Consider the following 65,356-nt stretch of genomic DNA (forward strand, 5'->3'; position numbering starts at 1 on the left):
GCCAGCATGTATCTTCATAAATTGTTTAGACAGCTGTTCATATAAGGATTACACATAAACCGCGATCCTGTTTCCTAATTCAAACAGTCGGTGATCCGATTAAGGAATGGAGAATCGTATGCACTAATTAATTCCATAGTTTAAGACGATAATCAAGGTCCAAGAAAGCTAAACAGGTGCGATATGGGTCGGGTTAACGGGTTTGGTTGGAAGGATAAATGAGTCACATGTTAGATTATTTTAATATAATTAGATGTTTAAAATTTGGTCCCTGTACCATGGGTGTGAATGCAAAAAGGGTTAAAACTAAAGGTTTGGGTGAAAATTGAATATAATCGAAAGTTCTTTTAGGTATTTAATTAAATATAATAGATAATAATAAAATATTATTAACTCGTAAATGACACGCATTGTTGATTAAAAATTACCCGAAACAATAATGGGTCGGGTATCGGTGTTTTAATTTAAATGAAGAAAACCAGAGTTGTTACAGTCTCCCCTACTTTAGGGAATTTCGTCCCAAAATTAAATAATACTATAATAACCCCATTAAATTTTAAGAAGGTAAAAAGTTTAAATACGATTTTAAAATTTATCATAACACAAAACTTTGAATAGTTAAAACAACGCTCCAAATGAAAATTTGATACGGACACTTATATATAGGATGTACCAGCGGCGTATCCACCATGTCCTTACCATCTCTACATTTGTACCGTTATCCAAGCTGCTTTCGACTCTATATCTTGACACACAATTGCACGCATTATAATTTCCATGCAAGGACTTCGATAATTATGTAGGCTCCATAATTACTTAGGTCGTCAGATGGTCCACATAACTCGTCCCATCGTGTGGTTTACAAAAGATTTGAAAGACATGATTTTGTGAGAAAAAGTTATTAATTTATTATAAATATGAGGAAAATGTTAACATATTGTAAGACCATTGGGAGTTGATTTATATAAGTGTAAAATCAGAAGATTTTATAAAAATTTTCTAATAACGCAATTTAGGTGAACTTTCAAGTTTGATTAATGAAATTAGTGAAAATTTTAAAGTAACTTAAAAGTTAAGAGAAACGGAAACATTGAAGTTGGGATATATGATGCGTCGACAAGATCGATTGTGAAGAAAGAGAGTGGGGATACGAGCCAACTAACAAATTTACGTGAACTTACCAAAAATTCTATGATTGCAAGGATAACATCAACAAAAGTTTATGAAGGAATTAATTGATAATTGTAGACGAATAATAACCTATGAATTCTTTTATTTTATTATTATTATTTTTTTAATATTGCAACATTCTAGGTAGAATTCATAATACCGAGAGTACAAATTTGAACAAGATTAAACGAAGACTTTGAGGGATTTAGAATAGTTAAATGAGAAACTCATGAAATTTAAAGAGAACTTTATACACATTGAAATATCGCAATTGTGTATTTAAGATAAGGTAACTTATAATATTAAAGTACTGGTTGTAGTAATTGAGAATGCAAAAATATTAATGCAAATATTTATGTATACAAACAAACTGTAAATAGATGAAATTGGGAAGCGGATATTCACGAATCACCGAGATATTCCTATTCCAATTAAATCTTTAAAATTAGATATAATATAAAGCGGGTCATTGAAATATCCCCAAATTACAAGGGATTTTCTTATCTCCATAACATCGTTAAAATTAAAATAAAGAAGTTGCAGTATTCATAGTTTATCATGAAAGATTAAATAAATAATGAATATTAAAGTAATAATGAAAAATAGAGACAAGTTGAGAAATAATATATTTAAATAGAAAAAAATGCGGAGCTGGAAATGCATGAACCACCATGACTATTCCAACAACAACTGAAGAAATCATTGAAACATTTCAAATTCCCAAGATGTATTAAAAATTGAAGTAAGGAGCTGAAATATCTATGAACCAACGTACGATTCCAACTAAATAACGAAATCTAACAAGAGTGAAAATGGATTGTTGAGGTACCCACGAACCACCGCGGGTTTTCGACAACAATCACGCAAATGTCATTAGATAATAATGAAAATTAATAATAAAATTCCAATTAAATCACCATGGTAATTCAATGAAATTCATTTTTATATAGTGAAATTAACTTAAAGAATGGAAAATAAAATTCTATAGCGGAAATAATTTTGTTTAAATAACGACAAGTTCAATTAATAATAGAACTATAACAATTCAATTTGAACAATAAAAAAAAATTTATAAGATGAAATGTAAATTGTAATGCATGAGATCAATAAATGCACGACGTACAAAAATGTTAAATATCAAAGTTGAGAGTAGAAATTGACACGTTGTTAATAATTTAATAAGCAAACAAGGTAAATGAGAAAAGACAAATTGAATAATATGGTCAGCTAATAACTGACTGTCGAAATTGTGCCTTTTATAATTGAAGAAAAGAAAAAATTGTTTCGCTTCATGAGGATCTAAATATTTTGATCAGTTGACGAAATGTTAATGAACCAAATCCTATAATTTTTTATTAAGTAAAACCAAACGTATAGATAAATACGGCAACCAACGATATTGATCTTTGGAAAGATAAGAATAATTTTATTCTATGCGAAAAAAGATACTTAAAATGATGGATTTTCCAAGTTGGGTTTGTTCCAAAGTAACTAATTTAGACAAATAATCGTTTAAGGTATAATTGAATACAAAATACGTTTAGACGAAAATGATGAAGACGATAAAAATCTTCTTTGTGAAAACATAACTACGATTGGTTTAATTCAAAACACCTTTGTCAATTGAGCTTATGAATACTTAAATAGTTAAGATCGAATGATTTGGGGCACCTCGAATAGGTTTGCGAAAACGAGGTTTGACTAAGGTAAGCTTGATGAAATTAAGTCTTGTGGGTCTAGAATAGAGTAAGCGAGAACGACCTTGTTACATGAAGAAAGCCTGAAAGGCATAGAGTTGATAGGGTTAAGCTAAATGAGCATGGGTAGTACGGTACGGTGCCAGTATAATTTGAACTCGGCGTGAATTAGTAAAGAACAATGCGTTGTTATGAGGGTGAGTAAGGCTAAATGAATAGAAATTTCTCTGAAAGAAATTAGTGAACAAGATTAAATTGATTGCATTAGCGTCTTGAGTTAGAATTTATACCCTAGAGATTGTAGGAGCTATCTCTTTGACAGTACTTGTGGTCGTAAGCGGGTGTAGAGAATATATATGATCTATATTGTTGGATGTAGAAATCCTTCTATAATTATGTAAATTGAGATTAAATGAGTATAAATAATAAGTTGTGTAAATTTCTTATTAGTTATTAAGGAAATAGTGATATTCGACATAAGTTGTGCCAGCGTTAATCATGACTTAAGGATAAGTCGGAATTTAAATGAGATAATCTATATGACAATTTGTTAAGTAGATGATATAATCAATGAGGTGATTTGATATGAGATTTTTGTCGAAGCATAACAAATTAAAATGTTAGTACTTAAAATTTGAGGGTGATAACTGAGATGTAACTGATAGTTATTGGGGATATTGAGTTACTTGTGATAAGTTCGTTAATTGATAGCGTGATAATCGTGAACATGAGGGATATTATTCAAATATTAAGGTATTTAATAATACTTTCATTATATTTGATAGTTGATGACGTTGTAACATCCGTATGAGAAAATAGCTATTAATTGCTCTTGATAATTTGTGAATGTGATAATATGAATGCGAGATAACTGATTAGATAATTAAATAGTAAGTTGTTTAGATGGACTTGTGATAACAGAGTCCCAGTGAGTGAATGATTTGTGCTCCATTATGGAAATAAAATCATTGGTGAGTATGTGAATGAATTGAATCAGTAAGTCTTGGTTCGATGTATTTGAATAATTAAGTAATTGAGTCAAATCGTAACTTGGTTCAAATAAAATAAAATACATAAACAAATAAAAATAAATAAATAATAAAATAAAATAAAGTAAGTTTCTTGATATATTGGGTTTCCCATGGTATTTTGTTGGCCCATGAGTGTTACGTGTCGTTTTAACCGACCAAACTAAATAACAAATGACAAATGTAAGTATGAATAGTTGAAGTATCTCGTATATCACCACGCGTGATAATGCTTCAACCAAATATCGTAAATATAATAATGGTGAAAATGAATAGTTGGCGTTTCCATGGCGTCCCATGGATTTTTCACCCGACTAGACATTTAAAAAGTAATAAAATAATAAAACACAATGGAAAAATGTAACTGTTAACTCATTACGTTAAACACGTAAAATGTAAATGCAAAACTTAGGAAATCCTAAAAAAATTCCCGTCAACGAAAACAATCAACAAAAATTTAAATTTAAATATATATCATGGGAATGAGGCATTGCCTCAGAGCTATAAAATATTTTGAGGGTGAGACATAGTCTCGGAGTTGTGTGTGCATGACAGTAAAATAAGCATTAAACTAAGCAGTTAAATAAGTACTTAGTCTAGCAGGTAATTACGTAAGCTGTAAACAGTTAAATATAACACATAAGGTAAACAAATAGACATGTATGGCGTCCTAAGCATATTTCTAGGACTTTTCTAACGACCTATCTTAAACCTTCGGCTTTTATACCAATCTGTCACACCCCAACCTACGGCGGAAATGTCGGGGCGTGAGCTGATTGCCACAGCTCACAAGGTACTATCATGAAATTGTAAAGCGACAATATCTAATTAATTTATTAATTGTCAACGAACATTTAAGTACAACAAAAATATAGAAATTACAATACAAAACCAACTATTCTTGTTTATGTTTAACATCCTAAGTTCATCTCTACGTGAGCTTCAGTTCGATAAGCAATCCAATCTATAACCTGCAAATCATCATCATCATCATCATCATCATCGTACTAAGTATATCCCACCAATAGCAATGCTATGGTAGGGTCTGAGGAGGGTAAGATGTAGACAGTCTTACCTCTATCCCATAGGGATAGAGAGGCTGCTTCCGGTGAGACCCCCGGCTCGATAGTAGTTTTGCATCAAGCCTTGGACATAAGGCACATAGCACTCAATCATCAGGGACACCGGCTGATTGGTGCATGTGCCCTTGTCTTTCGGCTATCAACGCCACCACATGATGCCTGATTAACCTTCCGCCACTTTTAACGTTATTTTCACAAGATTAGTAAAATAACGTCAAAATTAGTGCACTTTTACTTTTGCCCACCCGAGGGTTCACACATATATACATTATATGCGCGCACCGCAAGCAGGGCGTAATCTATAACCTGCAAATGCGTACAATATATATATATATTTATCAACAACACATGTTGAGTGAGTAGAATCACCAGTTTTGACACGAACAAAATGATAATATAGAATGATATAAATAATAGAGTAAAAATAAGCAAAACTATTATCTGTGAGTATAAACAATGAAAGTGTTAAGCAAGTAATGAGTGTCGGTGAAATCATTGCCAATGCGATCGGGCTCCAGCCACTACGACGGTCGTATGATCATACTATAATGAGATTATGTTGGACCTCTCCGAATGCGATTCAAGTAAGAAAGTAAGCAAATAGCAAGTAACAAACATTTATTCAATTGATACACGACACAAAGATCACAGTTTGCGTTTGAGAAATAATAAGATAAATAATTTGATAAATGGTACGCAAGTGTCCCCAAAACATTTGAAAACAAGTAAAATATGGGGAGTGATTACTCATCTGATTAGAGGAACGAAATACAAATGAGGATGATGTGAGAAAGATGAACCCTTCGGGATATACCGCTAAGGATTCCTAGTTAGATAAGGGTAATATGAATTAATTATAAAACTATATAACATGATTTAATGAATTAAGATCTTTAATGTGAATTGAGTTAGGTTTGAGATTAGAACGTTTATTAATTGCTCAATGGATTTCTACAATAATTATCATTGCAATGAGTAATATTATTGTTTCACGTATTTTTTTTATTAAAGTCATTATTTTTAATATTTATAGAATTTCCTTTGCTTACTTTAAATGGAAAAAAGAATATATAATCAAATTTATAAACTAATCACTAAATAACTAAACTTGATAAAAAATATACTTATGATTATACAAATATATAAATATTTAAATAAATAATTATAATATGTAACAATACATATAAAAATATTTAATAACTATTTATCTTGAGTCTCTCACAAATTTAATGGTAAAGATATAGTTAACAAGTTTAAAATACGTTTGTTACAATTTAAACAATGACACATATATAGAATATATATATGTGTGTGTGTGTGTGTGTTTTATGTATATGAACAATTTTATAAAGACGTTCAAAGTCGAGGAAAATCCAATAATGATGTTCGGGTTTTTATAAAACAACGATGACTTATATAATTAAAATACTTATATATATATATATATATATATATATATACGTAACGAAAGCTTTAACGAGACTTGACAAAATACATAAACTCTAAGATGTCGGTTTTTATCAAAAATAATGTTTGTTTAACAATTAATAGTAATTATATTTAATATAATAACATTGAAAAACCCTTAAAAAAATAAAAACACAACCGCGTCCAGGGGGGCTCGAACCCTCGCCCCTGGCCGGTTCACGTGATTTAAGCACCCAAATACCAGCCATTGGCCTGATGTGTTCTGATGGTTATAACCCAAAAACACCAAGTTTTAACCAAGAGCCGATCGTAATCCCCAAATAAATATAAACCCTAAACCCTAATTCGATTAATCCATTTGATAATTTCCCAAATCATTACGGGGCTTTTGAAATACAGTTAGCAGTGAATCAAAATCATATAAAGATTACCCAAAACGATAACAGATGGATGGTGAACTCGAGTTGCGGCTGACGGCCAGACGGGGTTCAACAACTGCTACAATAGAGACGACGTTAGATCAATTGCATCCACAGATTGGTTCGTGATACTGGTAGGAAGGATTACACGAGTTTAATTGCGTTATATTGATCGCCAGCATGTATCTTCATAAATTGTTTAGACAGCTGTTCATATAAGGATTACACATAAACCGCGATCCTGTTTCCTAATTCAAACAGTCGGTGATCCGATTAAGGAATGGAGAATCGTATGCACTAATTAATTACATAGTTTAAGACGATAATTAAGGTCCAAGAAAGCTAAACGGGTGCGATATGGGTCGGGTTAACGGGTTTGGTTGGAAGGATAAACGAGTCACATGTTAGATTATTTTAATATAATTAGATGTTTAAAATTTGGTCCCTGTACCATGGGTGTGAATGCAAAAAGGGTTAAAACTAAAGGTTTGGGTGAAAATTGAATATAATCGAAAGTTCTTTTAAGTAGTTAATTAAATATAATAGATAATAATAATAATAAAATATTATTAACTCGTAACGACACGTATTGTTGATTAAAAATTAACCGAAACAATAACGGGTCGGGTATCGGTGTTTTAATTTAAATGAAGAAAACCAGAGTTGTTACAGTTAACACCCTTGGCAAACACAACATCGTCCCACTCTTAGGCTATCCCACATCGGCTGTGGACAAGAGAGATCCTTGGTTCATAAATAAATGTCATGCCTCTTCAATCACCAACGCCTTTCGGGCTTAGTTGGCTGTGGAGCACATGAAAATTCCACGGTTAAGCGTGCTTAGGTGGAAGTAGTACTAGGATGGGTGACCTCCTGGGAAGTCTCCATCTGGGCAACCAAAAACAAATCTGTGAGCTCTTCGTGGGCAGAGCGGACAATATTGGTGGTGCTAGGGGCCGGATGTTACATTAAAACCGTTTATTTGCTAATAGGTCAGAGGGGCAAAATAGTCATTTTGCACAGTTATTCGGATGTTGAGTATTGTTATTAGTTTGTTGTTGAATAAAGTTTGTAGATAGTTTAGGTTCGATGAATTGTTGCTTTAATAAAATTGGTGTTTCTTGTTAGTTGATCATAAAAATGGTAGAGAAACAACAATGGTCGAATGAGCATATAAAATGTTTATTAGAAACTTGCATTGAAAAGATAAACACCGTGGGTAATAAAGGGTTGAGTTTGCACAAAGACTCATGGGCTAAGATAAGAAGTGTTTTTAAGGAAAAGTTTGGGTTGGATTTGTCTCAAAAACAAGTGAAAAACGCTTATGATAATCTTAAAGCTAAATATATAGGGTGAGTGTATTTGAAAAACAAAATCGGCAACATATACAACCCTCAAACAAATACATTTACCTTAACGAACGAGGAATGAGAAGTATTTAAGAAGGTATGTTCATATATTTTTATTTTTTAACATCTACCTCTACATTAAGGTCCACCTCGAGTTTATTTTTTAACATCTACAATTATTTTTTTAGGGGCATTCGAAAGCTGCATCCTTAGAAACAACTCCATTAGCATTTCCGGAACTTTATGCACAATTATTTGATGGTAATACTGCCACTGTGAATCGCAAGTGGACCTCAACCCAAACATCAGTGGTTGGATCATCCTCTTGTCATCGGCTCCAACCGATCCAACCACTGGTGATTATGGACACAGAAGATGATGTCGGCACCATTCTTACTACCGGGTCTACTACCGAGCCTACTACCGAGACTACTACCGAGCATACTCCCGAGTCTACTCCCGATCCTACCCCCAAAAGGGCTAAAACCTCAAAATCATCATCATCTGTCACTCTTGAGGATTTAACACTTGATATGCAAAATGCTTTGCGGCATTTGACTAGAGAAAAACCTCCAAAAAAATGCCCAACAGTTACAACAGTTATTGAATGCTCTGAAAAGTTAAATTTGTTTGGGTTAGAGCCGAGAAACCCTTTGTATTTGGTTGCTTTTCATATTTTTGGAATGTCCTCAGACATGAGAGAGGCGTGGATGGCATTGCCAGATATTCCCGACGTGTTAAAAGGGTGGATCGAGATGACGGCAAAAAATTTAGGACTTATGAAGTAGTGAAGAACATGGATTTTGTTGAAAACATTATTTGCTTTTTGTGTATGTTTTTTTTGTTTTGTTGAAAACATTATTTGTTTTTAGTTATGTTGAAAACATTGTATGCTTTTTGGTTATGTTGAACACACTGTATGCTTTTTTTATGACTATGTGACATGGTTGTTTATGTTTTATGATAATGGTTGCTTTTTTATGGCTATGTGACATGGTTGTTTATTTTTTATCAACAGGTTCATAATGAATAAGGATGAGAAAATACGTCTAGTAGTTGTTATGTACTTGTATATCGCTTTTTTTTGGAAGAGGGGTTTGAAACGAAAGCGAGACAATGATTCGGCAATGACGGGACATAAATACACATTACAGTTATTGCAAGGAAATCCCAAACAATGCATTGAATTGCTACGCATGTCCCGTGAATCATTTGTCTGACTATGTGCACATTTTAGAACAAATTATTCGTTAAAGGATAGTAAACATGTTTCGGTTGAGGAAAAGATGGCTATGTTTTTTATGATAATTGACTATAATCAACGTTACGTGGTTATCAAGCGTAGATTTCAACACTCAAAGCAAACAATTCATAAATTCTTTTATGAAGTGTTGGATAAAATGATGCTTTTCGCCAAAGATATGATAGTACCAACTTCTTTCAATCCGAATCCAAATATTCCGGGACATAACAAGAGGCTACTAAACATTTTTAAAGGAGCGGTTGGTGCACTAGATGAGACCTTGATACATGCTGTTGTTCCTACGAGGCAACAAGATTTATATAGAGGAAAGGAAAAGGGTGATTGTTACCAAAACGTATTAGCAATTTGTGATTTTAACATGATTTTCACTTTTATTGTGGTCGGATGGGAAGGGACAACACATGATTCTAGAATATTATCAAAGACATTAACAGATTCACATGCGCCATTCCCGTTTCCACCATCAGGTATGTTTATTGTTTGATAATTATTTCTATGTTAGTTTAATATTGTAATTAATTGTAAATATTAACAGACAAATACTATCTTTGTGACGCCGCGTATGCTCCTCGTATGGCTCCATATCGTAATGTGAGGTATTGGCTTGGAGATTTTCGTCGGAGACGTGCGTTAACCAATAAAGAAAAATTTAATCATGCACATGCAAAACTACGCAACGTCATTGAGCATGCTTTTGGTGTCTTGAAAGAAAGATTCCCCATATTGAAGAGGATGGCACCATTTCCATTGGAAACACAAAGGAATGTTACCGTTGCATGTTTCGCGCTACATAATTTTATTAGGAAACAATGTTTGGATAATGAGTTGTTTACACAATACGATCAACCCGATGTGTCGATTGGAAATAGTCGTGGCCAAATTGATGCTGATGAAGACAGGGTTGAAGCACTTGGCACTGCATCAGATCGGGAATATATGACTCAGTTACGAGATGAAATTGCTGAGCAATTAATGCAAAGTACGGAATAAATGATTTAAAAGATGTTTGTGGTATTATGAAAATTATTTCAGTGTTGTTGACTATTATTTAAATTTGGATGTTAAAGACTTTTTTTTTATTTAAATTTGAGTTTATTTTAGCAGTCTGCATATGTTAAAAAACAAAACAATCTTTCTTGTTGCAGTCTGCAGATGTTTGGTCTACCTCTTCTGCTACAGATGTGATTCGCAAAATGTAGACATTTTATCACTGAAAAAACAAACCGCACAAGGACATCAATTTTGAGGATAAAAAATATAAAGTTGTAGTACGTTTACACCTTTTCATTCATCTGTCTCCGTCTCGATTGAACAACCATGTCATTGATAATAATACATTAATACCCTAACAACCCTTGCCTCTCTCTGATTTGATTGACGCCCAAATTCATTCATCAACCAATTTCTTCTATACGCTTCAGATTGCAATTAGCCTAACCGATGTTCTCGATGTGAAATCAATCACCGCATATGGCTCTAGGATAGGATACATCAATTCACAACCACACAACTGATCAACGGGCTTCATAACTGCAATTCAGAGGTACTTTAACTGATTTATTATATATATATATATAGCTGGAGTTTAGGTCTTTTTATGGTATTACAAACCCTAGACATTTATTATTATTATTATTATTACACTATCTGCTTCAAACTCTTGCCTGCCTGCCTGGCTGTTAAATCTATCTTAATATGGACTGTCTTGTTCAAAGATTTGTTCCGTATACATGCTTAACTAATTTATTTGCTGTTTTTGTTTGTGCTGCAGTGATACGACTAAATATGGCCACAGCCACACAGCAGAATGTTGAGATGGAAGCGGCAAAGTTCTTGCATAAGCTTATTCAGGAGTCCACTGATGAGCCGACAAAGTTGGCTACAAAGCTACACGTGGTATGTGATGTTGATATTCTAATAGCTTACTACTTGTTTGAAACTAATAAAATGAAAATGAAAATGAAAATAATAACATTATCAAAATTTATGGACTATGCAGTTAATTCCGTTATCGCGGTGAGATATCGGTAATTTTAATATCATGCAAAATTTATATATACATATATATATATATATATATATGTATATACTATACTCTTCTACCATTAACAAATTAACCTTTTACAACTTACAAAACACTAACAATTGTAGCAAGTAGGAACTGATTTAAGACTAAAAATTAAACACTAAAAATTGACAATTAAGACTTAAAAAACTGATATCAGGAAATCGGTGATATATCGGTCAATATCGCTAATAATAACGGGACCGATATTATGATCGTTTTTTTACCAAGGGACCGATAACCTATATATTGGGATATATCGGCGACATTGACTGCATGGCTTATAGATATCCCTAAAAGTTGAACATTTTGAATATCCCATTCCAATTTTGTAATATAAGATACTTGACATGTTGGTAAAGGTTCTAAAGGCATAACTTATGTACTACAAAATCAACATACCAGAATTGCATCACATACTATATAGTGTTATATTAGGTACACTTAGCTTTACACTCTTGAATCATGACTAATATTTGTTTATTTGCTTCCCAAGTCTAAATTTCTAATAGGCTGGGAGATGTAGGAGATACGCCCTGCTTGCGGTGCGCGCATATAATGTATATATGTGTGAACCCTCGGGTGGGCAAAAGTAAAATTGCACTAATTTTGACGTTATTTTACTAATCTCGTGAAAATAACGTTAAAAGTGGCGGAAGGTTAATCAGGCATCATGTGGTGGCGTTGATAGCCGAAAGACAAGGGCACATGCACCGATGAGCCGGTGTCCCGATGATTGAGTGCTATGTGCCTTATGTCCAAGGCTTGATGCAAAACTACTATCGAGCCGGGGGTCTCACCGGAAGCAGCCTCTCTATCCCTATGGGATAGAGGTAAGGCTGTCTACATCTTACCCTCCTCAGACCCTACCATAGCATTGCTATTGTGGGATATACTGAGTACGATGATGATGATGATGATATGTAGGAGATGCTTATCAATAAAATATAAAGTTATTTTACCTTTTGTAGCTCAGAAGTGCATTTTAAGTTTTTGTGATTGATTTATTTGCGTAAGGTCGCTAAAGATACATTACTGAAGGGCAGTGTCTATGGTTTTATTAACAATTGTCTTAGGGCAACAGTAAGATAGTGAGCTGGTTCATTTGTGCCTTATGTGCAATGCAAGAAATTCTTTGGTTTATTGGTTATCATAGTCGACAAGTCACATTTCATGTTTAATACAGTTTTACACCAAGTATGGTAGAGTTACTATCATTAAGTAAAATTAGGATGCCCTAAATAGAAAAAAAGAGCATTTTCTTTTGACTCAAAATTAGTTGTAAATTTGGTTTATTGGCTTTCTCTTGTTTTGTAACATATTTATTTTCATTGGTTCACAGATTTTGCAGCATATGAGATCCAGTGGAAAAGAAAATTCAATGCCATACCAAGTTATATCACGGTAAGATCATCAACAGCATGACCGTAGCCCTGCTTGCGGTGCGCACATATGATGTATATGTGTGAATCCTCGGGTGGGCAAAAGTGAAATTGCACTAATTTTGACGTTATCTTACTAATCTCGTGAAAATAACGTTAAAAGTGACGGACGGTTAATCAGGCATCATGTAGTGGCGTTGATAGCTGAAAGATAAGGGTACATGCACCGATCAGCCGGTGTCTCGATGATTGAGTGCTATGTGCCTTATGTCCAAGGCTTGATGCAAAACTACTATCGAGCCGGGGGTCTTACCGGAAGCAGCCTCTCTATCCCTATGGGGTAGAGGTAAGGCTGCCTACATCTTACCCTCCTCAGACCCTACCATAGCTTTGCTATTGGTGGGATATACTGAGTACGATGATGATGATGATGATATTCAATTATTATGTCACACCATATAATTAAATTAACCTTCATTCTCTGAGCTTCACACACTATTCTTTGCCTAAATTTATTGTCTCTTTGCAATTACCATTGAGACGACAATAAAGTATTAGGTCTTGACTAATATGGTTTGTTTTATGTTTTTCCTTACATATCTAATAAAGTATTAAGGCTAAAAATTTGCAATGCATTATACAATTTTTTTCAAATTCCATTTCTTTTTATTTCATTACATCTTATTATTCTATTGTCTAAAGGGCTATGGAGACGGTTATAAATCAACATGGTCTTGATATGGAGGCTTTAATGTCATCACGGCAACCGTTGAACAGTGGGGCTCAAGCTGGTGAATCATCCCTATCCCAACTTGCAGGTACACAAGTATTATGTTCTACTAGTTATAGTTTGTGTTATTACTTATTACTATGTTATCTCATTTTACATACATTATTTTTATTTAAACTAACAGGGTGTAATTGATGTTCAGGTTCTTCACAGCAAAATGCAGTGGAAAATGATTTGAAGAAAAAATTAAGTGCTGAAGATACAAAAAATTCAGCATTGTCAGGAAAACCACTGCACGTTCCAAGCAGTTTAGGACATGGCATTTATCAAGGATCTGCAAATCAGCTTACATGTGAGTACTATAATTCAATGTCTTCACATATTCCCAAATTTTGGCAAATATTTAGGAATTTTGTATGCTTAGTGTTCTATTTTATACCAGTTTGTATTTTCATGCGTGGACTGAAGCTATGAAATAAGCATATAATGCATATTTGTGGTTAATTGATCATAATCGTTAATATCACGTTTGGTACATTTGCTCTACTTTATGCCAGTGTGCCACATTCTTTTATTCCAAGTTAAAAGCTGTTGACATGATATGCTTTCGATTGTTTTTTAAATGGCATTTGGCACTCGCACATATTAGAGTTTGTAACTCTAAAATGCTAATATGGCCGAAAGACAAAGGTACATGCACCAATCGGCGGGTGTCCCAATGGTTGAGTGTTATGTGCCTTATGTCCAAGGCTTGATGCAAAACTACTATCGAGCCGAGGGTCTCACTGGAAGCAACCTCTTTATTCGTATGGGGTAGAAGTAAGGCTGTCTACATCTTACCCTCCTCAGACCCTACCATAGCTTTGCTATTGGTGGGATTTACTGAGTACGACGATGATGAGGATGATGACATATTAGAGTTTGTAAGCCAAATCTTTAAAGATATTAATGCTCTCTCTTTATTCAGACTCACTTTCTTTTCTAAATTGCCAACCTATTTTGCTGTAACTTTAGGTATTAATCTCTACCATCTTCTTCATATGCATGACATTGACCCTCTAAATATCAGTTGCAAGTTACAACCATCAGTGGCAACACACTATCATAAATCAGGTTTTAAATTTTGTTAGATGATATTGTTGTTGGGTTTAATTGGTTTTTGTTCATAAGTCGTTATTTGAACCTGCATGGAATAAGCTTACTTCAAAGTCTCACGTGATGTTGCATGGCTGGCATTGAAGTATGAAGACTAAAGCATTTTATTTTATGTTTATTTAATAGTTTATTTGTTGGACTTGGTAATGGTTTGACCGAACTCTTTGGAAATATCCGTTGAGACTTGCACGTTGGATAAAAGAGAGTCAATAGCTTTTACCGGATCTTTTGTTGAATTAGTATTTCTTGTTTGCTTTTCTGTTGCATTGTAAGGCTATAAATAGCCCTTCTTATTAATAAATAAAGTGCACCTTTTTAGTTTTTACTTAAGGAGTGTTTGGGATTCCTTATTTTTCCTCCTTATAACTTTTCATTAAGTTAATAAGTTACAAAAGTGTAACTTATGGAACTTTTCTTCTCACAATATAAGTAATCCCAAACACCTTATTACTTTTCAAAAGGTTTATAAGTTATAAGTTGGTGAAAATAAGCAATCCCAAACACCCCCTTACTCTCTGCATTCTCTTTTGTTAACTTTATTGTTGTTTCATATTCACATACAAAACTCTTTCAAGTACTCACTCTACTTGCTTCTTCAAGCCTGATGACCAACAATTATTGCATGTTATGTTTACCTGAGGATTTTTATATGAATTGTTGCATGTGCTATGTTTGTTCTTGGAGAGCAGATGCATCCATACATATGCATGCATTATACTTGGTTAATCATGATGATTTATGGTGTTATTGGTTAAATCACACTTTTCTTTAAGAAGGTAGTTTATTAATAGTTTTTATTTCTTTCAATTACAGCTATGAAGAGTCATGGATCAAATGCTGGTACTTCTGGTTCATATGAATCAGCAGAACCTGGGAACCCAAGATCCATGCAGTTCAACACTTCATATGATAACCAGAATGCTTCAATGATGATGCATAAAGGCCCAACTGGAAAGGCATTGGATCATGAAGGTGAGCTTTCAAATGTAATGGCAAGTTCAAATAAGACAGTTCAGGTATGGCTATTTTATCTCATGATCTCCTACAGTCCTACTTTTTTATAATCATATTTTGGTTTTGTTAAATTGTCTTTTTTCTCATTGGTTTTGCTAAATTGTCTTTTTTTCTCACAGGGTGGAATTTCAAACAATGTTGCTGAAATGGGAATGCTTCGAAGTGAAGCTTCGAGAGATATTGGAAAATTACCAGCTGTACAAGCTCCTTCTGTTGGACCTTCCATGCCTTTTAAGGAACATCATTTAAAACAACTCAGAGCTCAATGCCTTGTATTTTTGGCTTTCAGGTTATACTAAAGAAACATATTCAAAATTTCTTCCTTACATTGTTCAATATCTGACTGTTCATGGATGCCCACAACTATAACATACTGTCTTGTTACATATAGGAATAATTTAATGCCGAAAAAGTTGCATCTTGAGATTGCACTGGGGAACGTCTTTCCCAAGGAAGGTAGTTGATCTTTTCTGCTCTTAACTAAGACATTTTGTTAGGCTTGTAAACAAACCGAACGAACACGAATGGAGCATGTTGTTTTTAGTTTATCTTTAAACGAACAAACGATCGAACACGAAAAATTAAACGAATGAGGTTTGTTTGTGTTTGTTCAAAAAATGAACATGTTCGTGTTCAATTAGGTATGTTCTTTGTATAAACAAACGGTTCACAAACATAAACGAATGAGCATAACTGAAAGTAGATGAACGAACATAACTGAGCTAAAAGCAGTTAAAAGTAATGTGAAGGGTAATGTGTTTGGCCTAAAAAGTTATTAAAACTAGACTAAGTTTTATTGTGCCAAAGAATATTAAATGAGTATATTAATGAACGTTAATGAACGAAGTTAAACAAACACAAACCAACAGAAATAAATAAACGTAAACAGATGAACTGATGAACATTAACGGATTTAAATGAACGGACATTTATGGGCATAAATGAATGAACGAGATGTTTTCATGTTTTTTCGTTAAAGAACAAAATATTTGTTCAGGAATCAGGTTGTTCGTATGTTAAATAATTGAACATAAACAAGCTTCCTGCCGAACGGCTCACCAACCGATCACTTTACGTTCGGTTCGTTTACACACCTGCATTTTATCATGTGTCAAACCGTGACGTTGTTGCTTTCTACAAAGATAACATATCAGATACCTTGTTATGTGCTGCCTAGCATTTGACCATATGCAAATAATAAATGTATTAGCAGATATATCTAGCATTGATCAAAAAGGAAAAGATCAATCTATGGGGCCTGGTTCTTCAAGCAGTGTATTTGTTTCAGATACGAATCTTTTGAGAGAAGGCGAGAAACTTGATAGGATGGTAGATAAAAATGATCTATCTGGTCTTCCTGAACATGGGAATAATATAATCCCAAGGAAATTTGAGACAGACATGCAAACATTTGAAGCAAAAGAACCACAGGCTCCTGCAACCAAATTGGTCCAGTCAGATCCTGCTAACATCGCACCACATGCAGATAATCGTCATGGTCAAACTCATTTGCCAAGTTTTCCTCTAAGTGAAAGGCAGATGATAATGCCGAAGAATGCTATTATTCTGGAAAAGGATGTAACGCTTGGTGAGAACTATCACTTTATATATACAATCTTTTTGACTTTCATACATTTATAATATTCCATCAAACATATTGCAAGTGCATAAATCTGATGAGAGTTGGCTGAAATTTTATTTATTTATTATTTTTTTGTGTGTGTAGCAGGAAACAATCACGACGGTGAAGATACTTCTGAACATAATACAGCACCAGCATCGCCAAAGTATACCACATCTGAAAAGTGGATTGCAGATTGCCAAAAGAGGAAAGTCGCTGCTGAATATAATTGGGCTGTTAAAAAGAAGAAAACAGAGCAAAGTATCTCGGTTTGTGCTGAGAAATTAAAGGTCTAGTTGAATTAAAATCTAAATTGATAACATGGCAAATAGCTGTTTTGCTGATTCATGTTTTTACAATGGTTATGCAGGAAACAGTTAGCTTCTCTAAAGACATTTCTGCAAAAACCAAAAGTGTCATCGAGTTAAAAAAGCTTGAACTTCTAAATCTCCAGCGTCGCCTCCGGAAGTAATTCCTTTTATGAATCTTATTTACGTGTTTTTTTTATCCTGTTATCATTTTTAAAACCAGGGTCACTAACCATCCATTTAAATCATATTCTTAATTCTCTTGCAGTGATATCCTGACTGATTTTTTTAGACCTATATCTAATGAGATAGATCGCTTGAAATCAGTTAAGAAACATCGGATAGGCCGAAGATCAAAGCAACTTGAGAAACATGAACAAAAGATGAAGGACGAACGTCAAAAGAGAATTCGAGAAAGACAAAAGGATTTCTTTGGTGAATTGGAGCAGCACAGGTGTGTGTATAATCAATTTACTTGCCAAAGTATGTATTCATATTGGTAGGAAATAATTTATAGTTAAATTTTAAATGCTGTTTTAGGGAAAGACTAGAAGATCTATTCAAATATAGGAGAGAACGGTTGAAGAACTTTAACAGGTATGCAAGAGAGTTTCATAAAAGGAAGGAAAGACTTCATCGCGAGAAGATTGACCGAATTCAACGGGAAAAGATCAATCTTTTAAAAGTCAATGATGTGGAGGGTTATCTTCGAATGGTTCAGGTAAATTGTAATTTAATAAACTATTAATATAATTTAACCAAGATGCACATTTTAAGATCGTATGATAAACAAATTGAAATATTTTTCATTCCAGGATGCAAAATCGGATCGGGTGAAACAACTATTGAAAGAGACTGAGAAGTATCTTCAGAAGCTTGGATCTAAGCTGAAAGAAGCAAAGGTTATGGCAGATATGGATGGCGTAAATGACAGTAGTGATTTTACAATTGAAAACGAAGATGAAACAGATCAGGCTAAGGTACTTTATCTTTTGTTGTATATTTGTAAAAGTTTCACCTAGATTGTTTAGTTGTTTTTCTATGTTATTATTGTCTTCTGCAGCATTATATGGAGAGCAATGAAAAGTACTATCTGATGGCTCATAGGTATTTAACTTTCTTCAATCTCCGCTCAAGTTGTCATGGTTCTGATGATTGGCCTTGTTGAGATAAATTTTCATGCTTCTCAAAGTTGTATTTATGTCTCTTCATTTTTCGTCTCTATTCATTTTGATAATATACAATAAAGGGTATCTGTCTTTCTTTTTTACTTGAGCATATATCATTTTTTCAGGCGATATATGAAAAATCTATATGGTATTCCCTTTTTTGCATGGTTTAGTCCTTCAAGTTTGTTTCGGCTCATTTAAACCCTGAAACCTAAATGAAGATGTCTTCATTTTAAAACTGAATTAAATTGTTTTTTATAAATATATTTTTTTAAGTTAATGGATTTAATCGCATGCAAAAAGGACATCTTTATTAAGTATTAACAAGCTAACGTATATAATCATGCAATATTAAAAGGTTTTTTTGGAGTCCAACTTTGTTTTGGCACAATTTAACTTTGAAAATTGAATGAAAATGTCTTTTTTTCCAACTGAATGAAAATGCCTTTTTTATAACTTAAGGGATATAAGGCCATGAAAAGGACCTTATTGTTAAGTTTTAACAAGTTTAAGTATTTAATCACGCACTAAAGAAAGGTTTTTTCTGAGTTTTATAAGTTAATGGACCCATCCTCGCAAAATGTGGAGGTACAGTGTTTTCTGAATTTTGCTTAATTTTCAGACAAGAAAATTTCCCTTGTGCTCCGCGCCTTATTAAAAAACATGGACTCGTCTTAATGGGTATGTGTTATTTTGTTTATCTGATGCAGCATCAAAGAGACTGTAGCGGATCAACCAAGTACTCTTGTTGGTGGAAAATTGCGAGAGTAAGCTGTAGAAACATTATTATAGCATTTTAGCTGCTGTCTATTCGCTAAAGCGATTTGACAGATTAAATTTTAGAAAGTAAACTGGATAGGTTTCTCATAATGCTCGTTTCTGAGTCCTGCATGTATTTGTTTGCCCTCAGGTACCAGATGAACGGGCTGAGATGGTTATTGTCACTGTACAACAATCATTTAAACGGAATTCTTGCAGATGAAATGGGACTCGGAAAAACTGTTCAGGTGTTCTAATCTCTCATATTTTTGTTGGTTTTATGCGTTCTTGTTTTGATTAATATCATATGTTACTAATTGGTCTTTTATGTCATTTATGTTTCATTGTTGCAGGTTATATCTTTACTCTGCTATTTGATGGAGCATAAAAATGATAGAGGGCCCTTTTTGGTAGTTGTGCCATCTTCAGTTCTGCCTGGGTGGGAGTCAGAAGTTAGCTTTTGGGCCCCGAGCATGAACAAAATCGTGTATTCTGGACCTCCTGAGGAGCGCAGGAAGTTATTCAAGTATGTGTTCTGAAATTGTAGTTGTTTGAACCCTAGGTTCTATTAAGTTGTAAATATATTGAGCCTTGTTTGAATCACTGCAGGGAGAAAATTATTCAGCAAAAGTTCAATGTTCTTTTGACAACATACGAGTATCTCATGAACAAACATGATAGACCAAAACTGAGCAAAATAGATTGGCATTATATTATAATTGATGAAGGTCACCGCATAAAGAATGCTTCTTGCAAGTTAAATGCGAACTTGAAGCATTATCGTAGCTCTCACAGATTGCTTTTGACTGGAACTCCTTTGCAGGTTTGACCTTTTTTTATTGCAAGTTTAGTCTTTTCTTATTGCATATTATCTGCAATTCATGCAAGCATGCCATTCTTTGTAGTAAAAAATGTTGACTGCCTCATTTTGCAGAACAATCTTGAGGAATTGTGGGCACTTCTCAACTTTCTGTTGCCAAATATTTTTAATTCGTCAGAGGATTTTTCTCAGTGGTTCAACAAACCGTTTGAGAGTAACACAGATAGCTCCCCTGAAGAAGTGAGCCTTATATCTATTAGCTATACACATTATCTTGTTTATAAGTCGCAAGCTGTATTTTTTACGAGTTTGTGTAACAAGAGTTATTTGTTTATGATGTTTAGGCTTTGCTTTCTGAGGAAGAGAATCTGTTAATCATAAATCGTCTTCATCAAGTTCTGCGGCCGTTTGTGCTTAGGAGACTGAAACACAAGGTTCTTCATTCGGCATTTTTGTTTATAGTGACTTTTAAATGACACCACATGATAATGCTATTAGTATCTTGTTGTTTGAATGCACTTTGTGCACTCAATGTCTCGAATATCGCCACCTGCAACTTTTAGCTTTACATTTCAAGCTCACATCTATGTCGCTATTGAGCTGAGTCAAGCTCATTTGCTAAGAAGCTTCTTGTCTCCTTTTTCAGTGACAACTCTTATTTATTGTGTTTTGTTAGGTTGAGAATGAGTTGCCCGAAAAGATAGAGAGACTCGTAAGATGTGAGGCTTCTGCATATCAGAAGCTGTTGATGCAGAGGGTAGAAGACAATCTTGGTGCATTTGGTGTTTCAAAGGTTCATTTTTCAATAACTTAACCAGCTTTTGCTATCTAGAGCATTGTAGATTAATAATACTTGATATTTGAAACAAAATTACTACATGAAATGCGTTGTCGAATTAGCTCACTGATAGAATTAAGTTGCTTTCTGTTTGTAATTAGCTTATTAGCCTTTTAAGATATCTTTGCCTTGTTTCCTTCTCACTAGGCTAAAGCAGTGCACAACTCGGTCGTTGAACTACGGAATATATGTAATCATCCTTACATTAGCCAGCTACATAATGAAGAGGTTGTTCTTTTTCTTTTTTCTTTCTTTTTTTCTGCTATAGTTGATGTGACTTCTTTTTGGTGCCATTTTTGTCGCTTACTAATAGTTTTGTTTTATTTCAGGTTCATGAACATGTTCCTAAGCATTATCTTCCAAATATCATAAGGTTTTGTGGGAAGCTTGAGATGTTAGATCGGCTACTGCCGAAGCTAAAAGCTACAGATCATCGGGTATAATATTCTAACTGAGTTTTGAGTTGTTACATGGTAGCTGAATTTTGAGTATTTGCCTTGTTGGGTCTAATTTTCAATGCTTTAGCTGCAATAGTTGATTAGGTGTAGGGTAGACATGATTATTTACTTTTAGTAGAGGCACTTGAAAACATGTTGGTCATTCTTTTGGGTTTAGCTACTTATTTGCAAGTCGTTGTGCAGATTCTTCTATTTTCAACAATGACTAGGCTGCTTGATGTTATGGAAGACTATTTGTATTGGAAACAGTACAAGTACCTTCGCTTAGATGGACATACATCCGGTGGCGATCGTGGGGCCTTGATTGATCAGTTTAACAATCCTGCATCACCATTCTTTATATTCCTGCTCAGGTGATCGACATTCTTGTTATCTGAAGATTCTCTATTGTGATGATCATAAATCTCATATTTTATTTGATGTATAACATTTGGTTATATGTTTGTAATAATGCTGAGCATTTGTTCATGTGATTTATAGCATTCGTGCTGGAGGCGTTGGGGTGAATCTTCAAGCTGCAGATACAGTCATCATTTTTGACACAGATTGGAATCCACAGGCAATAACACAGATACATGCATACATATAAACATATATTAAGCATAATATTTATGTAGTACATTGAACTTTTTCTTGTGCTCAATGGTTTTTGTGTCCTTCGCGATGGTAGGTTGATCTGCAAGCACAGGCTAGAGCTCACAGAATTGGTCAGAAGAAGGATGTACTTGTTCTTCGGTTAGAAACTGTATGTATACATCAGGGCTTGTGTAACTTTTCAGTTTGATATGTCTGATGTCAAAGTTTTCTTTTGATTACAAGAGAAAGTTAAGATGTTTCGTAGATTCTAGTTCATAAAAAATGTGTTGGTGTTAGGTTAAATCGGTGGAGGAACAAGTTAGAGCTTCAGCCGAGCACAAGCTTGGAGTTGCTAACCAGAGCATAACTGCTGGTTTTTTTGACAATAACACAAGGTATCATCATATTAAATTTTATGTTATTCTTGATAATGACATCATACACACATGTATGTACGTGGGGTTGTTGGGTCTTTAATATGAGTATATGTATCATGCATATGAATCATGTGCTATATGCATGTGAATCATATGTGCAACATGCATACAGATCGTGTGTGTGTGCTCATTAATATATATATATATATATAATTGGGATCATGTGAGAACCATTTTGAAATTGAGAACTTTGAGAACCATTTTGGACCACAAAAAAAACTCTTTTAAAGAAAAATGACAGAATTACAAATTTTGTCCTTTAAAAAAAAGCCAAATTACGGTTCGTGTCCTTTTTTTAGTTTCTTTGCAGGCGGTGTCCTTTAAACATTTTTTTCCTACACATTATGTCCTTTACGCTAACAGGGTTAGAAAAACTCAGTTAAGTATGACATGTGCCAGACATGTGATGGGCATAATTGTAATTCTAATATATCTTTAAATTTAAAAAAAGGAAAGAAAATATATATAATAATTAATTAAAACAAAAAAAAGGAAAGAGATTGCCAGACATGTGCCAATCTCTCTTTCTCTCTGCAACTTCATCCTCACTTTCTTCTTTAACCACCACCACCATAACAACCACCACACTATTACCATCGCACCGCCGACGTAGCACCACACCACCACAAAAAAACCTCTTTAATTACCAACCCCTTAACCCGATCTCAATCCATCCCTCTTTTGCCCAAATTTCATTTAATCGATAGGATTCATAAATCTTAAGTTGATTCTGGACAGACCGGCGGGGTGAGATGGTGACCGGTGGTTTCTCAGCGAACTGGGGAACGGATATGTGGTGGGTGGCTGGAGGGGGTTATGGATTTGTGTTACAGCGAACTAGGGTTACAGTTAGGGTTTTGATGGAGGTTTTAAACGGTAGGGTTACGGCCGGATGGTTCAGGTGGTTCACGTGGCCGAAAAAGGAGGTGGTGGTTCACGTGGCCGGAATTTTGAAGGTGAAGGTTCACGTGGCCGGAAACGGAGGTGGTGGTTCTGGTGGCCGGAATTTCGGAGGTGATGGTTCAGGTGGCCGGAAACGGAGGTGGTGGTTCACGTGGCCGAAAAAGGAGGTGGTGGTTCACGTGGCTGGAATTTTGAAGGTGATGGTTCAGGTGGCCGGAAATGGAGGTGGTGGTTCAGGTGGCCGGAAACCGGAGGTATGGGAGTGGTGATAAACTTTTTGCGGGTGTAGACGAAAAGACCAAAAAGTCCTCACATGCAACTCACGTGACGATACTTAACTGAGTTTTTCTAACCCAGTTAGCGTAAACGACATAACGTGTAGAAAAAAATGTTTAAAGTACACCGCCTGCAAAGAAACCAAAAAAAGGACACGAACCGTAAATTGACTTTTTTTAAAGGACAAAATTTGTAATTCTGTCAAGAAAAATAAAAAAAATTATAAAACAAAAAAAAAGCAAAAATAAGAAGTAAAAAAACCAATATTTTTTTTTATCTTTCATTCCGGTTTCATAAAAAAATAAAAAATAAAATATCGGTTTAGCAAAATTATACATATATGTATACTTATTTTTTAGTTTTATACATGTTATTCTTTATACACATATGTACACTTAAAATTAATGATAATGTACATTATGTAAATGGAGATTAAATAAAAATATACATGTGTATAAATGGTTTTTTTAAATTTCTTTATGAAACTGGAATGAAAAATATTTTTTTTTTTAGTTTTTTAACTTTTTAAAAATTTTCGTTTTTTTTTTGTTTCATTTTTTAGTGTTTTTTTTAAAGGGGTTTTTTTGTGGTTCAAAATGGTTCTCAAAGTTCTCAATTTTAAAAAGTTCTATTAGGATCCTCACCCTATATATATATATATTGTTATATAGGATGAAGTTCAATTAAGAACTAATTTCATTGAGAACTTATCCACACCATTTATTTTTTATCAATGGTTTATACTTAGAGTGGCTACCTAGTAAGTAAATAAAAGAATGAGGAATTTAATCAAAAAACTGAACAAGGTAGTAATGGAATTAAAAATCAATCTTAATTTTTCTAACCCTCTCGCTTAAATCACGTCCTTTTCTTTTTTAAGCTTTTATTTTTAATAAAGACCTGTGGGTGTTCATGATTTTTTATTTTATGATTATTTTTCAGCTTAATTTAAAGAGATTGACATTACTCAAAAGGCATATATATTAATATAAGTATAAAGTATTCTAGGACGGCATTTCCGAATTTTGCAATTTTTTATTTCTACACATGATATAATGAAATTTATATTTGTTTCATATTGGTGAACAACCAAAAAAAATCTCAGCTTCTTCACCAATATATGTAAAATACTTAACTATTTGTAAGTAAACTATAATGTATATTTGTAAGTCTTTTAGACTTACATATACAGTTTGAAAAAGGATGATCCATAAGAAGGTTTAGGATTCCTTATTTAAGGTAAAAAGGCCTTTTTTGTGATAAGTTGAAAAGGTCTTATCGCTTTCTAATAAGGAGTTTCCAAAAAAGTGTTTGGATAATTGGATTAACATAAAACATTAAGTTGTTTTTTTTTAAAAAGTGTTTGGTTTAACTTATTGATTTAAATGACCAAAAAGGACATAATTTAGCAATGGGTGGACTGGAACTTGGAAGGGTGTAATGGGTATTCTAATCCTATGAGGAGATAAGGTAGCAAACTCCAACTTATATTGAAAACCCTTTTTTTGGCTTTGTTGATAAGGAGAAATGGAAAAGGCCTTATGTGTTCCCAAACACTTTGTTAACACAAAAAGGACTTATTCAACCATCATAAGTCATAAGGAGAGGAAAATAAGGAATCTCAAACATATATGCACTTAACTTAATGTAAATCTTTTACATATATGTATTTAAATTATTTACACACATGCCAATGCTTTTCCTACACATTCCTTTCTTTGTTTTTTGTTAAGAGATGAAAAAGAGAGTTCTTAAATGAAACTGATACGAACTCAGTGGGTCCAGCTGGGTCAAAGCAAGCCCAAGTGGAGCTGAATGGAGGGAAATTAAATGGAGGGAAATTAATTGGAGGGAAAATGTTTGAAGTTGTAAGAGATGGAGGTTAACCCATAATGTTAGGAGTGGTGGTTTCATGCCATAACCGTTCCCACCTCAGTTTAGTTTAAGTTATTGTTTTCCTGCACTTTGTTTTTGTCTAGGTTTTATGTTATCAAAATTAGGGTTCTTACCTTGTAATTGGAGACCTTCCCTTCTCGAATTGGATTTTCATTTCAGTAATTGAATCGTTGGTTTGAGTCTAATCCTAGATTCTAACAGAAACTAACCCATGTATATTGAACAAATATACATAAATGAAAAGTTAGATATGTATTTTATTAGATCTTTAAGAATTTCATTTTGCTAATAATCGTTATGGTCAAATAAAAATAATGATAGTAAGAGATAATTAAGGAAATTCACTTGATTGAGATAACTACCAAATACCAATACTAAATTGCTATCTATTTTACCAAAATACCCTTTGTATTAAAAAGATAAAGAAATTGAAACAAATTAAATGATTGGTTGTGGGGAGTTCTTAAAGGAACCCTTCACATATGTTTTAAAATATGTAATTACTTGAATTCTTAAATATTTGTAAAAGATTACCTTTTTGTCTTCATATGTAGTATAATATCGTATAGATATACATCATTTGTGTGTGATATGCATCATATATCATGTTTGTTTGTGTGGTGCGCACATGTGTAATATGCTAATATGCACAACTTGTGTGTAATGCACAATTTACCATGGGTGTTGTATCCATACATACATATTATAGATAGACACACATTTTATTGAAGATAATGAGTTGACCGTGCCATTAACTATATCATAGTGCGGAAGACCGAAGAGAATACTTGGAGTCTCTGCTGCGGGAGTGTAAGAAAGAGGAAGCTGCTCCTGTTCTAAACGACGATGCTCTCAATTATCTCATAGCCCGGAGGTATGTACTTTGAATTGGTAATACCAGGATCTCAAACATTTAACTCTCGGTCTCATTGTTAAGATAGCATATTACATCAGTTATCTATAGACCAGTATAATAATCTGAATTTACAAGCAAGAATGGACAGTAAAGACCAAATTAACCTAACTGATTGCATGATCAACAACCACAGTAATCCATTGAAGTACATGCTAATTAGAATATTGTATACCACTTTATGTTCTACCTTGCTATATTTCTTTTTTATCAGTATCCTTATTAACTGTAATTTTGATGATGGCAGTGAGTCTGAAATTGACATATTTGAAGAAATTGACAAAAAAAGGCAGGAAGAGGAGCAGGTTGTATGGAAAAAGATGGTTTTGGAACAAGGAGGGACAAGTGGTGAATCCATACCTCCACTTCCTTCTAGGCTTGTAACAGAAACCGAAATGAAATCATTTTGTGAAGCTATGGAGGCAATTGAAGTTCCAAAACCTGTGCTTTTACCTGGTATTGGAGGTAAAAGAAAGGGAGAGCTTGGAAACTTAGACACTCATAATTATGGAAGGGGTAAACGAGCAAGAGAGGTTAGTTAATGCGTCAAATAAAATAACATTAGCTAAAAGGCGAACTTAATGATTGTTATTGTTTGTGGTACTTAATTAGGTGCGCTCTTATGAGGAGCAATGGACAGAAGATGAGTTTGAGAAATTATGTCAAGTTGAAGCACTGGGTTCCCCAAACGCTAATGAAGAACATAAAGAAAAGGGTTTGCCTACTGTCAAAACCGAGTCGAAGGTGGTTATTGGTGCAGAAGGTCCAGGATCGTCAAACATACAACCAACACAACTTTCCGCAGACATAAAGCCAACCCAACTTTCTGAAAGTACTTCAGTTCATGTAAATCCACCAAAACGGGGCCGTGGAAGGCCTAAAAAGAACAAGACAGGAATTGCTTCATCTCCAATTGGCCTTCCAGTTTCTCCAGTACCTGTTTCGCATGCTGTTAAAGGTGTTACTCCTCATATTAACCCTCCTGGAATACCAACTGTTCCTGGCTCTAACTTGAATGTTACTAGCCCTTCTGGTTCCAGTTCAAAGCCTCATGATGCTGGGAAGTCAACGGTTACTTTGACTTCTGCTACTACTGCCACCCTGACAGCGCCTCCTGGTTTTAAGCCAACAGCAGATCATCCTCCTGGTTTTCAGCCTGCAGCTACTACTACAAGTTATAATAAACCATTAGCCCCTCCTCCAGGCTATCAACCACTCATAACTCCTCCTGGTTATCAGAAGATTACGCCGCCCCCTGAATTTCAACCAAAGATATCTTCACCCCCTCCTACTCCTAGCTCTCAAACAACCCCTGTTCTTTCTAGTTCTCAGTCAACTCCTGTTGCTCTTTCCAGTTCTCAAACAACCAATATTGTTCTTCCTAGTTCTCAAACAACTCCTACTGTTCTTGTTGGACCTCAGTCAGCCACCACTGGTAACACTAATACACCTACCGGTACACCCTCAAGCTCTACTTTACAGGTGGTTCCTGTCTCGCTGCCAATGCTATCTCCGACTTTTCCCGATTCTCTGTCTGCTTTATCTCCTGCAGTCACATCGGGTCGGGGTAGAGGTCGTGGTCGGGGTAGAGGTCGTGGTCGGGGTAGAGGTCGTGGTCATATAGTTGAAAGTGAAGTTGAAACGCCCCCACAACCACAACGTAGGGGGAAAAAGCAGAATCATATTGTACTAGCTATTCCTGGTGTTCAAAGTTCTCCAATCGGTAAGCCAGAAGCTGGCTCGTCAGCCGGTATGCTAGAAGCCGGTAAGCCAGAAGCTGGTTCTGTAGCCAGTAAGCCAGAAACAGGCTCTGCAGCCAGTAAGCCAGAGACATGCTCTGCAGCCAGTAAGCCAAAAGTCGGTTCTGTAGCCAGTATACCAGCAACAGGGTCTGCACCCAGTAAGCTAGAAACCGGCTCTACAGCTGGTATGCCAGAAACAAGGTCTTCAGTCGGTATGCCAGAGACAGCTTCTACAGTTGCTTCATCTACTGCTTCTGAAACAGGCAATAAGCCTTCGGTTTCTGAGTCAACTCCTGCAAACAAGGTCAGCAACACACCAGTTGCGGTGACAGTTGACACTCCTGTAACTGTAACTTCTTCTGAAGTCTCCAAATCTGTTATAACATCACAAACGTCATCACTTCCTGCTGCCTCTGTTGGTGAGACTGTGGTGGATCCTAATGCGGGGAACACACATACACCGATTTTTGGGACTGTTGGATCTCGGCTCACTGAGTTACAAACTTTGAGTCCTCAAACAGTCACACCACCTGTTACTGCTCCAGTCAGCTCTCTCTCAGTGACTCTTGATTCCGCATCAAAGAAAGGGAGAGGAAGGGGAAGAAGGGATCAAAATGCAGTGGACCCACAACCACCATCAACTCGTCGAAGAGAAAGGAGGAGGAAAGATGACACTGTAGATGCACAGGATCAGAAATCTAACGAACCTTCACCGAAGAGAACACGCGCTTCTTCTGGGAGAAAAACTGTTGCTACAAGAAGTATGGCACGGAATCAGGCTTCTGAAATTGCTGAACCATCGCTGAAATCCTCACCAAACATGAAAGATAAGTCAAGCACATTGGTCAATGTTGAGACATCAAGCAAGGCTGCTGTTGCTAGCAGAGTTGATTATAGTACCCCTGGGGAAAAGGTTGGACCAGAAAAAGTTTTGGTGGCAAAGTTTCATGATGCTGTTGAAATTGCCAAGATCAAGGAAGATTTGGATCCCAAGGAATCAACAAAGTTGGTGGTTAGTGCATGTGCAAATTTTTTACATGCCTGAGCCAATTTGAAACCTTAAAACTCATAAAACAAGTTTGCATTTAAGGTTGATTTTTTATGTACTGTGCAGGGTGAGAAAGAGTCCAAATCAGAGACTTTGGAGGAAAAAGAGTCAAAACCATCAGAAGAAGTTGAGCTTTCAAAGGCAGAAACTGAGATAGAGGAACACGTGACAGGGTGCAGTGCTTTAGAAGATGCTGACAAGGACAATATAACTGAACCCGCTGTGTCTGAAAATAAAGTTGTTGAAAAGAAGGTATTGAATCTCATTGCTTTTGGTTTCTATATCTTGCTACTGCATTTAGTATGTTTTGTAGCTTCTTTCTTGTTCTAATAATCTGATTTGTTTATGTGCAGACCGAAGAAAATGATTTTGCGACCATTGATGAAGACACTGTGGAGGATAAACCTGCTGAAGAAAGTGTTGTCGAGAAAGATCCTGTGATTAAGGATGTAGACACTGTGGTGGCTAACCCTGCTGAAGAAAGTGTTGCTGAAAAAGATCCTGCAATCAATGATGTAGACACTCTGGAGGCTAACCCTGCTGAAGAAAGTGTTGTTGAAAAAGATCCTGCAATCAGTGATGCAGATAATATGGAGGCTAACCCTGCTGAAGAAAGTGTTCAAAAAGATCTCGCAATCAATGATGTAGACAATATGGAGGCTAACCCTGCTGAAGATAATGCTATTCAAAAAGATCCCGCAATCAATGTTGTAGACACGGTGGAGGCTAACCCTGTTGAAGAAAATGTCGTGGAAAAAGATTCTGCAATCAATGATGTAGACACGGTAGAGGCTAACTCTGTTGAAGAAAATGTTGTAGAAAAAGAGTCTGCAATCAATGATGGAGACACTCTGGAGGCTAACCCTGCTGAAGAATTTGTAGTTGAAAATGTTCAGGAGGAACCAACTCCTACTGTGCAGACTGGAATCACGGAAGAACCCCCTTCAGAAACTGAACCCGCTAAACCAACTGAAGAAGTTTCACAAGGAGAAGTTGTACATGAGGAAAAGGAACAAGTTAATGATCCTATAACAGAAATTGCGGACATGACATCATCAGAGCCTGCCATTACACAGGTTAAGGTCAAACTCACTTCACTTATGTAGACTTGAAAGATCACTGAAAGCCCCCCACCCCTCTTCGTTTTTCTTGTATGTTTATATGCAACGGCTTTTGTTATCATTGTGCAGACGGGATTCACTGAAGACCCTCCTTTAGGAACTGAACCCGCTTCCCCTAAACCGACTGAAGAAGTTTCACAAGGAGAAGTACCTGAGGAAAAGGAAAAAGAAGCTAATGATCCTATAACAGAAAACACGGGTGATACTAACATGACATCATCAGAGCCTGCCATTACACAGCTTAAGGTCAAACTCACTTCAGTTATGTAGACCGTATTTCTACTTGTATCGTTGTATAAAATATGAAGTGTGCAGGTCAGTAGAGATGGTGTTGCAACCATTGAAGGAAAGGACGTGGTCGAGCCAAATGCTAAATCTGCTGATGAATCTGTGGATGCTTTCCAGACAGAAACAGCAAGTGACAAAGCAACATTGGAAGAATGTATTGCATCAGATGATGTTGTAAAGACTTTAGCTGGAGCTGAAAATAATGCAGATTCTCTGTCGGACGCAGAAGTCAAACCCTTTGAAAAGGTTGAGGATACCTCTAATCCTCCGGACAAGGTAAATGAGAAACATTAAAATAGTAATGACGCTATATGGGTGTCAATTGTCTTAGGTTGTGGGTTGGTGGGTTGAAATGTTCAACCCTAACACGACCCATATTTTGTTTGTTTAAAAAACATCAATCCTAACCCGCACACACTTGAAATCATGCAAGTCGAGCACAACCCGTTTAACCTATTTATTTAAATGGGTTGGTGGATAAATCAAGTTGGGACGTGTTAATCAGGTTGGTTGGTTGTAAAAAATATGGATTAAACGGGTCATAGTCATGCTAGTGGGTCGACCTGTTTACTTAGCGGGTTGAACATGTCAACCCAAACACGACCTGTGTAGAATCGGGTTGGTGGGTTGTAAAAAATATGGATTAAACGGGTCATAGTCATGCTAGTGGGTTGACCTGTTTACTTAGCGGGTTGAACATGTAGATAAACTTGGTAATAATCCTGTATTGATCAAGGGAAAATACAAGGGATAATATAGATATCATATTTACATATAGAACCCTCTAATAGTTAATATAGAGACTGTCTAATATCCTTTAGTAATCAATATATAATAAATAGAGACTGTCTAATATTTCCCCTCAAGTAAGGCCGAGAAGCGACCTGTAGCTTGGACCGTAAAGAGAAGAACCGTTGCGAGGGCAATGGCTTAGTGAAGACATCAGCAATTTGATCGTGTGTAGAGATGAACTGAACTGAAGGTTTCTTTTGAGCAACTTTTTCTCTCACAAAGTGAAAATCAACCTCTACATGCTTTGTGCGTGCGTGAAACACAGGGTTAGCTGATAGATAAGTAGCCCCTAAATTATCACACCACAATATGGGAACCGAGGCCATGGGAACTTGAAGTTCACGCAAAAGTGCTTCAAGCCAAGTGACTTCAGCAACGGTATCCGCTAGGGCCTTGTACTCGGAGCCTTGTTCACTCGTATGTGGGCATGAAATTCGGTGGATGATACCGAGGGAGGAGAAAAAGGGGGACAGATTCCGAAATTCTTCTCCCCAATCGGTTTGTACGGATTTTAACTTTGTTTGAAATTGACGTTCAACCATAACTAGAAAACGCTTAAAGGTGGGATAGACATCATATTTTAGTTTTAAATGAAAAATCCACATAAATTTAGAAAAGTGATCAACACATAAGAGGAAATAGTTGTGAACGTCAAACGAGGTAACTGGGGCGGGACCCCATACATCACAAAACACTAAATCCAAAATACAAGTACTTTTATAAGTAGAAGACAATAGGTGAAGTTTTGAAGACTTCCCAATGGAACAACAGTTACAAAGAGAAGTTGAACATTTATTGGATACCGGAAGAGAATACTTAGATAACATAAACTGTAAAACTTGTGGATGTGGATGACCAAGCCGTTGATGCCAAATTGTAGAAGAAGCACTAGTTGCGGAAAAAGCAACTTTGGGAACCGATTGAGTTTGAGGAAGGCAAAAGGAGTGCGTCATTACTGGGACCCGTGAGGAGGGTAAGGTGGGTAAGCTCGTCCTTCACAGTAAAGAAAGAAGAGTGAAATTCAAAATACACATTATTATCATGGCAAAAATTTTGAACCGAAAGAAGGTTTTGTTTGATTTCGGGAACATGAAGTATGTTTGTAAGAGAAAACTTTTTAGTTGGTGAATAAAAGTGTGAGGAACCAATATGTAAAATGGGTAAGCCCTTACCATTACCAACATGAAGATTGTCCTCACCATAGTAAGGTTCATTACTGTCGAGGCTAGAGAGATCAGGGGCAACATGATTAGTAGTACCTGTGTCGGGGAGCCATGAAGTAGAGGCTTGTGACCGGGAATCAGCAAAGTTGGCAGAAGGTTGTCTCACCCGAAGGGTGGCAGGGTCACGATTTGGACATAGTGACGGAATATGACCAATACCACATCTGTTACATGAGCCATACACAGTATTCTGGTTAGAAGCCCAACTGAATTGGCCTCGGTTTCCACCTCTTTGATTTCAGTTGTAAGAATAGGTGCCACGTCCACGGCGATTGTTCTGCCCGCGACCACGCCCATGATTGGTGTAGAAGGCTTGTGGGGCGGGTGATGGTTGTGGGGCAGCCTGTGGTTGAAGACCTAGTTGAGCAAGAAGTTGTTGAAGGGTTTAAATTGTTGAAGATGTGGTTGCCTGGTTACGGTTACCTGTGACAGCCGTAAAGGCCTGAACAGGTGAGACATCAGGGGTTGATTTCTTGATCATGAAGTCATGATCGGATAGAAGGCCATGTAGTCATTGAATGCGGATGGGAATTGGCGAGTAAGGAGAGTGGTCTTCATGCCATTATACTCTTTCCGAAGACCAGATTTTACAAGCATGACAAGGTCCTTTTCCTTCATTGGTTCACCAATATTGGCTAGGGCATCAGAATACTCTTGGGCTCGAGCAAGATAAACGGATGGTCTTTCGTCTTCGGCCAGTGTTTTGAGGGTGTATTCCCTTGAGGAAGTATTCGGGGCGTAAGCACGCTTAAGGGACAGCCAAAGGTCGCGGGATGTAGTGCCTTGAACATGTCGGAAGGAGGCTTCGGAGATGGTGGATAGAAGAAGCATCCTGACATGAGCATCGTTAGAGACCCAAATGGGGTAATTTGGATTGGATTGTGGTGTTGGTGTAGCGCCCTCTTTTCCTGAGGAGGCTGCTAGAGCAAGTATTTCCGGTGGGAGGGGATTGTTCCATCAATATAACCAAATAGGTTGTTGGTAACAAGGAAGGGTTGGATCATTGCCTTCCAATACCCATAGTTTGTGTTTGTGAGAGAGAATCCAAATTTGTGGGAATTGTGAGCAGTTTTGTCTGCTATAGAAAAGGCAGCAATGAGGGCCATTGTTTGGCTGGAAGTTGTGTCTGATCAGATCTAGCTCTGATACCAAGATAAACTTAGTAATAATCAGTTGTATTGATTAAGGGAAAATACAAGAGATAATATAGATATCATATTTACACATAGAACCCTCTAATAGTTAATATAGAGACTGTCTAATATCCTTTAGTAATCAATATATAATAAATAGAGTCTGTCTAATACATGTCAACCCAAACACGACCTGTGCAGAATCGGGTTGGTGGGTTGTAAAAAATATGGATTAAACGGGTCATAGTCATGCTAGTGGGTCGACCTGTTTACTTAGCGGGTTGAACATGTCAACCCAAACACGACCCGTGTAGATAAATTGCCAATCTGAACATTACTCATCTTTTAAACGCATTATATATGCCAACCCAGAATCTGATTATTTCCGTGTCGCGTTCGTGTTGTGTGTGTGTCTTTTTGAGTCATGACAAATTGGATAATTTTGGTTTTGGTCAAAACTGGTCAGGTTAACATTTTTGTGGAAATGTTAAGCTGGTAAGTGTGCAGATATGATTACTAGAATTGCATTATTGTGGTAAGATATAAGCGTTTAATAGGTTTTATTCCGTGGAACATAGACTCTAGGTGACCGTTGACTTGCTTGGCTTGGTTCATAAGTTTTGTTTTAGGCTATTTATAACTTAATCCTGAATTTTGTCAAAGATTCTACTCACGAGTGGATGTTTTTTATTTTCTAATTTAGTTATGCGTTTGATGAACTGTGTAGGTGGAAAAAGAAGACGATGGGATCACAGTGATGGGGAGAGAGAGCAAAATCCCTGAAAAGATGGAGGTTGTTGGTCTAGATGTGACCATAGAGCAGCAATCAACTGAAGAAGCTCCTGCTGCACAGGTATACAACATACAGTCATACCATAGTCTGTTTATTGCATTAATGGTTCTTTGTTTTATATATATATATATTTTGTATAAATATCATTAATTTAACTTTTTTACATTTAGGAGGAAATAATAGTAGAGGCATCTGTAACCATCAACACTGATAGTGCCATGCTGGTGGAACCAGAAGCAGAACCTTGTGAAGGGCATAATGATTCCGTGCAGGTAAAGGCACTACCAGACGAAACAGAAAAACCAGATACCGATACAGAAAACGTTAGCGGGTCAGAAGTAGCCATGCAAGTGGAAACCGAATGCGAGAATCTGAAAGAACCAGACGCTGATGTCATGCAGGTAAAAACCCTCTTATCACCATTCATTTCATTTATTGGTACAAAATCTTATCTCAGTAATTTCTTTATCATTTTTTATTATTGTTTTCATCTGTGAATGTTGCAGACTGACATGGAATCCCCGAATAATAATCCTTTGGAGGGTAAACGTGTCAACATTGAAAAGGATCACAAGCCTCTGGTTGAATCCGTGGAAGCAATAAATGAGCAGTCAGTTGCAGAAGGAATCTCAACAGATGTGAAACTAGAAGTTTCAAGTGAAGTGGCTGATGAAAAACAGGATGTTGTAGCAGAAGATTCCAGTGTGGTTGTTAAACAAGGCAAAAATGGGAATTTGGACTCGAACACCGACAAACATGAAAATGATGATATTATTCCAGTTGCAGATGAGGTAGAACACAAAGAGGATGAGATTACAGAAGCTGATAACGATGTTACTCCAGTAGATGACAAAGAACAAGAACAAGTTGATGCTGCGGAGGAACAACAAGATGACAAAAAACAAGAAGTTAATGCTACTGAGGAACAACAGGATGACAAAAAACAAGAAGTTGATGCTACGGAGGAATCAGTAAATAACAAAAAACAAGAAACGGGTCCAGAGAACTCTGCGGTGGTAGGAGATGCAGAGGGTTCTAATTCAGGGGCTGAAGTAGATGTGAAGAAACAGGAGGAAGTTGCTGGAGAAACGTCTGTGAATGATTCTAAGACCGAGGGTGCAGTTGAAGAACACCTAGCTGATGAGTAGGATTATTAGCTGTAATTAAGTTATGGTTTAGTGTTTAGTAAGGGATTTGGTGATATAAATGTTGGAAGTGCAGTACTCTATAATTTATATGTTATGTTTTAAGACATGCTATTTTGGTATTAAAGTGTAGTATGTATATGTAACCAATGAGTATATTATGCTACTCGGCTTATTATTATTGTGTGTCAAGTTTTAGAATATAGTCAATCTAACTCTCACCAGTTAGATTATGATTCTTGGCATTTAACTTGAATCCTTAATCGGTAAAAACATGAATTTGATTATGGTCATTGTATATATCCATTTCTTAAATACCAATCAATCATAACCAAATTTTTTAGTAACCTTGATTTATTGCCCATTAGTTGACAATGATAATGCAACTGTCATATATATATATATAGGGTTTGGATCAAATACAAATAAAATTAACATGCTAAACATCATAGAGTAATAAGGAAATCTTCAAAATTGATCAAAAATTAATGATTTAATTAATCGAATTGATGTGAAGTATTTAGATTCATCAATCGATTATGGAACTGCAGAAATAATGCACTTAATCGAGCTCTGATTAGGGTTCAAAATATTATGTTTAAACGTTCTGAAACAAAACCGAAGTCCTTTAAACGTTCTGAAACAAAACTAAAGTCCTTTAAACGTTCTGACAAAAAAAGAACAACTTTAAACGTTCTAATACGTTCAAGGAAGTTCCGGGTGTTAAAAAAAATGAACATCTTTAAATGTTCTAATACGTTCAAGGAAGTTCTGGGTGTTTAAAAAAGTTTAGAAGTTTTAAACTTCTTAACTAACAAAAAAAATTAAACACATGTAACATGAAATTGAACACTGAAATCACTTCATATAACCTCGTAATCATCAATAGTAAGAACCAATAGAATTTTGACATTTGACATTAAAACTTATGGTGAAAGAACAATTATAGGAAACTATGTCGGTTATAATGGTGAATAAGTAATTGTAGGAAACTATGACGGTTTTTGTAATTTTAAATATCAACCATTGATTTATTTGATCCAATGGCTATGATTTATTCATAGTCTTCATAGAAAACTACTTGTTTTTATGATAACCCTCCCCATATATATATGGTTATTCTAAAAAGAAGTAGTTTCATAGGAAGACTGTGAATAAATCATAGTCATTGGATCATGTTAATCAATGGTTGAGATTAAAAACTACCAAAAACTGACATAGTTTCCTAGATTACTCTTTGACCACTACAACCAACATAGTTTTCTAAATGCCAAATGTCAAAAATCTATTGGTTCTTACCATTCTTAGGACACTCTTTATTTTTATTTGAACCTTTCTATATATATATATATATATATATATATATATAGTTCAAGAGAGAAATAATATTACTGTGAGAAATGAATATGAGCCACTAGTTTTATTTTACGTTTTAAAAGCTTAAAGATAAATAAAAAAAGATGTAAATGCAACACAACACTATTCTTGATTCACTTCGGGTTTCTCAATTATTCATGTATTTCTTCACCAGTTTGGTCATCTTGTTGCATTTTCGAAGAAGCTTATCTCATAACTTCTTCTTCTTGGCTCCATCAACAACTACTTTCTTTCTTAGATCATCAGTTTCGTGCAAAGCCCTATCCAGGTGCTCTTCTTGGGATTGCGGGATCTCGTTTGGGTATCCACATTAAGGTGGCGGATCGCGGTACCCCATCATGACAATATCATAGTGGTTCTTGGGATATGGTGAGGATGTCACGTCAGACGGATAGTTGAAGAAAGCTTCCGCCGCTTCATTTTGTTCGCGGATCTCATTTGCTTGTTCCTCGATTGATGGAATCTTGCCTTGGTATGGTGGGAAACTTGATGTTGACTTGTTCTTTAATTCTTCAAGGTATTGCACATAGGGTCCACGTAGGCATAACTTGGATTCTTGTGAAAGAACGGTTGCACACATAATGTCCAGGCGGGCAGTCACAATCGGACGGTTCCTCCATTGGTGTTGTTACTTCATTGAGATTTTCCTCTTCGGGGTCCTCTTCTTCATCCGGGTCTTCCTCCTCTTTAGGATCTTCTTCTTCCATCAACTGGGTAGTCTCTTTCACTATCGAGTGCATACGAAAACTCTCATACGGCATCATGACCCTCATCTTCGGCTTTCGGGATGGTCCATCATAGTTGTTGGGGTGAGAATCAACTGAGTCAAACGCAAAAGTTCCGCTGTGCCATCTTCTTTGGTCAGAGTGGCATTGCATCCAATCGGACGAATCAGACATAGGTTCCTCCTTGATTTGTTTGTTGGAGAGGAATGCATACGACATATGAGAATTAGGTGGTTGATATGTCGGAACATCAGACAGATGGTACGTCGGGATCTCAGACGGGTGGTACATCGGTATGCTTGAGGGATGATAGCTTGAGTGTCTTGGGGGATCGTTCCTTTGCATTGGTGGACTATCGGGTAAGTTGATCGGAAATTGCTCGGTTCCAGGGAAGTGTATTGGTTTGGTTCGGTCAATCGGTTGATCTTGATTGAAGAAGGTATCGTAATAGTCCTCGCTCATGTTATCCTTTGGTAGGGGTTCGGGAATTCCACTTCTTCGTGCGTCTCTTATGAATCCATCCATTATCTTCTTGACTGACATCTATATGTTGGGTGGTTTAGATTGAGAAGGGATAGAAAAGGTTTCCCAGCCTATCTTATCCCTATTTAAAATAACAAGTACTAAAATATTTTTCCTATTCACTTGGATCAAAGCTTAGGTATTATCTTTTAATACCTAATTCGCTAAGATCGATGGCTCTGATACCAACACTTGTCACACCCCAGACCACCGCCTAGGCGTGCGACGCATATGTTGGTACCACATTTGTAAATAAATCAGAGTTACATATTAAAAGCGAAAGTCTTTATTTTATGTGAATTTAATTATTATATGCTTAACAAAAGTTGGGATTTATAGAACACCCATTAATTGTTTATAAGGATTACTTGTTTAAATACAAAACCACCATTTTTGTTTTTAAAGTTTAACAAAACAATCCGAACCATCAGATATTTTGAGCACTTCAAGCTTCCAAGCCCTATTCTTGATTACCTGCAAAATGTTTAGAAAATACGTCAGCAACACATGCTGGTGAATATGCTGACGCTAAAATATTTTCTTTTACTTGATTACCCCTCGAGACATAACTTGGGTCCGGCCCATCGTGGCTTACGAATAATCAAGCTTTTAAAACAAACACAATTATAAACTCAAGTCTCCACAAGACATCCCAGCAAACACCGCAACGTTCGACATTACTTAGGTACCATACGTATACACATGGTTAGTCTCACTCGGACGTAACTTGGGTCCGGCCCATCGTGGCGGAGGTCATGACCAAGTGTGGTGCGGTGTGCCCACCGACTTATTTACCACATATGTAAGGATCCAAACAAACGTACACGACAGCATGAGGGCTAGCGCTTACTTTTGTTTATAACGTTTTAGAGACACGTAGTCCAATGTAATTCTTTTCATTTAATATTCGACTCGATTAAACAAGTTTGTAAAGTTGGGCCGTATTCACCTTTTCTTTTGGATCAGCTTCACTACACTGTCCGAGGGTCTTTCCCTTTTCTTGCTATCTCGCACCTATAGTACGAGTATAACTTTTTGTTAGTCGGATATACAATCCGACTTAAGACCTCTAGTATATTTTTATAATCGTTACCTCGATTATATTTTCTTTTCTTTACTTTAAAACCTTTAGTTAAAAAGTATTCTTTCTTTCTTTCTTTCTTTTTGTAAGTTAAAAACTCTTTCCTTTTAACTTATTTACTTTTCTTTTCTTTTATAAGATAAACCTACAATTTAACTTATTTCATTTTTCTTTGATAAACCCTACGTTTCTTTCTCTATAAGAAATGTATACTTTCTTTTCTTTATAATCTAAGAATAATTATATTAAACTTAAATAATATTATAACAAAGAATTATATAATAATTACATTGATATCATATTAATATTCCTTTATTTTCTTTTCTTTGTTATATTTTCTTCTTATTATTTATCGAGGTATCGAGTATATCCTCGACTTAGGGTTTTAAGCTTTTATTTTATTATTTTTATTCGGGGATTATGCCTACATTTGTTGGCTTATAGAAACCCTACATAATCGAATAGCAATTCGATGCCGCTTCGTTTTATTTATCTTTTTGATCAACACTTTTCCTTGCACGCAAAACGAGGCTCACCAATACTTCTCCACACATTGGCACGCTTATCAAGGCGAGTCGTCGGGACGTCGGAATGACACGTTTTTCAGATAACATCATCGGTATCATCGGTGTATTTCACATAGATCGAGGAAACATCGGTATTTTGGCACGGTTATCGAGGAAAGCTTGCACGAACTTCGAGGTAGTGAGAGATGGAGTATTTTAGAGAGAGAGAAAGAAGCTGTGAAATGGGTTGAGTAGTGAGAGAGCCCAAGCTCTCTACTTATAGGCTGATCAGTGGGTCCATCGCGATACGCGATGGCCCTTGATCAGCCCGTCGCGTATCGCGACGTAGCCATGCTCCGTCACCCAAAGATTTGCCACGTGGCGGACGCGGTGCCACGTGGCGACACAAAGTGATACCGGTGTCAACGTGGCGACACGTGTCTTGGCCCGTCAGACCACGTCATCGCGATACGCGATGACGTTGGCTCTTTGGCGATCGCGTATCGCCATGTGGCCATTTATTAGGTTTATAACCAAGCCCTTCGCGATACGCGAAGGACTTGTCCTTTGTCCCGTCGTGTATCGCTATGGGACAAGAAGACAGATTTTCATTTAAACCTTGAAGTTTAGAATTTGACCATTTTGGTCCCTAAACTTTTGAAACTTGACATTTTTGATCCGAAACTTTCAGATGTTATAATAAATAAAAGTAGAGTTTATATATTATAGTGGGCAATTGCCCCTCGTTTTTCATACTACGCTTATGGTCATTGTTGATTAAAAAATTTGAAACAAACTTGTAAATTCGCAACACTGTCCTTCATATAGATAACAAATCAACTTTCTGGTTCTTTTTAACCATTGAATTTTAATGTAAGGTTAACAGGTAATTGTCGTGTATTAACGATTATCGTAATTAAAGTTGATTTTGGGTGGAATTTGATACCACATAAACATAGGTTTTGTAATAAAAGTTACTTGTGATTTGAAACATTTTTCCCAAACTCGTTAAAATTACGTAGTGACCCTTTACATGGCTTTCTCTCTCTCTCTCTCACACACACACACCAACACCTCAATCAATCATAGTACATAGATATAATCAATATAGTCTTGCTATAATTTGGATGCCTACAAATCACTTAACAAACACCAATTTAGAAACATCAAACTTAAAACAAAAAAAAAACAAAACAAAAAAGGTTTTGAAGTTTTGATAAAACAATGATTTATACTTGCAAATTGCAATTCTCATCCCCATAATCAAAACTCACCTTCTAAAAGGAACAACATCCAGCCTTCTTCACTGCGGGCACATCATCAACATGAATGGTGTGGCCTTTCGGCACGGGCGCCTGATTATCATTTAGTGACGAGGCATCGAGTGCTTTTCGGCTGACGATATGGTAAATCTGAGTAAGAAGTTGAGTGTGCATTTTCAACATTTAGTGATTCGAGGTTTCCATGAAGTAAGTGTGTTGTTTTTCAGCAAAGGACGTGGCGTCTTCTGATTGGACGGCTCGTAGGTGGTGCAGATCGGCCTAGTTACCGAGGAGCATGATGACGATGTTGGAATCCGTGTGATCGCGGAGCTCCTTTAACCATCGTTCAACATTCTCAAAGGTGAGGTGGCGAGTGACATCATAGACGAGCAGTGCACCGACCAGTGGCGGATCCAAGAATTTTTTTTAGTGGGTTCACTGTTCTGGCCGGTTCAATGGTTCGGGTTGGTTCGGTCGTTTAGGTCTCATCGGCTATTCGAGTCGGTTAAGGTTTATCACATAATAAAAACCACTTGTAATTTCTTCGAAATATCGATGATACGACCATCAAACTGTGATCATCAAAGGATGAGAAACTTACAGTTGAAGCCTATGTCGGTCCCGAATAATCACTCACACTCACTATTAAGTCATAACTCACACATTAAATGTGTCGACAAGAGAGTTAATGATGGTTGCTATTTTAGGTAAGAAAACTGTTTGTTAACGGCGGAATCAGAAACAAATAGAGTAGTTGCTTAAGGATTAATGAATGTAACAAACACAAACAATCACTCAAAAGATTTTCATTTATATAAATGAATCATAGAAATGTTAATCGATTAGGGTTTCTTGTTTGGAAAGTTTATCCGTACAATTCTATGACAGCCGTCACACTCAATCAGAAAATATTCCTTTAGGTCTGAAAAGTGTAAAGTCTGCCGTCCAAAAATCCGTAGGAGGTGTGCCCTAAAATATTCTATTTATAGGCCTGCCACCTCTTGACAGCTGTCATACCTTCTAGAAACCCTAATGATTGGTACATAATCGAACTACATATTCAAAACTATACTAAGTGTAAAAACATGTCTTCCGGGTAGACTTTGTAATACTTGTCTTCACCGAGTAGGCTTTGTGCCTTCTGTCTTCTACGAGTAGACCTGGTAACCATTGAAGTGTGCTCGGGAACAGTTCTCTGGGTAGACTTTACTTAGAGTATTTTCATAAGAAAATACTCACCTAGCAGACTTCAATCTTCTTGATCATATCAAACTTTGCCCGTCATGATCTTACGAGCAACCTTGTTTTTCAATGATCCTTTCAACTCCTTGCTAGTGAATAACTTATTTAGCAAAGCAAAGTGTGCTGGTAACACTGTAGCCTGCTTGGAGTTGAACCCTGCCCGACAAAAGTCCTTGAGATATTTCATTATACTTTCATCAAGCCTGCTTGGACCACTGTTTATTGATGAATACCTTGCCCGATCTTCCAATTACTTGGCTTCATGAGCTTTGTTAGCCAAGAGCTTACTCGGAAGCAAACCTTTCTTGGGAATGAAGAACACTCTTGCTAGACATAGTGAACCCTGCTCGGATTGACACTAAAGAAGAATTCTAGAAGATAACCTTGCCCGATGGACAAAATACCTTGCTAGGGTAAGTAAACCTTGCCCGAGAGTCCAAGTGTGCTCGGATTCCATACATAGCGATTTCTGAGGAGGTTGAGAGGTTCCAATCTTCCTTATAATTCTTTTAGGTCAAATCTTTGACTCAACAATCTCTCCCTAGATTGGAACACCTCAGCTGTCCCAAAACACTTCTAAAGTTACATACACTTAGTCAAAATACAAATCAAATAAAAGTCAAATTACATATTCATAAAGTCAAATCATTACATATTCAAAATCTGTCCGTAGACATTATAAAGCAAATCCTATTCTAAGATCTTCATCATCTTCTTGCATCATAGGCTGCTTGTCTTCGATTAATTATTACCCTTCCTGCCCTTTGCTGAAAGATGGGTAAGATTTGGTAATGAGGGTGACTCTTGGGAATAGTCATATCCCTTATATCCCTCAGATCTTCATTGTGCAGAAAAGTCAGGTCTTTATCATTTCTGATTATACCCAAGATAAGTCCATCTGAATTACGAAGAATATAGTGGCCATCAGTTTCCTTGTATTCAATTTCAGCAATGATGCCATTCTTCTGGACAATATAGTTTGGGCGTGTCATTCTTCTCCTCATACTAATACATGTATTCATATTTGATAGGGGATTTTTGTTTCCGACTGACAGCTGATAATTCAATTAAGCACTTCTTATATTTCTCATTCGATTTGCTTTTCTTCCTTGCTCTTGCTTATTCATTTCCCCATTTTTCTTTCATCAAGGAATGGGAACCCTTTTTCAGCTTCACTTCTTAAGTACTTTGAAAGCTCATTTTGTTGTCTTCCGGCCATCTTTCTACTGTTATGATAATCATACAAATCAAGTGTGGCCATCTTCTCCAACTGCTTCCTTGAATAATTAGCAAGATCATCTCTAAATATAATCTCTCTTAGCTGTCTACTCTGCATAATTACTTTCAAAGATTGAGAGACTAAGTGATAGTAGAGAGTCTTAGGTAGATCCACATCAGATTGTGGTCTTGTCTCTCTTTGGGATCCTGCTCTGCTTGACTCACCCCTGCTTGCTGATGGGTGTTGCCTTGAGGCAGAGGGCCTAGTTGGAATAGACTTCATGGGTTTTCTAGGCCTTGATACAGCAAAAGCTTTCATGTACATAGATTCAATTAGCTCAGCAGGATAGTTGATAAGATCTGCAAAGTTTTCACCTGCATCTTTGTGAAGTCTTGTAATCATTCCAACTATCCTTGGATTATTCAATAGCCCCGCAGGCACAAATCTTCCTTCAATGAAGCTTCTGGGGTTTTCACCTTCCAATAGTACTTTCTCCCATTTAGCCTTCTGCATGTAGAATAATTCTTTAAGTTGATCTTTATCTAATGCATTAAAGGCATTCAGATCCATTACTTTTTGATTCACCATTATACCCCTTAGAATTTGAATCATTTTTTCATTCTCCCATGGAACTATAGGTTCATCCACTTGTTCTTCTTTAATTTCCACTGGGACAGGGGTTTCTTCAGTTTCAGCCCGTTTTGATTCTTTCTCAGCCTCCTGCTTCTTTCTCAATGTCATGCTTCTTCTTTTCTTTTTGGGAGGCTCAGGCTGTTCTTCCCTTGACTACCTAATGGATGACTCAGGTTGAACTCTCTTTAACTTGTCTTTCTGTTCCAGTCTGTTATAATGAGAGTCAATGCCAGTCTTAGACAAACTATTCACCAATCCTGGTGACATACCCTTATCCAACAGATATCCACATCTACCACCAAACTTCTTTCTCAACTTATCAAGCTTTTCAGCCAGTTCAGCTTCCCTTGCAAATTTTTCTTTTTCATCTTGTGCAACAGCTTCTCTGGTGTTGTTGTATGCTTCTCTAAGCTTCTCAAACTTGAAATGAGTCAAATCTTTTTCAGAGTAGCCATGACGTCTCAAATATTCTCTATACTTCTGACTGTCTCTGTTTTTCTTTTCCATCATTCTCTTAACAACATCCCTCTCTTTATCCAACTTATTCTGCAACTCCTCATCAGTTAAAGGAGCCAGATCTTCAAATTTGAAACCATGTCTAATCAGACTTACAATCAAAGGATGGTTCCTTCTTGCATCATCAAGACTTTGTTGGATATTTGCCCTTTGTTCATTTGACAATGCTACATGTGGGGACACAATATCAACATTTTCATCAACTTTACCCTGATCATTAACATCATCATTATCAGATGTATCATCCTCCTCTGTTGATCATTCACAGCATCAATTTTTGGTTCATTTGGAGTTGGAGTATCAGCAACTGGAATGTTTGGAACTCCTTGAACAACTTCCTCAAGCCTCAACATTTGAAGAGGAACTGGCCTAAGAGGACTTGCTTGCTCATCTGGGGTCTCAACAAAATATTGGTTCTTATCATCCCACTTCCCCCTTTTCACAGATTCAGATCTACCAGCTTGATCATATTCATCAGGTCTAAGCCTTTTTCTTGTATATTTCTTGCCATATATTGCATCATCTGTACACTCCCAATCAGATGGGTTTTGTCTTATATCTTCTTTAATTTGTTCAGCCCATTTCTTAGCAAAAATTGATGCAATAGACTCACCAACTTCTTCAAAATTTAGCTCCATATTCATGTCATTCACTGGCTCAGCTGTTGAACTTGTTTCATTTTGGGGCTGATTTTGAGATTGACTAAACTTGCTTACTACCATGGAAAGTGAATTATCCATTTCTTCAGTCCTCTTCAGATTAATCAATGTCTCAATCACCTCTTGATCATCTTCCTCCTTCTGATCTAGAGTTTTTGCAATATTAGTCTGCTCAATCAATGTCTCCTGCTCTGCCAGCTCTTCTGTAGTTAGGGTTAAGGAAATGTATTCCCTCTCCCTTGTTTCATTCATTACTTGCTCCAGCCTTCTGGTAGAAGCAGTAGCAACCTCATCTATTTCCTCTTCCTCCTCAGTATATTCCCTAACAGGCTAAATCACCTTCTTAGCAATGGCTTTGCCTTTGTCTAGCCTCCTTTTCTTTTCACTCTCAGTTTCAGAAGGAAAATCATCAATATCTTTTTCTAAATCATCCATCTCAGCATCATGCTCTACCCTCTTGGAAATTATTTGATCTTCTTCTGGTTATGTTAATAAAAGTTCCTCAATAGCAGCACCTTCATCCATCAAAGCATCAGTCTGCACATCAGTTGCCACATCTGTTGCAATGTCAGTCTGAATATCAGTGGCAATATCAGTGACTGTCAACACATCAGTCTAAATAACATCAGTATTTTCCATCATATATCAGTTGCAGCAACCTGATCATCATTCACTTTGGGATTCACAATTTCTACTTCATCTTCCACATTCTTCTCAACTCTCATCACATCATCCTCATCTCTTTCAACAATGTTTAAAACTTCATTATCTGTATCATAATTTGCTCTTCACCCCAGACAAATCAGCTTCATAATCTTCTTTTGATATCCTTCTTTCACTGCTCTCCTCATTATCAGAAACATCATATGAATTTAAAATACAAGTCAAATCATCATTATTAGTTGACTTTACACCTGCATTTTCCATCACATCATCATTAGTATCAGCAGCATCAGTTGGCTCAATAATATTCTCCCCCTGTTTTGGGGCAACTGAGGTCTTCTCAACCTCCTGCTCCAGGGTTTGAATTCATGAATGGGCTAGGGCCAACTGAGCTTTCAGCTCCTCATTCTCACTCCTCAACTCTGCATTTTCTCCCCTCAGCCTTACAGCTTCAATTATCAGATCAAAGTTTCGTTTGTAAAGGTTGGAAATATGGGGAGGTGTAGTGGGTGGTGAAGTAGAGAAAGGTTCAGGGATTGGGTTATTTGGAGGGCTTAAGTTTTGAAAGATGTTTTCACTTGTGGAGGGTTGGTCTGAAGTTTGTGTAAAGGTGTAGTCGTGTGTTTGGGTGTGGATGGGTTCAGGAATGTAGGGTTCATGGTCTTGGGTTTGGATTAGGGGTTGGGTGATGGTGTTGGTTGGGCTTAAGTTTAGATTGTCAGATGGGGTTTGATGTGGGGTATGGTTTAAGTTTTCGGGTGGCCTTTGGGTTAAGGTAGGTGTTTGAGTAGGAGGGGATTGGGTGATTTGGTCATTTGGTGATGGTGGGTGGGTTGGTGTATGTGGTGGTGTGGCTAAGGGTGTGGTTGGTGGTGTTGGTATGGGTTGAGACTCCCCCCCTGATCTTGTACTATATTATCAAAATTGCCTTCACCTCCTCCTTCATTACCATCATCATCATTATCAAGACTCATCATCATCACTAGAATTATCATCATCACCGGAATCATCATTGTCAATCTCACCATCCTCTTCATCCTCCTCTGAGGTCAACTCTGGTATTGGAACAACTTCAAAGTCATCAACTAAAAGCCATGGTGCAATTTCAAACACCTCCTCAGGATTGAACCTGCTTGTGTTGCCTGGATTTTCAATCCATTTAAAAGTATTTGGATCTTGCAGCACATGTGTAGTTCCAACAGTAGGCAATCCTTCCAACTCTTGATTGAAAATAATCTGTAGAAACCTGGGATATGACAAAAACTTCTTATTGCTCAGTTTTCTCAATTTGCTCACCATTCCTTCAAAGATCATCTTGGAAAAGTTGAATAGTTGATTAAACACAACAGCAACTGTGGCGTTGGCCAAATCCCGACTCATAAGAGTCCATGATCCTTTCCTAGGGGGCAAACCCCTGTATAATGTGGTGTATCAAGAATCTGTATAAAATGGGGAACATTCCTTTTTGGAATTGTCCTTTGTGTACCGTCCGCTGATAACCCATTGTTTGAACAAACACCTTGAGTAGATGCTCTGTTGTAAGGTGAATAGGGTTGGGCTCATCATCATTTAACTGCAAACATCTCCTTGTCAACCCCTCGGTCACACGTATCTCCTGGTTCGCAACTGTGGCTTTTATTCTTTTCCCATTCACATCGTCATAAAGCCTCGCTGACCGCCAAAAATCAAGCGAGTGATTTCTGTATATAACTGGGGATTCTGTCAGAGCGAAACAGATGTTTGACCGTTGTAACCATCTGATCATCGGAGCAACGTCATCATTTTCAGGAGTAATTTGTAATAGAGCTCACATATTGTGCTTATGCCCAAACGGATATCTCGGATTATCCTAATTCGCGATATTTGAACACACAAACAAAACATATTCAAAGTAGAAATTAGTCATAAAGTTCACAACTTTAAGTAATTTCAAGTTATAAGTTTGAAGAAGATAAAGAGAAATTTCATTAAGAACATGATCTTTGACAAGTTTATAACCTACAAAAAAACAGAAATTTAGTAATAATGAATAATCAGAGCCCATTATCACTTAATCCTGGTCAGAAAACATTTAATTAAAGCTTATGGAGTCGGATTGTGAGGGCTGATAAATTAGGGTTAGGATTATGATGAATACGATAAGTCGGTTTAGGTTTTTCAGAGAGCAATCAGTGGAAGGAGAGAGAGAGAGAGGGAAAATAATGTTGAAAAACTTCTCTCATTCCCTCTTATATACCTTTTGAAAGTTTTGTTTTAAATGCTTTTTGTCGTTTAGTGAATTAATAGCTGTCATACAACAAGCTTATCTATTAAAAGTTTTAACACTTAAAAACCTTGATCGATTAAGTTCACTTATCAAACCTTGCCCGAAAATGTTCATTTTAGAATTGACAAGGCTTGCCTGGAACCTTCCACTATTACAAAGCTTGCTCGATTAAGTTCACTTACAAAACCTTGCCTGGAAATGTTCATTTTAGAATTGACAAGGCTTGCCCAGAACCTTCCACTATTACAAAGCTTGCTCGATTTAGTCAATTAAGAATAATTAAAAGTGAATTTAAGTAAAATGAAGAAAGCTTACTCGAAGTACAAGATCACTTGAGAACTGAATCACAAGAAAGATAATCAAGTATACAATATCAAGTAGGCAACCTTGCTAGGAATCAATTAAGATACCCAAATAAATTTCTCATACTTTTAATTACTAACCTTACCCGAATAACTCAACCTATCACAGACCTTACCCGAAAATAGTATACTTTGATTCCAAGTATACCCGAAAATCTTCAAGAATACCAAGTGTGCTAGAAAGTGGATTCTAAACACAAAGTGTACTCGGAAAGTTAATTTGAATTTACCAAGTATATTAAGGGAACAATTGAATATATCAAAGTGTGCCCGAAATATAAAGTGTGCTCGGGAAACTAGGTTTGCCCGAAAACACTTGTAATTTCAAAGAATCATAATCACAAATAACACATAGCTTGCTCGAAATGAGTTTAAACATTAAAACAAACACCCAAGTGTGCTATAACATCCAAAATCACTAAAGCTTGTTAGAATATCACATCTAGTCACAAAGCTTGCTTGATTGACTTAAAACAACCTATAAAACAGTTAAGTTTGCTAGAAGGTATAGAAATCAACAAAGCTTGCTAGTGAACAGTGCAATCAATCATATCAACTAGTTTGCTAGAAACATATGTACTTTCAAACAAATCACTAAAGTATGCTCGAAAGTCCTAACTATATAAAAGCTTGCTAGTAAACATCATATTCAACATAGATAAATATCAAGCTTGCTCGGAAAGTTAAATTTCAAGTAAAATAGTGAATTCTACGCGAAAAATGTTAAATACTTCAAAGCATGCGCGAAATTGACAAACTTAGACAAAGACATCTAAGTGTACTCGGAAAGGTTACAAAACAACAAACCTTACCCGAAAATACATATTCAACCTTTTTGAAGGTAAAAATGCAACTCTTTTTGATTTAAACACAATATCAGTTATATTTATCAATACAAATAATTGTATTAAGAGCAAATGGTGCATTTAGAGATCAAATTTCAGTTATGTTTCTTTTCAAAACAACTTCATTTCTTTTACTGAAAAGATCTCAGGAATGAGATCATATTGACTAAGTAGCTTTTTCAATACTTCATTCTCAGCATTATTATGACAGTATAGACAGGTCAACAGCAGGTCTAGACTTAGCATGAATTTTATTTCTTTGGTGATATGATTAAGGTTTAGTTAAGATGCATAATACTCAATGGATAACACATATTGTTTTCTGATGCTCCATATCTATTCTCAAGACTTATTTGGCTTTCTCCAGATCACCCCGAATTGACTCCGACCCCCTGGATTTGGTTAAAAACTTTTAATGACAGAACAGTTTAAAAACTCTTAGATATTTCTTTTCAAATTTACAAACATATGTGAGGTTGAACGTTGGACTTATAGGCCACGCAAGTCGGACTTACAGGTCTTTCATTCGGAATGTTTAAAGGACTTATATGATTGCCTCCACCCATGTAGTTCTAATATTAACCCTCGTGTGTGCATTTTCTTTATAAAAATTTGTGAACACTGATCAACTTTTGGTTGATAAAATATTTAAAAGTATGTAGTTCGCAGTTGTTGTTTGTCATTCTTAAATAAGATATCTCATTTTGGTGACCAAATACCAACGGGCTCGTGTATGACTGGATAATCACTTTTCTGCCTATCATTTGGAAAGATTTACCTTGGGACATGCATAGACAACAATGTAACTCCACATAAGACTTAGTAGTTTCTTTACGTTTATTTCACCTTAGATTTTACACATCATGGGAAAGCAACCATACATGTTAATGACTGTACTAAGTGCCTTTCTAGCCTATTAAATCCATATGATTGGCTAAGTAGTCAATGTACTATCATTTCCCAAATTAACATAGTTTAAAATTCAGACACCCCAATATTTCTTATTTGACAGGTAAATGGCTATCCTGTTTGACCACAAGTGGTCAACAGGACCAAACATATATGAGAATACATGTCCTTTCAAAACAGAGTTATTGGCATAATTTTAAGTAAAGGAATAGGAAACAAGTTACAATTGCCCCAAATGCTTTCAGTCTTCAGGTTAATGGCTATCCTTTCAATCTATACATGTGATAGGACCAAACATACACAGGTGTATGTCCTTCTAACTGAGCAAATGACATAATTTTCAGCAAAAATAACTATTTGAGACTTCTCTTTGAAAATTCTTTTAAGCTTCTTTAAAGCTTGAACTGAATAGTATTATCATATCTCCACACCATTAACAACTTGCTCTTGCATTTTCAAAAGATGTTTTGATTAAAAATGTTACTTAACAACTTTCAGTCATGCATATCATTTTGACTCAAAAACACATTTTGACACAATCACAAGCATAGCATATTCATATCTGAACCATAAATAACATTATCAAAATAAGCAGACACCACACAATTCATAGTCTAGCAAATCCTAACAACATCATCTGATCAGAATAAACACATATTCAAACATTCAATCATGACATCAGACAAGCATATATCAATTATGACAATTCAAAAACTACTTGACATCCAAACAGTTAACTGATAAACAGACATAAGCATCAAAGACACCTAATTTGCACAGATAATCACTAAAGCACATATCAGTTAACATCAAAAGGTATCATAATCAAACACACATACAGAACATTCACTAAGACTTTGAGAAGATAGTCAATTTGCACAGTCAACAAAAAGTTAAACTTTGGTCAAACTTCAAATAAACAAGGGAATTGTTTGGATACTAAGGGTTCTAGGAATTTCTTAGCAAATACTTATAGTGCTTGTATGATTTAGGCACCAGAACAACTTTGACTTAAGTAGTTGACTTTCAATTTGAACCGCATTTTAGGTGAGTTTCACTACCCCACTTTTTAATTACTCCTTTTTTGGGGGAAAGCATGCAACATACAACTTGTTGGATAATTGTAGACTTTTTAATACCTCATGGGTACATAGTGCACTTAAACTGAAGTCCCCCATGCACATTGGACCGTTAACAATCGTACATTGGCTCGGTAATGAAAGGTAGTACTACTGGGTTTCATGAACGCCCTCGGGGCTCTCGGGTGAGGGAGTCGCCGGGCGTCTCTTTTACTAGAAACACACTAGTCTTATATTAGACTCCGTGGGTCGCAACAAACTAACAAGTCAGCCTCGGTCACAATGGAACTCACACTAATGTAACATGATTGCTAGCCTAATTAACTAGCGGTATTACTAATGTATACAATATCCATGCTTTATTATTTACACTGTTTACTTACTAAATGGTTTGTTTGACAAAATTGTTTTTAAACTCAAACCTGTGAACTCACCAACCGTTGTGTTGACTCGTTTTAGCATGTCTTTCTCAAGTGTTTAAGGTGCACATGCGAAATTGAAATTAGTCTAGGATGCATGGATCCCCACTAAGCATCGAATGATGCTGGGAGTCTTTAATGAAATGTTATGACTGGGCGTATTAACACGCACTCTGAGTTGTTAAGTGTTTTTTTATAAATTATACGCTTCCGCAAATGTAACAACTTTATTGTAAATTTACTTACCTCATTTATGATGAGAAATAAGATTTAAATATATTCCATTATAAATTGGTTGTTCGTTATGACACATGGCTAGATCCTGGTATGTCACGTGCCTCACGGTAAAACCTCGTTAGTCGAATATTGAGGGTGTGACAGATTGGTATCAGAGCCATTGGTTATAGTGAACTAGGTTTGTTTTCAAAAACCAGTCTATAACCGTTTTCAAAGCCTTGTGTTAGTTTTAAAATTACAAACCCAGACATACATTTTATTCATGCGTGCACTGAATATGTGTACGCGTCGTATTCACACCGCATTGATTTCACACTTAGCTTTTGCACTCACTTATGACAAGCATATTAATCATACATTTGCATACAAATTTGTTCTTTACTTGGGGTACGTAGTATGTTAGTACGTAACCACTTAACTCTACAATGCCATATGGGTATGTCGACATCATCCATAACATTATTCTCGGATAAGGAGCACGCCACTCTTGTTGTCGGAACCTTCACCCATTCTCACATCATTGGAGCCGAGGAAATACCGGCTTGAATATAGCAACGACATCGTATAGAATGATGAGTCATCTCGGGCCCTTGCATGGGCAATGCCAAACGAGTATAACCTCTTCAAGAGTTGGGTATGTCGGAAGTGAGTCTCTTATCTATCTACCATATTGAGTATCCTAAAATTGCTAGCCATACTCCACTCCAAACTCCAAACTTGAATCTCGGGTGAGTGTGAGCAGACCCTTGAAGGCATTATTTTTATAGAAATTCATCGTCACTGAGATGCCATAATTTTTATTCCTGAGCCGCACGCTTATTTCATTAGTCGATGCTGCTGGAAGAGTAGATTGACCGCGCAACTGAAAACACCTTGCTTATGGTACACTCAAAGTCTATTCTACTTAGAGGGAAAAAAAAATGCTTACTTCACTTTATTTCTAGATTATGTCTAAGTCATACTTTGATTGCATGTTTGCTTCACGAACATGTATTCTTCTGCCATATGTAAAGCTAAACTCTTAGTGTGTTCGACTCGAGTGAATACTCGGATAATCTATTCCCAACCAAAGGTTTGGGTGAAACTCTGAACTAATCTATGTACGATAAATAAAAAGTCTTTTTGCTCACCTTTTCATGATTAGTATCATTATGTACTCGGCAATTCAAACTAAGGGACAACTTGACGCATGGTGGGAGGAATTGGGCTGATCATATAAACCGAATTATTATTTTGGGTGCACACTTAATAATAATTTATGGTGCATGTGAATCCTGATGAATCCTATAGTGTGGTCATAGTCCGTGAATCTTAAACCTAAGTTTCCACCATTGCTGGAAGCTCTCATAACTCATCCAACACTAGTAGAAATTGAATAATATGTTCTATAACTGGTAGAAGCGACCACCCGATTGAAGATGGATCCCCATAAAATTTGATGTTTTAGTTACGAATATGCAAGTTATTTTGGTAAGCTTAAGATATCTTTTCCAAACCTTGTTATGAAAATAATCTGAATTCAAAACCTTTCTAGCGTTTGTGGCAAGACCTCTAACCCTAGTGTATATTCGAAGTTTTAAGAACCTCTTGTAAACTAACACCATGTTTGTGCGACTTAGCTAAAAGTTCCCGTTGATATACTTACCCTGACCAATTGTTAACTCCCATTTTAGCTTGAACTTTTTTCCGACCATGAAAAATTCTATAATAAGACCATTCCATAAGATAATCCCATTTTCTCAAGGACATTGGAAAACATAATAAAAACCATCGAAACTCCACTAGAATGCGATGACTTGGAATACCTAATGCACGGATGGAACCGTAACCCTATAACAAAATTCTTTGAGAAATATCTTCTTTAACACCCCTCTTTGGCTAACATTCTCAAAAACAATTTTAATCACTCGCCTTATCTTGACCCCATGAACTAGATACTAGTATGGTCCTACCTCAACTCTCATGGAAATCGGTAATTTAGTTATGTAACCTTTCATAAAGAATTGAATCTTCCTCTCGACCCATAGCTCTAAAGACACCTCCCTAAGGATTGGGGAATTCCCTATGCAACTTTTCCTAAAAGGTTTTTCGCCCCAGAGCAATGATTCTTAATCGTCTGAAGTAATGCCTTGATCGTATATGAAGGCTGATGGTGTAACTTATCTTATGCGCCTATAGTAACAACGAACAGGTTTTTGATACAAACCTCCAGCACTTACTCACCCTCGTTTGAGTCAAACCCTGAATAGCCTAAGTATTACTGAATGCCCTCGTGAAGGAAACTAAATTGATTTCTTCCCATTTGACTTCAGTACAAGCTCGAACCCGCTAATTCCATCAATTTGCACGCACATAACGAAGTGATAAATACCAAACCTAAACTTCAATAGAACAACGAGTATGACCTTGACGAGATATATGGTTGAACTTTTCTTCTAGTAAACAAATAGCAAACTATCCAATAGACGATCAAACTACGATAATGACTTCGCCTATGACGAACCTTAATTTGAATGAAACCCGAATAACCGTTTCCTCGTTATGACTTCTATTTCCCCTAGGAACAAAGTTTAAGAAACACCGCATTTCTATTTCCAGGGTACCCTATACCGCACGACTGAGGACCAAATAGTTAACATGAATAAGTCATGACAGTTGGTGAATGACCATTCATCATCAAAACCCTCCTCAGATCCGTAACTCACAAGGAACGCCGAGTAACCATCTATTCAAGTATTCATATGGATTCATATTGGTCTATCTTAAATAGAAAACATACACTCATCTTTATTGCCTAAAGTGGAGAAGAGAAATTTACCTGTTACACTTGACACTGGGAAGATACAATTTGGTTAGGATTGGTAATGAGAACCACCGAAGATGTGCTATTAGTGTGGTGAGTTAGCTGCGGTACACCGTATATATAAAAGCTAACGGTATGTTGATGTTGGGGACATCACTAACCGACTTTCCTACCTTGAGCATAGTTATATTCGCTTTAACCAAAATCGGTATTCGCACTGAAGTGGTGGAGAATAGAGCTAACTTACCACCTAGAAACGATCCGCTCATGTTAGGAGAGATATTTTCTAAATATGCTTTGTTTGATGTTGGACTTGAACCACAATGCCCGCTAGAGCGGAGGGTAGGGGAAATCGTGTCATTGTAAATGATGTTTAGTATTCCTACATAAGATACATTAGATGCCCATCCTACCTAATGACTAAACCTGCTGACCGAGCTAGTTGATGACGTCTTTTCTTTCGATACTTGGAACTAGTTAAGGTCAGTCTCAATTAAATAACCCATTGGATATCCATTCTACATTTGGTTAAACGTAGTTAACGTTCAACAACATCTCTCATTCTCAGTGATAATGACAAACTCTTAGGCTAAAGCCATATCATGTCCCTTGTGGCCAGACAAATACAAACATCAGAAGACGTTTGACTTGTTTCAAACAATCAGAAAACCTTATTGAAGATGGGAGCTAATTTCCATGATCTCCATTATTAATTAATCTTGAACTCCTATCGGATGCAACACCATTTAGGGTAATCATAATTCGTATGACTGGAACCGCACAATATTCTGTAATCATGGGTATTAACAATAAAGAGGAAAGAAACTAACTTTTGACCATTCCATTCAATTTCAAATATTGCAAGTCTTTGATATTTCCCGAATATTCAAAACGATACCTAATTTTGGACTTCATTCAGTTAAAATGATTATAAAACCAACTTGTTTGGTTCAAATAACATTTTATCCCTTCCGGAAGGTTAACTCCACTGTTTAGGAGTGGAATAGCTCGTCCCATTTCTAAACCTTGATAAAGCATCAATCATCAAAGAATGTATTTGACTCTTGTCACACCCCGAAAACCTTAATTTAAACAGCGGAAGTCTTTTAACCAAGTCATTCGGGTTGTGACAGTCGCCGATAGCCAATCATAATAAAGTATAGTAAAATAATAATCAAAGTTTGACTTTTCAAAGAAACTCTATTATTAAAAACATAAGTTTACACGTGTATAATAACACGGTTATTACAAATGCTACTTTATTCCCATATTCAAACACCGCTCGCCTCTTTTCCTCCATTCACGAAGCCATCACTAACCTGAAAAGCAAATTAAAATATCGATAAACACAATGTGTTGGTGAGTTTCCATTTATAATAAAATAGTCCGTATATAATGTCGAAAACAATATCCATATAATGATCTTTTGTCATTATATACCGATATCACCTCGTGTGTAATCGTCACTATACCCCGAATGATATTAAAAACATCCCGTGTATAATGGTTAACGTCATTATAACACAAACCCGTGTGTAATGATCTACCGTCATTACATCACAATATTAGGCATTTTACTTCTTAAACAAATTATGCTGTTGTAGATGAGCAAAGAATACAACATTACGTATGACTATCATAGTTGATAACCTGATACATACCAGACTCAAAATACACCCACTTTTAACCCAACGAGATGGAAGTAGGGGGCCTCACCCCGATAGATCTACCCATATTTCTGTAACCCTTTCTAGGGTTAACCGTTATTTAGCCAACTAGGCTCATCCCGCGTTTGACACAGTTTGTAAAATAAAATGCCTTTAAAAATATCAATGAAATCAATATGTAATAAAAAATATGTTTCCCCCCCAAAACAATTATAAAAACATTTAAAAATGATTCTATTTAAAAACGAGGGGGTTCGATAGAGAAACTCACTGTCTTGAAGCTTTTCCAAAAATCCCGTGTCCTATATTAGAACACGTTTTGTTAAAAAAAGCTTGATTTTAGTTTTTATACAAAACTCTTTTTAATTTACTAATCCTACTCTAGTATACACATAAGCACATAAACACATAAGCGCATAAGCGAGTACACATAGTTCGGTTTTCCGTTAACTATTATTTAATTAATTAAATTAATTAATAAACAACTAAAATATAATAAAGTTTTTAAGTTTCAGTTGCTGAAATTTTTTTAGAAAATATTAATCTTCTATTTTTCACAAAACTTGTCGGTTTTGTCGGTTTTATCGGTTTTATGCTTAAAATGCGTTATTTCGGTTTTTTGTTTAAAATGTAATTAATAAATTATGAAAAATTACATAGATATTAATCAAGTTTTAAAATTTTACTTGTGAAAATATATTATTTTCTTTTTTGTTAATATTTTCTCAAAATATCAACTTTTTAACGTTTTCGTGTCGGTTTTCACGACACGAACCGTTTAGGACTAAGTTTTATTATCCAGTCCTTTTCTTATATATTAACTTATGTTATAAACGAGTATTTTGACACTTTAGGGGCTGTTCTAAAACTGTCCCTAATAGTTGTGTCGGTTTTGCTTGAAAATGCGATTTTTCGACCGTTTAAGTTACCGACGAGTCAAATAAATTACACAAGTCTATACTAATCATTTAATGAACTAAAAACACATATAATAACATATAATTTACCATAAATTGCAGTTTTGACCATAAATCCATAAGACCCGTTTAATCGAGTTTTTGGTTCCTAGTTCGTATTTTAGGTTTCGTTAACAATGTTACTAATTAAGCTTGTTATTTTTATATATACAATTATTATTAAAAATTTTTAAAAGTCCAGATCTTTAACCTATTTTATAAGTTCACAATAATCCAAAATTTCACTTTTAAGTAAATGTTCTTATTCCCTTTTAGAAGAATCTAAATTTCATGATTTTAAACAATGTCTTTTTTAACAAATTCAAGTGTGATTCTTTTAGATGATTCCATTATTTCTAATCTATCATTTTTACATCCTTCATATCTTTACCAATCTTTAATCAATCATTTAATTTACAAAATTATGGATTTTCATAAATTTTTCTAAGTATTGTTATAACAAAGTTTCCCTATTTAGTAACTTTAACAATCTTCAAGAACTAATAAAAGGTTTTAGTGAGTTTACTAGCATATATCCTATTTCATTCTCAATTTTATTATTCCATAACACTTATTGATTCATCAATCCATCCAAAATCCCTTAATTAATCCCATATACAAAAATCCCCAATTTTTCACTTATGAGCAAGTTCTTGTTTTGTTCATCCCTAACAACAATTTTTCAATGTTTCAAGTTCATATTAACAAACTAATGATCAATAATTATCCTAAATCCATTCCAACATCAAACCCTAACATCAAGTTTATTCAAGTTTTTATCAAATAATTAAAAGATCATTAACACCTAAAATCAAACTTTCAAGCTTCAATCAAGAACAACAAACCTAATACTTTCAACCCTAATAATCAATCTTAAATTAAACTTACTTGTTCTTGGAGATTTGGAAGATGAGATTGATGATGTTATGGTGTTCTTCCTTCCTATACCTTCCTTAATATCTTAATCTTCTTATTCATGATTTAATCTTCCATGATTTCTTGATTATGTGTGACAATCGTCAATTTCAGGTTAACTCCGTTAACTCAACTCCGTCAATTCAAACTTTAAGATCGTTAAATCTATAACGCACACTTCATTACATTTAAACTAGGGTTTAAATGACGCTTAACACTTACTACATGTGTAGTCTTTCGGGATTTGCACCGAAACGCAAACGAGTTGACGCAAACGATTGATAAATGAACGAAAAACGTCAAAACAATAATTATGTGATAATTATGTGTTAGATATATGTGTGTTACTTGATTATGTTATGTGGAATGTTAAACAAGAAACAAGAACCAATTAGTTAGGCTAGAGATGTAACACTTGGAAGTAGAGGGACTAGAGTGTAACTTGTATAATTATAAATATAACCTTAACTACAAACCCTAACTTATTTTCTTTTCTTTTCCCCCACACCACAAACCCCGATCGGCCCTCCCTTTGTTCTCCACGGCTGCCGTCCACAAGAACACACACATATACACATCAAATCAAGTGATTAATCCAAGAACTAGGTGCTAGGAAGGTATAATTGATCATCCTTTACCTTCTTGTTGTTTAATTTTGATGTTTAATGGGTTAAGTACAAACCCTAGGCAGCCGATTTGTTCATGTATATGGTTAATATGATTGTTGTTATTTGGATAATGAATTGATAACTAGATTGATGTTGTTGCATGATTCATTGTTGTCTTTGATTTGAGTTAAAACACAAACCCTAATCTTGTATGTATGGTGTAATTGAGATGCATGGATAGTAGTATTAGTGTCTAGCATGTTATATGATTTATTTGTGATCCATGGCTAGTGAAATTGTTAAGTTTTGATGTGAACAGAATCTGGGCAGAATGTGTATACGATGTTTAAATGACTGTAACGAAGTGTAAACGTGAAAATTGGTTGAGATTGTGGGTACTGCAGTAAACTAGGTTGAGTCTAGTTTCCATGAAGTATAAGTTTTTAATTTTTGGACAAGTAGAAGTGTACTTTTATTATTTTACAAAAACGTGGTGCAAAGCTGAGCTGTTAGACCTGCTGTTAGGTTAAGTTGTAAATGTTATATCTCATGAACCACGAGGCCAATTGGGTTGGTTCCACTTCTGGAAGTTGACTCATTGAGTTAGGAACCAAACCCAAGTGGTCTTGCATTTATTGGATTTTTCGTTTAATGGGAATTGCAAATAACATTCTGTTGCGCATGAATCTGACTGATATGAGTTTGCTGTAATGTTTTGGTCATTATAAGAAAAATATGTGGAATAAAAATAAGATAAAATATGTTCTGGAAACCTAAGATATGTATGCTTCTGTGGTGATTTTTGGTGAATTAATTGAGACGTTATGATCGGTGAAATAGTACAATCTTTCAAGTAGAAATTCTGTCATAATGAAACTAACTGCTGAGTTGTGTAAAAATGCATGAAATATGATAGTTTTTATATATTTGTTATGTTTTGACCAAAATACCCTTGCGGGGAATAGTTGCTAATTGATTGCCATGAATTGACCAAATTGCCCTTATGGGGAATAATGGTTAGTTAATTTTGTTTGTTGACCAAAATGCCCTTACGGGGATAATTGCTAGTAAAGTATGTTATTAGTACGTGACACGAAAGTAATTGCTCACTCATGTATCGTGTCACAATTGTACTTGTTTAAGTCACACACGATTCACAAACGAAACACGAAATCTGTTACGTGCATAGGTATTATGTGCCGAGTCTAGAGACTCGTTAAACGTACCGATACTTAGAAAATCTCTTTGTTATTTAGAACGCTAGAGAGTTTCTACGACGCGCTTCACTTGGTGATCTATATCGGGATATTCTTCGCAAACAGTGAGTTTCACTTACCCCGCTCTTTGAACTGTTTTCAAACGTTTTTCACTTGGGGGAGATAACATACTCCGATAAACGCATTTTCTGAGATAAACGCATATTTAAGATTTTGTTATAAATTATATATCACTTGTAAAGGCTAAGCGGCAAACGTTACATTTGAAGTCCCACACACATCGAACCGGTTAATATTTGGAATAGCGAGTCACTGTTGAGTAGTACTACTGGGTTTGACAAACCCCACCCGACGCTAAGCTTAACTGGAGGTTGAGTGGGTGTAATTTTGGCTAACACTTACCATGGTCTAGGTTGACCTGGTGACGGGCACTTGATAAACAGTCAGCTTCGGTCTCGAACCACTTAGCGATACTTGTTGTATAGATTAGCTACCTATCGATATATAATTTGACGTAACACTATCTGGTAATGCAAAACACTTAAACGCCGTAACGTGGTTACGCAACACTTAAACGCCGTAACGTGGTTACGCAACACTTAAACGCCGTAACGTGGTTACGCAACACTGAAACGCCGTAACGAGGTTACGCAAAACGCTAAACGATTTATCTTATATAACTTGTGAACTCACCAACCTTGTGTTGACACTTTTAGTATGTTATTCTCAGGTAGCCGAGGCGGGCGCGCGGTTTAGGAGCATGCATTAAATGAAAACACTTTTATTCTGCAAACTTATTTTTAACAGTTATCTTTGGTTTTAAGTCGTCCTGCGTGACGCAGCTTTTGAATTAAGGTTTTTACGCTTCCGCACTTATTTGCATTTAAACGTTTTTATGGTTTGATTATAACTGATGATTCCGATCCTGCCAGTTCACACCCTCTGACGGTAAAACTCCGTTAGTGGATTTTGAGGGTGTGACATTATGTGTGTGTTTATTGTTTGATTTTGAATTGCATGTGTGGGGTGAGAATGTTCGTCCGATGGTTTTTAAGTGAGAGGGAGGGAGAGTATAGGTTTGATGAGTGGGAGTTTTAGAGGGCAAGTAGGTTATTTAGTTTGATTACAACGCATAAATATCTAGAAGGATAATAATTAGGAGGATGAGTTGGTGAGGTGAGGTGTCATGGGGAGGGTGGGGGACGGCTAGGAGAGGGGGGGGGGGGGGTAAGGGTTGGTAAATAATAATGTTTATTGTATGGTTTAGGTAATAAAGTTTAATGTAAAGCTTAATTTATCTAGTCCAACGAAGTCCGTTTTTGATAATTTATATCAAACTTTGAGCTAAACTAGATTACAGTCAATGTCTGCCTAATAATTTATTTTTCTGAAAAACTTGATGTTAGACTCTTACGGTGTCCTCTACTGGCTTTTGGTTACTTATTTTCTAATTTTAGCGATTCGAACCTTCTAAAATTAAGTTTATATACTATCTTGACTACTTTAATATATATATTTTAATTTTTTCGAGATCATTTAACCCCTTTAATGAATTATTTACTTTCTGACTTGTTCCCGGGGTCATTCCACGTCAGATTCCTTACGTGGAGATTTTACACTTTTTTTTTGACTTTGAAACATTAGATCACTAATAAAGAAGATTTTTCCTCATAATGACTAAATTTTATTTCTAAACATGATTTATTAATGAAAATTTTTGTCAAATGTTACAAATCTCACCTTGGATTTTTTTTTTTTCACTTCGATCACTTAGAATAACCCCTTTGGTATCTCCAAATCACGTTATCTTAGAAGTGAGAAATCTTGACTTTAACCAAATTACTTTTATGGGAATTCTGGTATGATCAGTTTCATCAACACTTTGTTTCGGGACACCTGTCCTTTTTGTCCACGCCATCAACCTCAAAGTTTATGTTGAACACATCGTTTCACGAAACTTTACTACGTTAACTATGTTGAGTAACGGTCGAATCCGATAAACCATTCCTCCTGATTAAAAGAGCGCTAGCTTCCATTGTTTAAGCATAAGCAAAGGACTTATAAATCATAGTTCAGTTGGGCACGTAGTATATTTTTCTAATGGTTCATCGTGTGGAAGAGAGGAAACTCAACCTTGGCTACAGCGTAATAGTGATCCGAATCTTATGAACATCTTTGGGATTTAATAACCTGTTACAAGCTTCCTCCTTATTGAGTTCCATGAACTCAAATTACTATATTGACCAAAATAGAAACAAGACGTATTAGTATTCTTCGCTCGATAGTCCGGACATGATCGGTAAATAGAACTCTTATATACAAATTCATCTTATGAACCACCATCTCCTTGAGCTATAGAAGCCTTATTTTCTAAGTCCTTAACATTTGTATCACTTCCGCAATGGTAGCCGTACCTATTACTGAGCTTATATGGAAATGAGATTGAACTATTGAGACTCAAATCCTTTACTACTTTTGAAATTTTGCCATTTCTTTACATAATGGATGCTTATATTATAATGGCTTCCCTAAACTCTTAAAAAGTCGTAGTTGAATGCATCAACTTTTACAAACATTGATCGGATATTCTTATGACAAACCTCTCAGTTTATTTTGTCTTAATATCTCTAATCAAGTGAATACTTGAATCTCGTTTGGTTCCAATAACAATTAAAATCGTTAATCTTAGCACTTCCTATTTACTTATACTGTCAAGCGTTCAGACGCTTTCACTATGAAGAAACTATGGTTATAGTTTCCGTATATCATAATTAAAATTTCAAGTTCGAAATTTCTTTCTACAAGGAGATGGTGTGACAAATGGAAAATTTTGCTTAAATACGAGTAACACTGCCCAAATATTAGTGGCACAAGCATATAGAGTGAAAGTCTACGACGTATTGAATGTAAGTGAACAAATATATAGACTGAAAGTCTACTGACGTACTAAATGTACAGTGAACGAACATATAGACATGAAGTCTACTGAATTTACTAAGACCAAACATATAGACGAAAGTCGACTGGTGTACTTAGTAGCATATCAATTTTCGGGACGAAAATTCTTTCAAGAAGGGGATGATGTGACACCCGGCAGGTTAACTCCGTTAACTAAACCAGTTAAATTTGTTGACGGTGTCAGTAACCCAGTTTGTTCTGTTAACTAAGTTAATGAACTCCTATGCATATAGTGTCATGTATGCATACATTGAGTCAGTGGTGTCGTTGGTGACCTAAGTGAGAGTAACTAGTTATTGATAACTAGAATAATAAGCTTGCCACACATGTTATAATATACGATAGGTTATAATAAATTTGTCACACACGATATGTTACATGTATTATATGTGATGGGTGCAATTGTGTTACATGCTACATGATTACTTGTTGTATACTTATATGTTGTAAGCGAAGTGAATATTTAATATAACATAACATATGATATATTACATGACAAGTAACAAAAAGACTAGTACACATCATATGATTACTAGAAAATGTTTATAATAGAATGTAACATGTCACATGTAAAAAAAATGACATAACCTAAAATTTAATAAAATTGATTATGCTTTAATGATTATGTTAATGATAAGTAATAACAATAAATGTTATAACTTTTCTTTTTCTTTCTTTTGGCCGTCCATATCACACACACACATACATTTTATTTTTCTAAAACACTCTCAAAATATCATAATCAAGTTGGGTGATTCTTGGAACAAATAGTGATATAGCATTGATCAAGCAACTAAGCATGGTTAATATATGTTTTGTTTATGTTTCTTTGATTTGGGATTGTGAGATTGATTATCCAAACACATGAAATCATAAGAAATAAAAAGATGATCAAGTTGATGGTTTTAAAAGAAATTGTGTGTCTTGTCATAAAAGAAAACATGGAAACCAAATATTATTTTATAAATCAGTAAAATATGAAATACATGAGATTTGGTTATAGAAAATGGTTCCTTGATGATTAAAGATCACAAGGATATAAGAATCATGATTTTTGTGACTTTTGGTTTGAATCTGCTTGTTGACAGATTCTGTGTTTTAGATTGTAGATTGTATAACTTGATGATACGTTGGTGTTTCTGATTGATTTTTGTACTATAATTAATTACATTGAATCTAGTTTTCAAAAACTCAAGAATCATAATATTTTTACTTTGTTTGACTAGCTTTTATTAATTTACAAAATCGGGTTGCAATCTTGATTGAAAGAGAAATCTTTCTGAGCTGTGTTGTAAATTGTATAACTTGAGATTGAAAATAGATATTGGTATGATTCCACTTCTGGAATGTTATAATTTGAAGTAGGAATCTAATCCAGTAGGTCTTGCATCAATTGGACAAATATGGAATGTTTGACAAATATTTGTTTACAATTGTGTTTAAATAGAGTTTGAAAATAGGTTGCTCTAGTGTATGATATTCTGTGTGCTTGTGTGAATTGAAGAATTACAAGAAAAAATTATGTTGTACCTAATACTTGAAAGAATATGTGTGAATTATTTAGTAATTTAATCACAAGATTTGTTGGTTGGAAAAAAAATCAGTTTTGATGATTGAAAACTTGTTAAGGATGATTATCATATTGGTTAGTAAAAATAATTGTAATTT

The 65,356-nt window shown here is 35.7% G+C and overlaps 2 protein-coding genes across 2 annotated transcripts; both read left to right on the forward strand.

Moving 5' to 3' along the window:
• The first annotated feature begins 9,573 nt into the window (after nucleotides 1-9,573).
• LOC143600304 (uncharacterized) lies at nucleotides 9,574-10,427 on the forward strand. The gene is made up of 2 exons (XM_077078030.1): nucleotides 9,574-9,904; nucleotides 9,973-10,427. Exons 1-2 carry the CDS (start codon nucleotides 9,574-9,576, stop codon nucleotides 10,425-10,427), a joined length of 786 nt encoding a protein of 261 aa, XP_076934145.1.
• A 785-nt stretch (nucleotides 10,428-11,212) lies between these two features.
• On the forward strand, nucleotides 11,213-36,112 carry LOC143600305 (chromatin structure-remodeling complex protein SYD-like). Its single transcript, XM_077078032.1, has 37 exons — nucleotides 11,213-11,333; nucleotides 12,845-12,906; nucleotides 13,587-13,702; nucleotides 13,817-13,966; nucleotides 15,583-15,785; nucleotides 15,903-16,072; nucleotides 16,175-16,239; nucleotides 16,997-17,371; nucleotides 17,513-17,694; nucleotides 17,775-17,872; nucleotides 17,981-18,166; nucleotides 18,253-18,433; nucleotides 18,528-18,692; nucleotides 18,776-18,819; nucleotides 19,592-19,648; nucleotides 19,792-19,888; nucleotides 19,994-20,166; nucleotides 20,250-20,463; nucleotides 20,575-20,700; nucleotides 20,805-20,894; nucleotides 21,137-21,253; nucleotides 21,446-21,526; nucleotides 21,628-21,735; nucleotides 21,940-22,109; nucleotides 22,237-22,315; nucleotides 22,427-22,501; nucleotides 22,630-22,727; nucleotides 26,611-26,718; nucleotides 27,005-27,290; nucleotides 27,370-29,511; nucleotides 29,614-29,799; nucleotides 29,901-30,629; nucleotides 30,738-30,914; nucleotides 30,984-31,232; nucleotides 34,832-34,957; nucleotides 35,068-35,298; nucleotides 35,404-36,112. The coding sequence occupies exons 1-37, from the start codon at nucleotides 11,223-11,225 to the stop codon at nucleotides 36,043-36,045; spliced, it is 8,469 nt and encodes a 2,822-aa protein (XP_076934147.1). The 5' UTR covers nucleotides 11,213-11,222; the 3' UTR covers nucleotides 36,046-36,112.
• The last annotated feature ends 29,244 nt before the right edge of the window (nucleotides 36,113-65,356 follow it).

The sequence above is a fragment of the Bidens hawaiensis genome, unplaced genomic scaffold (assembly GCF_021521415.1).
Source record: "Bidens hawaiensis isolate Kalapana, Puna unplaced genomic scaffold, B.hawaiensis_p1.1 tig00053907_1, whole genome shotgun sequence".
NCBI classification, from domain to species: Eukaryota; Viridiplantae; Streptophyta; class Magnoliopsida; order Asterales; family Asteraceae; genus Bidens; species Bidens hawaiensis.

Excerpts from the sequence above, each read along its gene's own strand:
- LOC143600304 (XM_077078030.1), top strand. The coding sequence starts at position 9,574 with ATGATGCTTTTCGCCAAAGATATGATAGTACCAACTTCTTTCAATCCG. Across the intron at positions 9,905-9,972 it reads ATTCCCGTTTCCACCATCAG|ACAAATACTATCTTTGTGAC; the intron begins GTATGTTTATTG and ends AAATATTAACAG.
- LOC143600305 (XM_077078032.1), top strand. The coding sequence starts at position 11,223 with ATGGCCACAGCCACACAGCAGAATGTTGAGATGGAAGCGGCAAAGTTC. Across the intron at positions 13,967-15,582 it reads ATCTGCAAATCAGCTTACAT|CTATGAAGAGTCATGGATCA; the intron begins GTGAGTACTATA and ends TTTCAATTACAG. Across the intron at positions 29,800-29,900 it reads ATAAAGTTGTTGAAAAGAAG|ACCGAAGAAAATGATTTTGC; the intron begins GTATTGAATCTC and ends GTTTATGTGCAG.